At 37.9% G+C, this 72,089-nt stretch overlaps 3 protein-coding genes across 4 annotated transcripts; 2 read left to right on the forward strand and 1 right to left on the reverse strand.

The window, feature by feature from the left end:
• Positions 1-25,727: 25,727 nt before the first annotated feature.
• LOC104217559 (uncharacterized) lies at positions 25,728-29,153 on the forward strand. The gene is made up of 3 exons (XM_009767840.2): positions 25,728-25,931; positions 26,010-26,158; positions 28,867-29,153. The coding sequence occupies exons 1-3, from the start codon at positions 25,820-25,822 to the stop codon at positions 28,942-28,944; spliced, it is 339 nt and encodes a 112-aa protein (XP_009766142.1). The 5' UTR covers positions 25,728-25,819; the 3' UTR covers positions 28,945-29,153.
• A 1,413-nt stretch (positions 29,154-30,566) lies between these two features.
• Positions 30,567-34,958, reverse strand: LOC104217560 (uncharacterized). Of its 2 annotated transcripts, none has more exons than XM_009767844.2 (4): positions 34,750-34,958; positions 33,192-33,780; positions 31,476-31,533; positions 30,567-30,846 (listed from the first exon to the last, which is right to left on the reverse strand). In XM_009767844.2, the coding sequence occupies exons 2-3, from the start codon at positions 33,733-33,735 to the stop codon at positions 31,511-31,513; spliced, it is 567 nt and encodes a 188-aa protein (XP_009766146.1). In that variant the 5' UTR covers positions 33,736-33,780; positions 34,750-34,958; the 3' UTR covers positions 30,567-30,846; positions 31,476-31,510. The 2 variants fall into 2 exon arrangements, with proteins under 2 accessions (XP_009766146.1, XP_009766144.1); XM_009767842.2 differs by having other exon boundaries at positions 33,139-33,780.
• A 7,653-nt stretch (positions 34,959-42,611) lies between these two features.
• Positions 42,612-48,292, forward strand: LOC138874569 (spindle pole body protein pcp1-like). Its single transcript, XM_070153261.1, has 3 exons — positions 42,612-43,025; positions 43,500-44,225; positions 47,972-48,292. Exons 1-3 carry the CDS (start codon positions 42,612-42,614, stop codon positions 48,290-48,292), a joined length of 1,461 nt encoding a protein of 486 aa, XP_070009362.1.
• The last annotated feature ends 23,797 nt before the right edge of the window (positions 48,293-72,089 follow it).

Here is a 72,089-nt window from a genome sequence, read left to right on the forward strand (position 1 = left end):
TATTGACGGGAAATGCATCAACATGGCCATCAATTCCGATGCAGTTAAGAGATATTATGTATGATTTCTTTTGATTGTAATTGTTATTTGTTTGTGGTTGGCATTTATCGGAGAATGAAATGACGGAGGCAATTCTTTCTTATATCCAAACACTTTATCCTTTGCTTCCCTTTTTGAGCCTTATTCATTCTTTCATATCCCTCTTTTGGAATCAGTAATTAAAATAAAAGAAAAAGAAAAAAGAGAAAAATGATGATAATAAAGACAAAAGGCAAGTCACAAGAAAAACAAAGGAAGTAGGAACTACGTTTGACCTGATTCCTCAAAGAAGGATACTTAGGCGCCTCACGGCTCGGTCATAGTGTAACAATAAAAATAAAAATCCCCCCAAGCAAGAAAACTGGGGCAGAAGTTATGTTTTAAAGTTTCAAAAGAGGTTTGATTCCAAGAGTTGTAATGTTTCACTCATCAAAGTTATTTTTGAGTTTTTGATAGCCTTTTCTTTTAGCCAGACACGAAAACCCATATTGATGTCCAAAAAAGACCTCCCGATCAGTATCTGAGAAGTGCCAAGTCATGCAAATGGAAGTCGGGAACAACACTCTGATCCCCAGCAAAGAAGAGGATCGTAAACCGGAAATGAATTGATAGCCAAAAGAATCCCCAACAGAGAGAGTCATATCAGCAGCACTCCAATCCCCAGCTGAAAAATAAAATAAAATGAGAGAGTCTTATCGGTGAAAACCTTCACAGGCACCATAAGGTGACGGGAGTTGAGAGAAACGAGAGAGTCTTATTAGTGAAAACCCCTCGAAGGGCACTATGAGGCGACAAGACAAGATTGGCGGAAAGGATCCGCATTTGGCAAAGAGTTGAATGTCTGTTTATCCCCAACAAAATGAGGCCATCCGAAAGATTGATTAATACAAATAGACTGGGTTGATCAATCCGGAATGCACGACATGATCATTGGGATCGATTATATCATTCAGATAAGTTCTTTTCTTTCTTTTCCCCCAGCATTTGTTCAGAAAGACTTCTTCTTTTTCTATTTTTTGAAATCATCATTTTTTCATTTCTTGGTTTAAAAACTTTACCTCCCCAACAATTTGTTTTTGAAAAGGATTTTTAGATCTTACTACCAGTTGCCAAAATGGTGCAAAGCAAAATACGAATAGGACATGCCAAAGATAAGGCGACAAAGAAAAAAGAAGTTGGTCGCAAGACCAAATGATCGGACAACACAGAGCGGGGAAGGAAGAGAAAAGAAAAAAACCATCCCCACCAGGAATATCATCCCCAACAAGTTTTGTAGCAAAGCAGGGAAAAAAAAGGGAAAAACCATCCCCAGCAGAAGTGGCACAACCACTGACAATGTTTTAAACTAACAAAATTTTTCTTTGATTTAAGGCAGGAAAAGGAAATATTATTGACCACAGGAAGACAGGGTCGCAAAGAGGATTATTAAACTGGGGTAGAAAATTTTCTCTCATTACGAAGATTTTCTTGAAATCAGATAGTCATTTGGGAAAGAGAGAAGATAACACAAGTTTTGAAGAAAGCAAAATCCTCAACAGTATACAAGAAGGGAGATACAAGTTTAAAAGAAAAGCAATCTTGGAAGAAACAAGATAACCCAAAGTTGTAAAAACAATGACCTTTGAATCAATATCATCCCCACCATTGTTAAAAGGAGGAAGATAATTCCCGAGCAGTGTTATTCCCGGCAGGTTTCAGGGAAGTGAAAGCACCAGCTTTAAAGGAAATAGTCTTTGAAGAAAGAAAATGACATATTGGTGAAATAAAATATCGGTGTTATCCACAACAGTTTTCAGAGGAATAAAACACCAGTTTTGAAGGAAGAAGTTGTTGAAGTCAGGAGCCCGCCTGGAGAATGGAGGCTGGATTATTTTGAGAAAGTTGTTGAAGTCAGGAGCCCGCCTGGAGAATGGAGGCTGAATTATTTTGAGAAAGTTATTGAAGTCAGGAGCCCGCCTGGAGAATGGAGGCTGATTTATTTTTCAAAGTTGGAGAAGTCAGGAGCCCGCCTGGAGAATGAAGGCTGATTTATTTTTCAAAGTTAGACAAGTCAGGAGCCTGCCTGGAGAATGGAGGCTGAATTATTTTGAGAAAGTTGTTGAAGTCAGGAGCCCACCTGGAGAATGGAGGTGTTACATTTAAGTTGTTGTTGAAGTCAGGATCCCGCCTGGAGAATGGAGGCTGAATCATTTTGAGAAAGTTGTTGAAGTTAGGATCCCGCCTGGAGAATGGAGGCTGAATTATTTTAAGTTGTTGTTGAATTCAGGAGCCCGCCTGGAGAATGGAGGCTGAATTTATTTTAAGTTGAAGAAGTCAGGAGCCCGCCTGTAGAACGGAGGTTGTTAAATTTTAAGTTGAAGAAGTCAGGAGCCCGCCTGTAGAACGGAGGTTGTTAAATTTTAAGTTGAAGAAGTCAGGAGCCTGCCTGTAGAACGAAGGTTGTTAAATTTTAAGTTGAAGAAGTCAGGAGCCCGCCTGTAGAACGGAGGTTGTTAAATTTTAAGTTGAAGAAGTCAGAAGCCCACCTGTAGAATGGATGTTGTTAAATTTTAAGTTGAAGAAGTCAGGAGCCCGCCTAGAGAATGGAGGCTGAATTATTTTAAGTTGTTGTTGAAGTCAGGAGCCCGCCTATAAAATGGAGATTGTTATATTTTAAGTTAAAGAAGTCAGGACCCCCCCTGGAGAATGGAGGTTGCGTCACCTTTCAAAAATCAAGTTGGTGTCAGGAGCGTCCCCGCCTGCAGAATAGAGGAATACATTTCAAGATCAAACAGAAGTCAGTAATAAGGAGGGTTACAACAAAAATACCTAGCATAGCAAGCTTTAATGTAGAAAGCAGTGTCCCCAGCAGACAGAGCGGAATAATAAAACTTGTGTTCAGAAAAACAAAAGGCCAGTGTCATCCCCAGCAGTTTTGAAAGAAAGACACCAAAGGAAACACAAGCCGACAAGAAAGCAAAGCAACCAGAGCGCGTGGAAGATAGATACGATTTTATAATTCCTAGTTCAGTCTAGCTTTTAGTTTTCTTTTGAGCACAATGTAATAAGGAGATCAGTAAGCAGTAGTAACAACATGCGACAGCAGTAACAGCAAACAGCAGTCCCATGGTAGTCTCAGCTACCAAAACTTCCCGAACTAAATTAACCTGATTCCCTTTTAGCCAGAGATATGTAGGAAACCTTTGAAGCAAAGGTTCGGTTAAATATTTCAAAAAAATGCTTCACACGGAGTAGTCCAACGGGCAAAAATCGCTCATATCCGCTCATTTTATCTTTGCACGAAAACCCTTCGCGTTTTTGGACAAAGAGGGGCAGCTGTGAGCACGTGATTTTTGCCCTATATGAGAATTACTCCAAAAAGAAATTAAAAAATAAAACAATTTTCCTTTGTATGCAATTTTTGAATTTTCGTGGCATTTTTTTTGGATAATTATTTGTATTTTTGTTAGTGCATGTTTATTTATTATATTAATAAAAAATATATAAAAATATGTCGCATTTGCATTTAATATTTAATTCTACAGTTAGGATTAATTAAGTTTGTTTTACAAAATGAAAAAATCATAAAAATATGTATTTTGCATTTTTAGCATTTAACGTCCAAATTGTGTGATTTTATTGTTAATTGCTATTTAAGTGTGTGTTAATTGTTATTAGGAGCTAATTAGTATTTTTAGATAATTTTGGGATTTATAATTTAATCTTAACATTTTACCTTTATTAATTAGGAAATTGAATAAATAGAAAAGAAAAAAAATAGAAGAAGACCGGATTGGGCCTTTTCTTCAATTTTAAACTACAGGCCCAAAGATACCCAACCTTTCCCTACGACCCGGTCCATTTCGACCCGGGTCGACCCAGTCCATAACCCCAAAGACCCAACACCCCTATTTCCCTATCTTTCATTTCAAAACAAAACCCTAAACCTAATTGTTGAAAAACTACACGCCCCCCTTCTTTTCTTCTTCTTCCTCGACTCACCCCAACGACCTCCGAACTCCCCTCCAATGGTTGCCCTCCCATGTCTGCCCGTCAACCACCCTCCAGTCCACCAGCCTCCTCCTCACGACCAGCTGCTGCCGCTGCTTCATCTTCTTCTCCGTCCAAACGAACCCATCAACGACCCCTGCCATGGCTGCCCTTTCTCCTGCAACGAACAACCATGAACACCTCAACAACCACCATCGCTACGTCTGCTCCCTCACGTCCAAACGACCCTCAGCCATGCCGGAAAAACCAGTGTTGCTTCCCATTTCCACCAGCTACTATAACAGCAGTGACGAACACACACACACACACACACACACAGTCGCCATGGCTGTTGTTTGTTACACCCCAAGTTTTTATACGTGAGAGTACGTCGTAAGTCATTGATGTAAGCTTGGAAATGAGATTATATTTGGAAGCAAAAAAAGTAAGTTAATCATGTTACCTTGGAGGTTACAAATATTTAAGATCATGAATAACGAGTACCAAGAGGGTTGGAAATCTTAGAAGCTAAACCAATTGAAGAAAATAAGTTTCGTCGAAAGTCGACAAGTTTCGAATGTTATAACATGTACTTTGGGGTGAGACTAGGGTTATTAACATGATAAGGAGGTTATTCTATGAGTTATTTTAGTCGTATGATATTCATTTTCTACATTTTGAAGGCAAGCAAGTTGTGGAACAAGAGTTGGCAAAGGTCATCACAAGTTACATTCATAAATTTGCTGAAATTTAGGTCAAATGTATCTGAGAATTTCTCCAAATATACTTGGAATCATGGGGTGTTCTACCTACCAAATTGAAGGTCTACGAGTCTAGTCTCTAACTCATTAAACCGTTCGTCAATACGACATCGGAGTAGAGAGATATTCGCATTTTTGTGAGACCGTGCAAGCAGCTCCCAATGGGACCCACTTAGGCGGTGGTTGACCTACTTCAATTTATAAACGATTTGGACGCCTATTTTTGCTCATTTTTCAACTACAATTCGTCTCCAAACTTCTCCTAACCCTCCTAAACATATACCACAAGGGTTTGAAGTGATTCCAAAGTGATTACACCATATTTCAACATCAAAACTTAGTTCTAGTGAAGAACAACACCTCTTTGAGGTTGTGTTGTCATTGAGGATTGTTGTGGGCTGTATTTGGATGAAATTCCAAGTTGTTGCTGCTGTCTAAGGTGAGTATAACAACCTACTAATTGTGCTTAAGCTTGCTTGTATGTTGGTTAAGTTGTTAGGATGATAAACTACAAGATAATACTTGGATTAGCTTAAGTCACTTCTATGGTGTTGTATTGCTATTAAGGGTTGTTGTAAACTGAATATAACTTGGATTTTGACTTGAAGTTACTGTATAAGGTATGTATATTGTGATCTTGCTTGTGCCTAAGGTTATCTTGATGTTGATTAAGTTAAATGGATGGGCTAGACATGAACTAGTGAATAAAGTTGCTAATTGAGGATAGTTGAAGTTGTGGATTATTTTCGTTGTTATAAATATATGGTTTAAGGATGGAATCATTGATTAATGACTTCATTATCATGTTAATGATACTTTTATGTTGAAGTAAGAAGTCTATAAGGATTGATAAGGGGTATACGGATTCCAATCGGAGCTTGTCGCTCGTCGTAATGTAGTTGTGACTTGTTGTTGTTATATGGTGTCTTGATATTGATAATTATGTATTGATGGATTGCTCTGGTAATTGTTGTTGGTATATGGTATTGGAGGAGGCCCTTGTTACAAGGGAGATGCTGCCCAAATTTACGTAAACGAGCTACTAGCTTAAGTTATAGACTTAGCCTTTGCTCAGCACTGATTTTGAATCTCCTTATACTATGATAGATTGTGTTGACTTGTTTGAAGAGTTGCTTGGAAGTGATTAAGGACTCAACGGGTTTAAGGTATGTTAAGGCACTTTCTTCTTTCTTTTGGCATGATCTAAAGTGAAATGAATACGCTACTTCATAACGGATCTACTCCTAGCAACTAAGGTTGTCCATGTTGTTCTTTCCTTATAAAATTATTCTAAGCAAGTGTGTATGATCCTTGAATCCTACTAAGGTTCATATTGAGGGTATGGATGTCCATAATGTTCTTAAGTCACTCCAAAAGGTTTAGAATGTGATTCTATGAGTCTAGCATGCATTATATATATGTATCTATTTTACTCTACCGAGCAGCGCTATAGTCGGCCGGGTATGGCACATATTGTGCAACCACTGATCAGTTGGGTTTACCGAGCTCCACGTGGCCGGGTACGATTCTACCAAACCTTATGATGGTCGGGTACGCTTTTACCGAGTCCTCTTTGAGGCCGGGTACGATATGATGATGATGATGCCCACATAGGCGAATGTTTTAAAAAGTTTATGTATATATATGTATTATGCATTTCATATCAGTAACTCCCAGAGGCACTCTGATGTTACAGGTTGTATCTCCTCTATCTCTCTCTTTATATTACTGTTCTTGTTTATGCTTTCCTGCCTAACATACTCGGTACTTTATTCGTACTGACGTCCCTTTTGCCTGGGGACGCTGCATTTCATGCCCGCAGGTCCCGATTGATAGGTTGACAGTCCTCCTAGTAGGCTATCAGCTCAGCGAAGGTGTTGGTGCACTCCACTTGCTCCGGAGTTGCCTATTTGGTCAGTATGCTTTGGATATGTATTGATTGATATGGCGGGGCCCTGTCCCGACCTTTATGATTTTATGTACTCTTAGAGGCTTGTAGACATATGTCAGGTGTATGGATAATTGTATGGCCTTGTCGGCCTATGTTTCGAGTTTACTAATGGTCATGTCGGCCTTATAGGCCCGTATGTCACATATATTAGTTTGTATATCATGTTGGGTCTTCATATGTTGACTATTCCCTTATGTTTTATTCTTGTTATCTCAGGACGAGTTTTCTAGCTCATTTACTCATGATAACATGATAAGAAAGATATGTTACGTTGGTACTCGGTTGAGTAAGGCACCGGGTGCCCGTCGCGGCCCTTCGGTTTGGGTCGTGACAGAAGTGGTATCAGAGCAGTTCTATCCTAGGGAGTCTACAAGCCGTGTCTAGTAGAGTCTTGTTTATGGGTGTGTTGTTCACCACACTTATAAGCAGGAGGCTACAGGGCATTTAGGTCTGTCACTCTTTCTTCTTACTCTAGATCGTGCAGTAGAGCTCAGTTGTAAGAATTCAAACTCCTAAATTCGACTTTAGTCGTAATACAACGATACCTACATCCACAAAGACAGTTGGTAAGAGATTGCATGTGGATGTGGAAGAGTTGAGTCAGAGGAACTCGATTTCACATCATGCTTATGATGAGTAAATATGAGGTCTTCAACAGATCATGTGTGTACTAAGATGTGTATGCTTCTTAATAAGGAGCCTTAAGGCACGGATATCTATTCACGAATATGGTGAAAATCTATGAGGAATTCAGAAGCTAGATACAAGTTTTAACAAGTAAAAGAAGTAAGGTGAAGAGGGGTACGAGGCACCCAGATAATGAAGATTATCAATATTTTCAAATCAGGCAGAGAAATATAAGCATTTTGGTACCTTCATCAATGACAGAGGTAAGTACAATTGGCCACACCCATCTCAGTTATGTTCTATGGGAGCTAACAGATATTATTTAAGAGAAAGATGGGATATCAGGATCCAGTTGGAGTTAGAGTAACCCAAAAATTATGGATAGGTTGTTATCATAACTAACGTTTCCGAAAGATGGTGCAAATGTGGTAATAGATCTCCTTCTAAGATACTCAGATGGTGAACTCTAGAGTAGTACAATCAGATACGAATACTGGAATATTCAAAAATTTCAGAAGATAGGCAGTGAGATCCTATAAGGGACAAATATTTACCTTAGTATGACTCTAGCCCCGAGTAAAAAAAAAGAATGTTAGGCATTCCCAAGAGCCAGTGAGATGAAGCTAGGGAGCTTATAGGGAAAGAACATTTGTTGAAGTTTTCAGAATAAAGTGATAGACAAAAGAAATATTATCTGGAGAATAAGAAGAAAATAAATGAAGCATCATGAGTAAGATGTGATATATGGGTAATAACAATAAATCAAAATATGACACGATGATAGAGTCTATAGTCAAGTGAAGGAAAATATAAGAGGTGACAAGCCTTAAGGCAATAAAAGAGTATAAGCCATAAAGTCATATTCTTATTTCAAGAAATGAGTTGGTGACTTCAACGTGATTACCAGGAGGAAAGGTAGGACCCCAGAGTAATAAAAATCAGTATGGGCTGGTGAATAAGATAAAACCGAACATGAATTAGGGACCGGAAGATTTGATAATGGTCGACATCGTGAGAATTTCAAAGATCGTGCTCCAATAATAATAGAATAGAGAATAGACGAATAACCTTTAAAGGACATTTAGGAAGTCGCTTACCTAAAGCAAGCACTCTGAGCAGAGTTAATCTTAAGGGACTAAGTGTGCCAGTTACCGTAGGTGTCACCTTTGTGCGTAAGAAATTTAGTTATCCCTGGTACAGAAGGTTACCATAAGGTGATTAAGGTTCATTGATAATGTGAAAAGACACCGAATATGAAAAGGTAAAACAACAATAGGTAGATTGTCGTAGTACTAAATCATAGTACTCCCCTAAAGAGGGGAATATGGTGTGATATAATATTAAGTCGGAGTTAAGCGGTTCAGTTAACTATAGAATGGTAAACAAAGAATGTGGTAAAAAGGAGAAAGGGATGATGTTGCATTTATTCAGTTCCTGCAGATATGTTGCGACTCCAGAACCTTATACAAGCACGACACTGGAGAGAGGCAGTAAAAGTTTTCGGCTAGGATGTTATTGATAAATAAGTGTGAATGGACTTGATACATCAGGAGCTAGTGCGAGAGATAAGTTAAGACAAAGGATATATCCCAAGAGGGATTATGCAGAATATATATATATATATATATATATATATATATATATATATATATATATATATATATATATATGAGAATGGGCCAACGAGTAATTAGTAGTTGATTCAGGAAGAGCCCAGTTATGGCTAGACAAGAGGTCACGGATAAATCAATAGATCATGCAAGATAAATGTAGTGAACCACGACATAGTGAATTCAGTCTCGAAGATACGAGATCGTAATCATTTGAAAAAATTTCAGATAGGAGTTGAGGCAATTAAAGGTACCATTTTTAAAGTTTATAAAAATAAGAGAGAGTGCCACTAAGGAGACAATAAAAATTTGAGCTTAGAAGTAACCCTACGATCACAAAGGCATAAATTTATGTAACTAAGGATTATTATAGGCGAATAAGAATAACGAAAATTACCTTCGGGTGTACGATATATCAAACTCGCAAATTTACAAGAGCCAGAAGGTTTCCCTAAGTACTACAATGAAAGACTAGCTGAGGAAATAAGGAAGAAGGTTTCCACCTAAGCATAGTGAGCTAAAGCGTAAATGATCCTATAACAATAGTCTCACTACAATATTGTATACACTCCATAAGAAAGTGGCACCTATCATGGCTAATGAATGGTAAAAAAAGCCATCAAAGGTGATGTTTGAGATCATATGAGGTACAGGAAATTATAGTATTCGTGGGCAAAATGACAAGCCAAGTATTCATGCAACAAGTGATAGAACGACCAGCAAAAGTAATTGCTTACATTTAAGGACAACTGAGAAGGCACGAAAGGAAATTTATGGTGCTAGCAAGTTAAAGGAAGGTTGCGAGTAGTATAAATAGATCGGTGTAGGTCCTAAGGTAAAGTATTGTAGAGCAACAAGGTTTTAGGTTGATAGGAGTAAGGATAGGAAAAGGTGAGTGAGAAGTTGACGAGAATATGTATGTCCTCGTGATTAAACCCATCAAAACAAGGGAGTTGATGATTTCCATATGAATAAAAAACTCTGTACAACCTGAATGAACCCAGAGGAGTCTAAGACTAGGTGCATTTAGAAGAGATGGAATGTTGCCCTGGCGGTAGAATAAGGGTGTAATTGTGATAGATAAGAGGATGATTCTTAGGCCTTTGATTGAGTAATGATTTAACGAGAAAGGGATTTCATTAATTGCACGGGATTAGAATACCCCCATAAGATGAATCGCGTTGGGATGCAATGAAATATGGTTATTGAAGTATAGTATTATCCCTAGGTGGATCAGGAAAATCACTTCAGATGTTCCCCAATAAGATGTGAGCCCTAGTGACAGTGTATTACGTAAGAGGTTGCAAGTTATCAGTGATAGATTATAGATCAACATTAAGGTGAATAAACAATAGATGGGTACAAGTTCCAAAGTATGAGATGAGATTTGTTTGTTATTCTTAAGATGAATAAAACTGAGGAAGCACTAAAGGACTTAGATTTATACATATAGGATAAGCAGCGAGAGAGTAACCTGGAGTTGGGTAGCAAGCCTCGGTAATTATAAAACGAAGTAAGTTTTATGGTATAGTATAACCTGCCTAGATGTAGTAAATCCATAAGGATAGATATGCAAGGCTATGAAACAAGAGATAGCAATAGTCTTAAGTTCGATAAAGTACCAAGCGAAAGACATCAATACACCTATAGATGCCTAGAGGGACAGCTTTTCATAATTCTGTATATGTTCATACGGTGAGGCTTATAGATTGGCTAAAAGATGGAGGAAAAAGGGAAGACGAGTCGCTAGGCACTCATATAAGGACACAGTCGTACATACTGCATGATATAAGGTAGCAAATGTTACGATGTTGGAAAAATTCCGACCACATGTCATGGCGTGACAAAGAGGCCTAAAAGGGGGGAATGCCCAAGCGTTTGGATTTATTCACAAAACTGTTGCTTAGATGGCAAGATGAACATTAAAGTATTCGTAAGAGCCATAGTTTATGAAATTGATAAGTGCATCAGTCAACATTCGAGGACGAATGTTCCAAAGGGGGGAATGATGTTACACCCCAAGTTTTCATACGTGAGAGTACGTCGTAAGTCATTGATGTAAGCTCGGAAATGAGATTATATTTGGAAGCAAATAAAGTAAGTTAATCATGTTACCTTGGAGGTTACAAATATTTAAGATCATGAATAACGAGTACCAAGAGGGTTGGAAATCTTAGAAGCTAAACCAATTGAAGAAAATAAGTTTCGTCGAAAGTCGACAAGTTTCGAATGTTATAACATGTACTTTGGGGTGAGACTAGGGTTATTAACATGATAAGGAGGTTATTCTATGAGTTATTTTAGTCGTATGATATTCATTTTCTACATTTTGAAGGCAAGCAAGTTGTGGAACAAGAGTTGGCAAAGGTCATCACAAGTTACATTCATAAATTTGCTGAAATTTAGGTCAAATGTATCTGAGAATTTCTCCAAATCTACTTGGAATCATGGGGTGTTCTACCAACCAAATTGAAGGTCTACGAGTCTATTCTCTAACGCATTAAACCGTTTGTCAATACGACATCGGAGTAGAGAGATATTCGCATTTTTGTGAGACCGTGCAAGCAGCTCCCAATGGGACCCACTTAGGCGGTGGTTGACCTACTTCAATTTATAAACGATTTGGACGCCTATTTTTGCTCATTTTTCAACTACAATTCGTCTCCAAACTTCCCCTAACCCTCCTAAACATATACCACAAGGTTTTGAAGTGATTCCAAAGTGATTACACCATATTTCAACATCAAAACTTAGTTCTAGTGAAGAACAACACCTCTTTGAGGTTGTGTTGTCATTGAGGATTGTTGTGGGCTGTATTTGGATAAAATTCCAAGTTTTTGCTGCTGTCTAAGGTGAGTATAACAGCCTACTAATTGTGCTTAATCTTGCTTGTATGTTGGTTAAGTTGTTAGGATGATAAACTACAAGATAATACTTGGATTAGCTTAAGTCACTTCTATGGTGTTGTATTGCTATTAAGGGTTGTTGTAAACTGAATATAACTTGGATTTTGACTTGAAGTTACTGTATAAGGTATGTATATTGTGATCTTGCTTGTGCCTAAGGTTATCTTGATGTTGATTAAGTTAAATGGATGGGCTAGACATGAACTAGTGAATAAAGTTGCTAATTGAGGATAGTTGAAGTTGTGGATTATTTTCGTTGTTATAAATATATGGTTTAAGGCTGGAATCATTGATTAATGACTTCATTATCATGTTAATGATACTTTTATGTTGAAGTAAGAAGTCTATAAGGATTGATAAGGGGTATACGGATTCCAATCGGAGCTTGCCGCTCGTCGTAATGTAGTTGTGACTTGTTGTTGTTATATGGTGTCTTGATATTGATAATTATGTATTGATGGATTGCTCTGGTAATTGTTGTTGGTATATGGTATTGGAGGAGGCCCTTGTTACAAGGGAGATGCTGCCCAAATTTACGTAAACGAGCTACTAGCTTAAGTTATAGACTTAGCCTTTGCTCAGCACTGATTTTGAATCTCCTTATACTATGATAGATTGTGTTGACTTGTTTGAAGAGTTGCTTGGAAGTGATTAAGGACTCAACGGGTTTAAGGTATGTTAAGGCACTTTCTTCTTTCTTTTGGCATGATCTAAAGTGAAATGAATACGCTACTTCACAACGGATCTACTCCTAGCAACTAAGGTTGTTCATGTTGTTCTTTCCTTGTAAAATTATTCTAAGCAAGTGTGTATGATCCTTGAATCCTACTAAGGTTCATATTGAGGGTATGGATGTCCATAATGTTCTTAAGTCACTCCAAAAGGTTTAGAATGTGATTCTATGAGTCTAGCATGCATTATATATATGTATCTATTTTACTCTACCGAGCCGCGCTATAGTCCGCCGGGTATGGCACCTATTGTGCAACCACTGATCAGTTGGGTTTACCGAGCTCCACGTGGCCGGGTACGATTCTACCAAACCTTATGATGGTCGGGTACGCTTTTACCGAGTCCTCTTTGAGGCCGGGTACGATATGATGATGATGATGATGCCCACATAGGCGAATGTTTTAAAAAGTTTATGTATATATATGTATTATGCATTTCATATCAGTAACCCCCAGAGGCACTCTGATGTTACAGGTTGTATCTCCTCTATCTCTCTCTCTTTACATTACTGTTCTTGTTTATGCTTTCCTGCCTAACATACTCGGTACTTTATTCGTACTGACGTCCCTTTTGCCTGGGGACGCTGCATTTCATGCCCGCAGGTCCCGATTGATAGGTTGACAGTCCTCCTAGTAGGCTATCAGCTCAGCGAAGGTGTTGGTGCACTCCACTTGCTCCGGAGTTGCCTATTTGGTCAGTATGCTTTGGATATGTATTGATTGATATGGCGGGGCCCTGTCCCGACCTTTATGATTTTATGTACTCTTAGAGGCTTGTAGACATATGTCAGGTGTATGGATAATTGTATGGCCTTGTCGGCCTATGTTTCGAGTTTACTAATGGTCATGTCGGCCTTATAGGCCCGTATGTCACATATATTAGTTTGTATATCATGTTGGGTCTTCATATGTTGACTATTCCCTTATGTTTTATTCTTGTTATCTCATGATGGGTTTCTGGCTCATTTACTCATGATAACATGATAAGAAAGATATGTTTCATTGGTACTCGGTTGAGTAAGGCACCGGGTGCCCGTCGCGGCCCTTCGGTTTGGGTCGTGACATTGTTGCTGCTGCTTCGTTCAGCTTCGACCATGGCTGCCCTCCGCCATTTCCATCACCCCATCGTCTAACAACTCCACCAGCTGACCACCAAAACCAGCTCCACCATGAACGACCAACATCCATGGCTGCCTCCTTCGTCTGCGTCTAAACGACCACCCCGTCCGCCATTAACGAGCAGCATGGCTGCTGCGTTGCTGCTTCTTCTGCTTCACCTCCCAGCTGCCTCGACGAGCATCTGCTTCACGTCCAAACCAGCTGCACCTGCTGCTTCCTTCTTCAGTCGACCACCCAAAGAAACCCCAACTCGCCGGAAATAAAAAAACGAAGAGAAAAATCATCAACTCCCCCCCCCGTTCCGCGACCAGCAGCATGACTGTTGTTGTTGTTGCTTCTTCGTCTTCTTTTTTCGCCATGACTGCCTCGTCAAGGTCCAGTTTGAGTTCGTCAAGGTTAAAGGGAAGGTGGGGTTTTCGTTGTTCATCGAGATCCGGTACGTCGAGGTTGTTTGTTCGAGTTGTCCGTTTCCGTTCGAGCTCGTTGTTGTTCATTTCTGGTTAGTTGGTTTAAGTTTCATTTCTGTTCGTATTTTGTTTGATATTCTCGGATTTGAAATCAGTATATCTTTGATTCTTTTCTTATTCGTTGTTATCATTTCTTGATTATTTCTTCAGTTTGTTTTATGTTCCTGTTTAGTTTTAATATAGAAGAGTGTTAGTTTAATCGCTTGAATCCGTCATCTTTGTTGTTTAATATAGATTTAATTTGTGTTCATTTTTTGTTTGAAGTTCGTTTTTAATCCAGTGGTTTAATGTGAACTTATGTTTTGGTTTTAAATTTTTTGATTTAGTTTGAATCATTCATCTTTGTTGTAATGTTGTTGGATTTAATTTGAAGATCAATTGATTATTGAGTCTAGTGATTTGAATCCGTTTAATTGTTCTGTTTAAGTTTAATTTGAATTTGAGCTCAATGATTTGAATATACTTGTTTGTTATTGTTGTTGAATCTGAAAGTAGATTTGTTGTTTAAAAATATTGTTCAGTCAAAATAATTCCAGTTGTTTTTTTGTTGTTCATCATTTAGTTTGAATTTGTTGATTGAATTTGATTAAGAATTGGTTATAGCTGCTGTATTTTGGTTAGAATTGATTAGTTGAATTGGTTATACCTGATGGGGTAGAATGGTAAATTGCAATATTTTCAGGGGTAGAATGGTAATTTCAGTAATTTTCGAGGGATATTTTTGGAATTGAAAATTTTAACAATTATTTATTTTGAGTGCTCTGTCCACCAAGCTAATAATATTAAAATAATATATTAAATAACATGTAGTGGGGGACAAGACATAATGGTGGAGAATAATGCATTTGTTTAATCAATAATGGGGGATAAGACATAATGGTGGGGAATAATGCATTTGTTTAATCAATCATGGGGAACAAGACATAGTAGGATTATGGGGCTCAAGAAAAGTTGATTAAATAAATAATAATTGTATTTTTTATGTAGTAGTGGGTTTGGTAAGAGAAAGTGGATGATTTTATTATTTGATTAATTGATTAAGGGGTCTGATATGAGACATAAATAGAGCAGACTTGGACAGAATGAAAAGTAGGAGAATGAGCTGAAAATAGAGAGAAAAAATTCGAAAAATATTAAAAGATTTTTAGGGATTCGAATTTGAAGAGAGTTTAAAAGAAAGAATTTTCTGAACATTAAGAGAGAATTAAGGGTTAAACATTAACTGGTCTTTCAATAAAAAAAAAAGAAGTTCACTTTGTTATTGCCCGTTGATTATTATTGGTGTTTCTGGATTTTTATGTGGTTTGTTTCTCGAGTTTAATTGGTTATTTTCTACTACTTCACTGGTTATTGCTGGATTTTATTCGGTTTTCAAATCTGTCACTGGGTGTTCCGTTTGTTGGATATTGCTGGTTATTTGTTGTTGTTGCTGTGTTACATACTACTTTGCTGACTTTCTTCTTCTTGTATTGGCAATACCAGGTACACAACTGTAATTTTGGCATTTTGTAAGCTTGAAATGTGAAAGTATGAATACATATGAAGAATGGAATTTTAAAGTTTTAATTTAGCTTTTTCTTTGTTTCTTTTACTAATTGTATTTAGGCTATTTCATGTATTATTATTCTGTAAATTTCTGTCGCTCTGCATAACTAGGCATCTGGTATTGATGTATTAAATAATACTTTGCTTTAACTTGATTATTAGGTAGTATATATGTCGCGACCCAAATCCCGGTCGTGATGGCGTCCAACACACTACTAGGCAAGCCCGACCATTATTCAACACTTAACCCAATTTATCAAAAATAGCGGAAAGAAATATCAATTAAGCAAGATTAAAGTACTGAAGATTTTAACAAAATACACAATATAATCTCACTAGGACCCGGTGTCACGAATCTGAGCCTCTAGAATACAGAATATCATCCTAATACACGGTATATCCAAAGTCCGATAATGCGGAAATAAAGAGATAGGATAGGAGGGAGAAGATCAATGGCTGCGAACGCCGTGCAGCTACCTCGATACTCCCAGAGGCTGGATCTGCTGATCAACTGGATCTACTGAGCCTGAGACTGCCCTGGATCTGCACACAAGGTGCAGGGAGTAAAGTGAGTACTCCGACCCAGTGAGTAATAAAAGTAACTACAGTCCGAAGATAAGAAAATCCAGTAAATACACAAAGTAAGCTACAATCCGAATATACAGCAACATATGGAACTGAGCAGCTAAACACCAGTATAAATACAAATACATGAATGCAATGCAATGCATATGATGGTACATTCCAGTACCCACTGCGGCGTGCAGCCCGAGCCATCCATATTTATTTATCGTCGACGGCGCTCACTGGGGGTGTGTACAGACTCCGGAGGGGCTCCTACAGCCCAAGCGCAATATCTTGGTCAGTCATTGTTACCTGACCGGTCAGCCATTGTTACCTGACCAATTTATATCATACAGTGCCATTGTTACCACTGTTCAAGTATATCATCCAGTGTCATTGTTACCACTATTTCAAGTATATCACACAGTGTCATTGTTACCACTGTTTCAAGTATATCACACAGTGTCATTGTTACCACTGTTTCAAGTATATCACATAGTGTCATTGTTACCACTGTTTCAAGTATATCACACAGTGTCATTGTTACCACTGTTTCAAGTCACTTTATAATCAGTCCAGAAAATAATATAATAAGCCCCTTGGGCATTTACAAAACAGAAGTTCCCAGCCCGGAATACATTTAAAAATATCATTTAAGTTTTCAACACTTAGAATTATGGCTGAGTTTGCAAAACAACATTTAAAACCTTGGACTGAAATTAAATGATATGCAAATCATGCTAAGCAGTAATATCAATCCTCGAAGGATTTTACAAATTGGCACAAGGCCCTAAACATGGCATCAAGCCCAGTAATATCAATGAAGTATGTGTATCAATCACCAGTATAGTATAAACATCACACGGGATGGACCAAGTCACAATCTCCAATAGTATCTGACCCCGCACTCGTCATGGAGTGCGTGTCACGCCTCAATATAGCGTTACGATGTGAAAGTCCGGGGTTTCAAACCCTCAGAACAGCATTTACATCTATTACTCACCTCAAGATGGCCAAAAGTCTACTCCGTGATGCCCTTTCCTTTCGAATCGACCTCCCCGCGCGTCGAATCTTGCCAAAACCAAAAGGAATATATTACAATACGCTAAGGGAATATAACCCAATCGAAAAGACTCGAAAAATATCGAAAATCACGAAATTTGCAAAACCCGAGTCCCGGGCCCACTTCTCGAAAAATTATGAAAGTCACATCACCGGATTCCTCGTCTCGCCACGAGTCCGTACATATAAAATTTACCAAAATCGGAGTTCATTTGACCCCTCAAATCACCAAATCTTATTTTCAAATCCCTAGACCTAAATCCTCAATTTTTCTACAATTTTCATGCTTCCATACATAATTGATGTACTTAACTCAAAATAGGTGGGGATAACTTACCTTCACATTGATGATGAAAATCCCCTCTTGAAGCTCCCCAAAAATCGTCCATACTTTGAAGAAATGAAGAAAAGTGAGCTAAATCTGTGTATAAAAGAATCTGCTTGTGCTTCGTCGAATTGTACCTTGCACTTGTGCTATACAAGTTGTACATCATATTAAAATTGTTCCTTGTCGGACACCTTCTGTTTAAACACCCATAACGTCTTGTATAAATATCCAAATGACAAACGGATTGAAGATTTAGAAACTAGACTCAAAGATCTTTAATTTGATAGGTTGTACACCATATCACTCTTTATATATCCCGAGATATGAGCTTCTAAAGTGCATCGTAAATTCTGCCGAAATTGCTCCCGCAGCCCTTTTCGATCCATCGTAACTTTCCGAGATGATATCCAAATCGTGAATGGTTTAACTTTCCGAAAACAAGAATGTATGGGCTACAACTTTTGTGTTTTGCACTTTTTCTGATTTCTTATAGATTACAAGATATGAGCTTCCAAACTGGACTACTCGTACCTAAAATTTTCTGGGCACAGCAGAATTTTCTGCAATTTTCTGCAATTTTTCCTAAGTCCGAAATCACTCCGAGACACCTCCGAAACACTCCCGAGCCCTCGGGGCTCCAAACCAAATATGAACACTGACTCTAAAACATCACACGAACTTGCTCGAGCGATCAAATCGCCAAAATAACATCAAAATCAATGATTTGAGCCTTAAATCCAAGAATTCTTTCAAATTTCATAAACTTTCAAATTTTCCAATTTAAGGCCGAAACCCGTCAAACAACGTCCGTTTGTAACCAAACTTTACAGGAAACGCTTAACCAACATATATGACCTGTACCGGGCGTCGGAACCAAAATACGAGCCCGATACCATTACTTTCTGATCAAATTTCATTTTCATTTTCCGTAAACATTTTCAGAAAACAATTTCACGAAAAAATTCATTTCTCGGGCCTGGGACCTCGGAATTCGATTCCGGAAACATGTTCAACTCCCATATTTTTCTATGGACCTTTTGAGACCGAAAATTCACGGGTCCGGATCCGTTTACCAAAAATGTTGACCAAAGTCAACTTTAACAATATTAAATATCAAAAAATTTCAAACTTTTCCCATAATTCATATATTTCAACACAAAGATATTTCGGACACACTCCTAAGTCCCAAATAACCTAACAAAGCTATCCAAACCATAAAATTCACATTTCGAATCCGATATCAAAATTTCCACTTCTCGCCAAATTTTCTCAAAAACCTTCAATTTTCCATCTTTAGCCGAACAGCTCCAAAATGACCTACGGACCTCTGAATTCACTTTCGATCGCGCTCTCAAATCCAGAATCACCATACGGAGCTAATCCCAGTCTCAGAATCCCAAACGGACATCAATAACACTGAAATGCATTTTAAACCAAACTGATGCAATTTCTTCTAAAATGCTATCTTCCACAATAGGCGCCAAAACGCTCCCGGGTTATCCAAAACCCGATCCGGGCATACGCCCAAGTCCGAAATCATCATACGAACCTGCTGGAACCTTCAGATCCCAATTCTGAGGTCGTTTACTCAAAATTCCAATCCTAGTTCATTTCTTCAATTTTAAGCTTTCAAAATGAGAATTTCCATTTAGATTTGACTCCAAACTTCCTGAATTTTAATTCTGACCATACACACAAGTCAATATACCTGAGATGAAGCCGCTCATGGCCTCAAACTGCTGAATGACGTGCCGGAGCTCTTAACTTGATTATTAGGTAGTATATATTTAAGCATGCTCATTACTGTCAAACTGTTTAATAATTGGAATAAGAGGAAAATAACATAAGTCGGTCTTTACTAAATCGGCTTGGCAAAACTGATTAAGTTCACTAGTTATGAAGGTTTTAATATTGTCAACATTAAGTTAATCGAAAACATGTAGCTAAATTTAGTTAAAGCATGAATTTAAATTAATTTCGCGAATTAGGCATTATGGCATGATTTGAGTTCAAACAAGGCGAGTTAATGTTAAATTTAATAAATTTTAGAAATATGCATTAGTAATTAAGATTGATTCTAATTTTCAGTAGTTGTAAATAATTAATTTCAACAGTTCAAGTCATCTAACAATGCGAGTTTAATCTGGTTATGGGATAATTAGTTTCTTTTAAATATATATTATTTGACAATTCCATATTGTATTTATAATTACAATGTAATATTCCTTTCCGTTAACATTTGTCTTAACCTAGCATTTAATATGTTATTTTTAAGTATGTAATTAATTAGGATTTTTTCTCTTTTATTTTTTAGAGACAAATTTAATAGGAAAAAATGTAGGCACTTTAGGATTATCCTTTTAAAATAAATGAGATGAGCCTCGCCCAATAAAACGCACAAATTGCGGGGCCCTCGATAAATGTTTAATTGAATACTTAGACTTCGAGATGGGTCGTTTAGCAAATTTCACGGCCTTCCCCAAAGTAATAAAGCATTAGACTCTTTAGGCACGATTTTAATAATATTACATCCCTAAACTCGGATGCGCATTTATGCGACCCAAATCCAAATCTCAACAGAGTCAAAAATGTGTCAACAACCACGGGTGCATTAATTGCGACGTGGTTCGAAACGCATTTTCACGACGTTACAATTCTATTATAATAAAAGCGGTTTAAAGTTGATAAAAGTACATAAATTATAATATGTATTAAAATCAGATATCTAGCCATTACAACAGTTTAAGCGACCGTGCTAGAACCACGGGATTCGGGGGTGCCTAACACCTTCCCTCGGGTCAACATAATTCCTTACTTAGAATTTCTGTTTCGCAAACTTCATTTGGAAAGTCGAATATTTTCCTCGATTCAGGATTCAATCGGTGACTTGGGACACCACCATTTCGATTGTCCTTTAATTGGAAAAAACTCCCTTCTGCGCCCCTTTGCGGGTGGCGCGGGTGAAAAAGGAGGTGTGACAGTCATCACAAAGGATGGGGTCAGAATTGACAGTGCAAAAATAGAGGCCATGGTGAATTGGCCTAAGCCCAATTGCATCAAAGGGCTGCGAGGTTTTTTGGGATTAACGGGTTATTACCGCAAGTTCATTCAGAACTATGCAGTAATCAGTAAACCATTAACCATGTTACTAAAGAAAGGGGGTTTTGTGTGGAATGTGGGAGCAACACATGCGTTTGAGGCTTTGAAGTTAGCTATGACCCAAGCACCAATATTAGCATTACCCGACTTTAAGTTACCATTTGTGGTCGAAGTAGATGCTACTGATCTGGGAGTAAGAGTTGTTCTGTCTCAAAACAACAAACCAATTGCTTTCATGAGTCAGGCTTTGTGTCAAAAACACCTGGGATTTTCAACATATGAGAAGGAATTAATTGCCCTTCTTTTAACAATTGAAAAATGGAAACATTACCTTCAACCCAGTCACTTTATCATCCGGACTGACCATTTTAGTTTAAAATTCCTCAAAGATCAACGCATCACTACGTCATTACAACACAAAGGAGTGAAAAAATTGATGGGCCTAAGCTATGAAATATACTACAGGCAAGGGAAAGAGAATTTAGTAGCAGATGCGTTGTCTCGAAGGGAAGAGGAAACCAAATGGGTTAACCAAGAAGCAGAAGCTTTGTGTTTGGGCCTAAGTGTGATTCAACCCAATGGGTACAAGAAGTGATAGAAAGCTATGAAGGTGATCAAGAGGCTCAAGAACTAATCACAAAGCTCAGCTTAGACTCCAAGGCAGTACAAGATGTGTCACTACAGTTATGACGGCTAAGGTTCCAAAGAAATTATGGGTGGGAAAACAGTTAGGCCTCAGGGCAAAATTGATTCATGATATGCATTCAACCTCATGGGGAGGGCACTATGGAATTCATGCCACATATCAAAGACCTAAGGCACTTTTTTACTGGCCAAAGATGATTAAAGATGTGAAAATGATGGTACAGGAATGTGAAGTCTGCCAAAGGAACAAAGATGAGAGTGTAGCCTACCCTAGATTGCTACACTCTTTACCTATTCCGGAAAGAGCTTGGGAACATATTTCCATGGATTTCATTGAGGGATTACATAAATCACAAGGAAAGGAAGTCATTCTAGTGGTGATTGATAGGTTTATAAAATATGTGCATTTCATTGCATTAGCTCATCCGTATAATGCTACTCAAGTTGCTCAATTATTCCTTGACCATGTTTGCAAATTACATGGAGTTTCGTCCTCAATTGTTTCTGATAGAGACCCAATTTTTGTGAGCCTATTTTGGCAAGAACTTTTCAAAAACCTACAGGTTCAGTTGAAATTGAGCTCGGCATATCATCCCCAAACCGACGGTCAGACAGAAAGGTTGAATCGATGTTTGGAGTCTTACCTCCGATGCATGACTGGGCAAAGGCCTAAGGAATGGGGCAAATGGTTATCTCTTGCAGAATTTTGGTACAACACGAGTAATAGAGTCCGCAATCAATATGACTCCTTTCAAGGCTCTATACAGGTATGATCCACCCCAGCCAACCTTCGAGCTGATTGCACAATCCAAGGTTGAATCCGTGGATCAATTGTTGAAAGAAAGGCAGATAATAAGCAAACAACTGAAGGAAAATCTAATTAAGGCTCAGGAACGAATGAAGCAATACGCTGATAGCAAAAGAAGTGAGCGCACCTTTGAAGTAAGCGATTTAGTCTTCATCAAATTACAGCCTTATCGCCAATCTTCAGTGGCTGTGAGAAAGAACCTAAAGTTGTCCTCCAAGTTTTTTTGTCCCTATCCGATTATCAAAAAGATTAGTTCTGTGGCGTATGAGCTCCAATTACCTGTCGAGTCTCGAATCCACCCAGTTTTTCATGTTTTTCAACTGAAGAAGAAATTGGGTCCAAAAGATTTTTCCATAAAGGAACAACCTTTGAGCACACCTGAAGGCCAGTTAATGGCAGAACCAGTGGCTATACTTAACTGGAGAATGGTGAAGAGGAACAATCAAGTTGTTACACAAATCTTGGTGCAATGGGCCAATCTGGCTCCAGAGGATGCAACTTGGGAGGATTATTCATTTATCACTTCCCAATTCCCTGAATTTCAACCTTGAAGATCAAGGTTCTTGAAGGAAGGTGGGATGTTGTGGAACGGGATAGTTCAGAAAATGAAATTGGAAAACTTGGTTACTGATTGGAAAAGATGCTAATTGCAAAATATTCTAGTATATTAGCACTTAAGTCCCTTAAGTTTTATTTGTTTAGAGTTTTATCCTAATAGTGTAGCTTTCATCTTTAAAAGACATGTGTCCATTCTTATCCCTTTGTATCCGTTAGCATATTACCACCTCTATTCATTTCTCATTGGTTATCCAGGTGGTCACAGCTGTAGGACTCTTACCTTATTTATCCCAGCAGCATCCTTGTAAAGATCCATTGAAGAATGAAAAATCTTATTTAATCTTTTTACTTAAATTCTGCAAATTTTCCTTTTCTGTTCTTTCTTAGCTAAATCACTACAAGTTCATGCAGATTTAGATCTGGCTCGCCTAAGCCTCAAATTCTATTTGTCTTCCCTTTTTTGTTCAATACTTAATGCTGAATATGCTTACATTAATTGTTCAAGTTATTTATTAGAATTGAAGGAATTGAAACTCTATTTGATATTTAGGAATTTATGAGATTTGATTGCAATTCGTTTGAACTCATGTGGCTGTTTGTTGTTAGAGGATATGTCTCACAGATTTAAATTTCATTCAAGTCGTTTGAACCACTCAGTTTAGTCCCTGTGGTACTGTATAAGTTGCTGAATTTCTGGATTTTTATCTTATAATGACATGATAATGTAGACCTAATCATTTGCAATATGTATAGCTTGTATTCGTGATGTGAATTACTCGAGCAATTATATAGGTTCTTTGTTTCATGTTAAGAACAATTGAAAGAAGTAACCTCCGTCGATGGCTGATAGTGTACTGTTTTCTGCGAAATTGAGTTTGAGTTAGCGAACTAGCCATATAATCGTTTATTCGTATGTTGATATTTAGAACTTTATGTGACTGTTGCTGATTTTGTATTTGATGCTGAAGTGCAAAAAAATAAATTAAAGAGAGGTGTTAACAGAGTTATTGGGCTTCTGTCTTCAGAAATATTTAAGCCCCGCTTGCCTAGAAGGGATTTGTGTGGAGCTCAGTTTCTTTCATTAAGTTAGGTCGTTTTTTGCATTGTGAATCTGACTTTCAAATGAACTCCAATGCAGCAAAGGTCCAAAGAATTAGAATCAATTAATACTTGTACACTTATTCACAAGTGATTTCCGTAATTCGTAGCCCCCACAACAAAATCTCAAATTAGTTTAGGACTAAACAATTTTGAAACACCGTAGCTTGCTTTAGGCGCGATTAATAATAAAACATTGTGACTATGGGTACGGTTCCTGTGGCATAGTATGATACATGATCCCCAATTTGAGTGCATGTTTCACGCGTCCCGACCATAACTTCAAATAACAATAAACATGTTGTAAATCGCGTGTGCGTTTCACGTGGCGTGGTTTGCAATGTGTACCAAAATGACAAGTGTACGACATCGTAACTTGTTCAAGAAATAACTCCATCAATGCTAAAAAGCAGTTAAATATTTAATTAAAAGCGGTAAAAGATAAAAGGCACAATAGGTTTTAAACATGTATTAAGTCAGATAATTTAGCCAAGGATTAATTGTTAAGTGACCATGCTAAAACCACGGAACTCGGGAGTGCCTCACACCTTCTCCCAGGTTAACAGAATTCCTTACCAGGTCTTCTATGTTCGCGGACCATAAATAGAGTCAATTTCCTCGATTTGGGATTTTAAAATAAATCGGTGACTTGGGACACCATAATAATTATCTCTAGTAGCGACTCTAAATTAAATAAATAATCTCATTTCGATTAATGTCACTTAAATTGGAAAAACTCCTTAGTCTTCAGAAAAAGGAGGTGTGACACATGCATTAATTTTTTTAGAAAGAAAGTAAACAAGATTTAAAATTTACCCACAACTTGATTCTAAAGTAATATTCCAAATTTCGTATGCAGTGTATCAATAAGAAAGAGAGATTTTGGGTGAGTAGTAAGAAAGAGGAAATGAAAAGCTTTGGAAAAAGAAAAGAATCAATAGTTTTGGGGGGACAACAATGGGTATAAAAATTAAGAGAGCTTTGGGTGATTATCAAGAGAGAAAATATTTTCGAAATCCTTTGGAAAAGGAACAAAATCTTAAATAGCGGTTATTGGAAATGGGGTGGGTATCATGTAACTGATAGGCTAAATTTAAGGGATCTTGAATTTTCTTCTTTTTTATGGTTTTGTATATAACTTGTAAATATAAATATACAAAGTAACTAATAAGGAACCTAAATAAAGGAGGTAAATAGATTTCTATTATAGTATAGCTAGGTAAAAATCTCATCAGCTTGCCTTTGGTTCTTTTACTCTCTTTTAATCAGAAGCGGATTAACATTTTTCGTTTTGGTTCTTTAAGTTTGTAAAAAGTGAACATTTTCTTATTCATGTCATATATTTAACAAAACTTTGACTGTTAAATTAGCATGAACTTGAAAAAAAAGATTTAGCAGGGAATCACATTATGAGGTGCAATTTCTGCATTCTGTTACCCTTGTCCATTTCTGATGTTTGTGCAGTTTTTTGAGGTGCAATTTCTGCTATTTTTGATCTATTTTAGTATTTGGTGCCATTTTTTATGGCAATATGAGATTTGAAAAGAATTTTCTGCTGCTTTTGGTTAAAAAATTTTCCCCCACAATTCCCCTTGAATAAACTATCCAAAATTTGTTAAGTATTGAAGGATAACCAAAAGTGCTCAATTTTGATAACTTAAGGATCAAAACTGCTCAAATTACACCTAAAGGACTACTTTAAAATTACCCCCAAACATAAGAGACTATTTTTGTTATTTTCTCCCTCTTATACATTTGATAATTTTCATGGAAAAAAATAGGTTAAGACGGTGCCGTTTCAGGTTCTACTATCTTTGCACACTGGTGTGAGGGTTTTGAACATAAACCTCAAACACCAGCCGGGTGAGGAAAAAGTTTGCTGCATCTGAATGCACTTACAAATAAAAGCTTAATCCACAGGAAGTCACAAAAATGGCGTGGAGGCAAATTCTATTTTTCAACAGAAGATTAATCTCAGCACCTTCAAACTCGTCGGTGCCAACTGGGTTCGCTAGCTTTTCGTCCAAATCCAATCCTTACATAGGTATTTCAGTTTCATCCTTGAGAATTTAATATAGCTGTAATCTTTGTGAAAATTTAACACAAACTATCGTGGGTGCAGTAAAGGTAGGGATACCAGAGTTCTTGAATGGAGTGGGAAAGGGAGTAGAGACCCACGTTGAGAAGCTAGAGTCTGAGATTGGAGATTTCTCGAAGCTTCTTCTTACTCGCACCCTTAAGCTCAAGAAACTTGGCATCCCTTGTAAACATGTCAGTATTTATCCCCTTTCCTTTTAATTTGTTTCATTTGTCCAATGCTTTTTAGTAAATATGTTATTGTTTTTACAAATGTGAGATGGAAGATTGTGTTATTGGGTAGCTCGGATATTATGTTTCATTGCACTAAAAAAGGAAATTGTTTTCCAGCTTTAAAGTAATTCTTCAGAACTAAAGGGCTTTGATCTGTATAGTTGATTCCTCTGTCAGGCTGATAGAATGCATTCTTGCAAAAGATTTTAATTTTCTGTAGTTCATTAATTGTTGTTAGTTGTCTAGTTGCACTGTCCTGGAAAAATCGCACTAGATGCAATAAATAGTAGTGGAAAGAATCATGGATTAAGGCTATGAGAGAGTTAATAGTGGAGTATTTTGTTTTTCAGTTCGTTTTAGGTATTTGATATTTCAAGTTGTATGATTGTTAAAGTTATTCTAATAGTTAAGCTTGTGGTTGAGATGATATTCCTTTTTTTTTTTTTTTTAAATGAAGTTATTAATTTTATTATCGAGAAGGGAAAATCCCATAAATGAAAATGTATATAAAACGCGGAGAATCTTACTAGAAGGCATGATCCTATACAGTCGTCAATACTAATCGGAATATCAAAGGTGCTCCAGATATATATAAAAAAACAAAATGCTCCACCGACCAATAGGAGCAAGTTTTCTAGCCTTTCCAACGCTCGCATATTTCTGTCTTTCCTATTGTCCACTTGAACGCTAGAAGAGCTACTTCTCATGTGCCTCCATCTCTTCCTGCTGAATTACAGACTAACCTAGAAGCACCTTTCTCAGTTACTGGAATCATCGATACCACCTCCCGATATGCTCCACACAATATACCATAATCTGTATGAAATAGGACAGTGAAGTAATAAGTGATTGTTATGGTTCCCTCCTGCTTTCACGTGACGCACCAACAAACTTGGATTGTCCTCCTCCCGTAAAGTTTTCCGCTGTTAAGATGGCTTCACGTGCTCTTGTCCAGGTAAAAAAGGAAGCTTTAGTTGGCACTCTAGGGATCCATATTGAGGAGTAAATTCCTTGCACTCCCTTTTCAACAATCTGTGATGTTATCCTTCTGCCCTCTCCATATCCACCTGTCTATGTCCATTTGCTTTGATATGATATCCAATTCGATACCATCTTTGCTATGAGATTATGTAGAAGTGTCATAATATGTCTTGGCTTTGAAGTTTTACTTCAACAGTGTCAATAGCCCTACATGTTTTTGCAAGTCCGCTGAAATGGATATCCTGCAGTATTTTGCATCAACAATATAGGGTTGAGAGTCTTTGGAAGATGTAGGTTAATTAGATCAGTTACTTTTGTTTTTTGCGGTTATCTCCCTAAGCAGATTAAGTCTTTTGTTGTAATGGAGCTTATTCAATTCCTTCTTGTAACTTTGCATCTGGATGCCTGCAATGAAGAATCTTATTTCATTAAAAAAGGTTAATTAGATCAGTTGGTTGAAAGATCGTGATCAAGATGTAACTTTTGAGACTAGACATCTTTCCGACAAAGTTGTTCTTGACAAGTTTATAAGTATGACCACCGTTAGGAGCCAATTTAGTTCTCTGATATGCATTTAAGCAGTAAGAGATCCAAATTTGGTTCTTAAATTTTTGCATTCAAATGCTATTCAACATAATTTTTTATATATGCTTTAATGACGTCCATCTGATTTAGTGGTTAGTTGAGCTCTCCATTTGAATAATGTCTCGTAGCTGTATCTGTAAAACAACTTTTTTTTATGTAGTTGACTGTCCATCATAGCTGAGGATTGACCGTTACTGTCGAAGAGCATAATTTGCGATAGTGGTGTGTTTGAACATGTATTATAAAATGATGTAATATGTCTGAAATTGATGTCTTGTGCAAGTTATCCTATTGAGATGATTGATTAGTTTGTTACTTGTGTTAGTTCGGTATGTCTGGAAGTTTACCCTCCAAACTGCGAAGTTGTAAGAAATTTTGCTCTGTTACATTATGCGCAGTTTGCTTGCTTTCTGTACTTTAGAGGTTTGTAGGGTAGTCTTGGATTCAGGGTTCTGGCAAGGACAGCTGAAATGGGATGCCAAATATTAGAAGCTGCGTGAAATTAGGTGGAGTTGCACTGTAAAATAGGGTGGGGAAAGAGAAGTATGGGTTTGTCTGTTTTTTATTCATCTTTGGATATTCCAAAACACTTTTATCAAGAAAATTGTAAAAAGCATGGTTATCAAAAAGGAGAAGGGATTGCATGTGTTCACGTTTGGACTGCCCAACCACTGGAAGAATTAGTGAAGATTAACTTTTGGTTGTAATTGTCATGCATGAATATGAAGGTGGAGCGAATGATATCAATTTTGCCGATCATATCAAGTCTGCTATTTAGTGGTGGCCAAACTTAAGGCTTTCTAGTCTTAGTAGAGTAATCTTTTCTTATGAGGTTCGACAGTTAACAGTTCCTAAGTTCTTGCCAATTTGATAACCCTGAGAAACTGAGCGAACTAATGCTTAGAACTAGTTCCTGTAGGCACTTTCTAAGATTTGGAGATAAGCATACCATAGCGGTAGCTTTTATACAATAAGTAGCATGCCATATTGGTATGCTGCATTGATTAATCATGGCACTGTGTTTTAAACGACAGCCATCAATCCCTTCTGCTGTGTTTTCGCATCCACGAGCCCTTCTTGACATATTGCTTGTGATGTTGCAGAGGAAGCTGATATTGAAGTACACCCACAAATATAGGCTGGGACTTTGGAGGCCCAGAGCTGAGCCTGTGAAAGCCTAATAAATCATTTGGTTTTGGTCCTTTTAGTGAAGAAAAACATTCTGCTCTTATGTTCATGTTTTGAACTTCTTGGATGGAAATTGGTCACAAGGCAGCCAACTGCATCAGGGGGCCCATGTTAGGGACTGTTTTTGATCAGTGAAGTGAGAATTTGGGATTTGCATTATAAACATACACTAATAACAAATGCCCTCTTTATTTTACTTCTATCAAGACTTGTTAATTAACTATTGCATTCGTCCCCTATCATCATGTTTGCTTTTCACATAATTCAAGAAAACTGGAACATTTTATTCTTTAGCACTGTTCTTTTACAAGTAATCAGTATCAGACATTCATGTTTTATATGTAAGGTCGATATGTGAGGGGGTACCTTTAGAATAGAAGTAGTCATATTTAAAAAAGGGCAAAATACATAGTTTACCCATCGATCGTGCAACAAGTTAACGGAATTTCTTTTACGCACTGAACCTTTCAAAAGTGTGTCTATACATACCACTTTTATACTTGATCAATTTTTCAGATAACGTAAAAGTCACGCCCTAATAGGGGCATAACACGGGTCATTGACTTTAAAAAGGGTAAAGAAACATTAGAAATTACAATTAAACATCTTCATCTTCCCATTTTCTATCTTAAGCATCATTGTTGCTGCCACCATGGTTGTTTGTGAGAAAGTTTTCAACAACACAAAAATTCAAGTGTTCAACCACATTTTCTAAACAACAAGCCGAAAAAATGGTTGTTTGTGAGAAAGTTTTTGACAACACTAAAATTCAACCACACTATCTCTAAACAAGCCGAAAAAAATTGATCAACAAATTGAGTTCAACAACCCAATAATTAACAAGACCCAATTGAATTTTCAAGCTTTTTCAATACCCCAACAATGGTGAATTCTAGATTTTTTTTCACCAAACCTTCAATACTACCATTAAAGCTTTTAAATCTATCACAAATAAATGGTTCCACAATATTTGGATAATAAACCAACAAAAGTCTCTCAATTTCAAATGTTCTTTCAATAATTCTATGTGGGGAAAAAGATGAGGGGGAGGGTGGTCTGAGGAAGAAGACCAGGGGGAGGGGGAGGGGAGACAAAATATGAGATTTTCTTCAGGATTCACGCGCATTTTTTGATTGTAAACACGCGAGTGCTACTTGGACAAAGTAGTGCGTCTTAGACACACTTTTGAAAGGTTGAATGTGTAAAAAAATTTCCGTAAATGAGAGATATATAACGGGGATTTCGCTGCAAGATTAATGGGTAAATTATGTATTTTGCCTAAAAAAAAAAAGTGATTACAATGACATATAAATTGGAAGATCGACAATTACTGTGGATTGCGGACAGAGGGAGTAGATGTTGATGGTCATATATAGCTTTTGTTTTTCGTAAGAATTGCAAAAACTGAAAACTTCTTCCAATGGAGTTTGGTTGAAAAATTTTCCGGAAATTATTTAACTTATTTGGTAACAGACGCCACAATCTCTTCTTTTGGAAGTCCTGTTATATAATGTTAAAAGTGTGATGCTTGACCACTAAACGTCAATTGTATCTCATAGACAAGGAGTATACTTCCCGTAAGAGTTAATAACCAAAACATTCATGCGTGGATATCTCAAGTCAAGATTAGTAATTCTATTCCGCAAGTCAAGCTCTGCAATGGCCCCTTCTACATTCTTAACGTTCAAATGTACAACATCAAAATCATGCCTGGATCAAGGGGCATGTAGTTGAAATCCCTTTTTCTAGCACACCTACAAATATCAGGAGCTCTTTACCAAAATCCAAAATCGTTGTTACATTTCTGTACAAGAGCAGCCACAATTTACCCATTTTGAAATAATTTTAATTGTTTGAGGCAGTTCCGCTGAGATTCCACATCCACAACCCCTGATCTGCATTGTTGCAACAAGTAAACAGTTACTAATGATGGAATATCCAGAAAACTGAATCCTGCTTCCATAATGCACATCACAATGTTTTTCTCTTGACTCATCTAGCCTTGTCGATTCAGACTAAATATACAGGCAAGACATTTGAATAGACATTTTTCAGTGAAACCGAACAATGCAGAAAATATACAGTAAAATGATATAGTGGGCTTCTTGTCGAAAGTGATAAGTAACTGCAGTAGCCCTCTTGACTTGCAGTGAAGCAGTTGGTTTTGCATGGTAAATTACCAATATCTATCAGGAGGCGAGCAATTCTCATCCAGCAAGATAGATCATGTCATGATCTGGTAGTTGTTTGAGTGCTTAATAAACCATATTTCTTTTCAGACATTTGTGACAGCGATCAACACTTTTGTACAAAAAATAGAAGGGGAAGAGTTAAAATTTGATTTTGAAAAGTTACGAGATGGAAGTCCCCACTTGCTCCTCTCTAAAGCTGACCTGACTGATTGTTGAGCGGATGGGAGTATCTAAGGTGAATGGTGACTTGGTAAGCGAGAACATATTCTGATACCAAATCATAAACCAGTGAAACAGATATAAGTCAAAAAGAAAATGGATGCAAAACCTACCACTCTGAACTTGAAAGGCGGCATACTAAGTGCTGTCACACAAGAGAGCCCAGAACACCTGTAAATTAAGAAAACATTATCATGATTTACTTCATTGAGAACAATCAAAAAGTGGAACAATAACATAAAGACAAGATTGTATGATTTGAAGCCATGAGTGCAAGAGTATTTTGATTCTCCCCCTATCAATGCTAAGCTAAGTTCATCGTAACTCCTCTAATACACTGAGTTTTCTCCCTATATTTATAGAAATTAGCTTATGTGCTTAGGATTTTGTTCTTCCGTGTTATGGTATTTTCTTCCGTTGTTATATAAAACACAGCTGTATTTCCACCAAAGAGCAAATAGTAGTTTTCCTAAACCAGATGAAGTTTACTCAGTTTTTTAACATATAATGATCAATGTTTTAGCTCCAAATGAGGCAATAATTTTACTTCACACTCATTTGTGCATATACAGTCAAATAGTATTTCCAGAAAGCTATAATTACTACAAACTGTGACATTCACATACCTAAGAAAGTTCAGCTACGTATTAGGAAAATCTTTGAACAGACATTATAAAATGGCATTTCAAAAATTTGACTGAGTGCTACGCCATGCTTCATTAAGCACAATTCAGTCACCTTGTTAATGCCTAACTGGATAACCAGAAACAACCTACTTAATTCCATCAAATGTATGCAGCTTCAGTTGAAACACTAGAAGCGTGCCAACGTCGACCAGCTTAAGATTTTCATGCAATAATTATAAGGAAAATGAAGAAAACAAGTTTCAGTAAGCTTCTGATATTGTATGATTCAACCAGAGGAAAAGGAAATCTTTAACTTGCAAAGCACGAGGATTTGGCTCATAATAATTAACGACAGACATAAATTGGACTTTGGTGCATTTAGCTAATGAAATTTCCAGAGCATTTTGAATAACAATATAGTTTTGTATATAGGCAACTGCTGCAAGCAAGAACCTTGATCTCTCTCTTTCTTGCTTATTTATTCAATTTCTTCAGCAAGTTATCATGCTTTTTTCTGGGTGCGCACTATCATTTCATATAGACAGTTCTCATAAGTAACATGGAACAAGAAGAGTTAAACACAGAAGAAATAATAAGAATTGACAACCAATAAGCTCGTACAGCCATAGCACTGACTCTAAAATATGTTAACCTTCATACAAGATAAACCACCTGATTATTTCTTCAAGTAATATGCAAATCCTCCATCCTAACATGTCATTTCTTTTCCCCATCCTTCTGCGACAGTTTAGTCATCAAAACTTAATTGGATTATTCCAAATTAAATGGACCATGCCTTGAACCACCCAGTGTCTTTAAGTTCAATGTTCCTATAAGAATTGTATGCTAAAGTATTGCAGTAAAGAGCTGTGATCTTCATTTTCTTTCAGGCAGTTTAACAGCAAAAGAAAAACTAATCTTCAGATATATCTAATGGAGGCAAAAGCAAGAGAAATTTGAACGTACAACAAAATGTAGTACCTTCAAAAGTAAAAATACCTAACAACTTTATATGCAAGTCATTATCTCACTCAAATAAACACTAGGTCAGCAATAAAAAGACATATACTTGGTTTAGACGCCCTAGGATATTGAAAGAAGAACATTCAAAAGATATCCAAGATAACAAAATTTATGAAGAAGTTCATACTCTCAATAATGCCGATGCATCAAAATTTCGCATGCCCCAGGATACGAGAGTACCTTGAAATATAATAATCAAGAAGAACAGAACAGTGATCACAGTTGCTAATATATTCATCTTCGAAGGTGATGCGCTCTCCTTTTTAATTTTCTTCAATGCCTTAATTCTTTCAGTCCTTCTACGCTTCCATATAGCAATCTCAGATATTTCCTTGACGAACTTAATGTCAGCAGCATTTAGTGATGGACCCTTTGGGGGTCTAGGTGGTTTAGGAGGCTTTGGCTTCCTTGTCCTCTCAATATCCATTTTATTGTCCCTCGTATTTTCCATCTCCTCTGAGACTTTGTTCGACCAAATTTCTGTACACCTAATGGAAAGCTCATCAGCACTTAACACCTTCTTATAAGTATTTGAACCGTCTTGCTTCCTGGCAAATCCATGTGACGATTGAACTCCACAAAACCCACTCACCGCTTTATACAACTCTTTATTAGAAGCTTCCTCAGTCAGATAACGGTTATTGCTGCCATCTTCCTCACTAGTTGTTCCCCCACTCTCTAGATCTATCTCTAAATCACTTTCCCTTGACTGTATATGATCCATAGCTAACCGAAGATTTCTTTGTCTACCTATCTCCTAGTCCTTTAGCTGAAAGCAAAAGCATAAGTTAGGCACAAACTCACTGGAAAGCTAAGCCATTGTACTGAATTTGTTCTTGCTTCCAAATCTTGGAAATATGGACATCACAAAAAAAAAAAAAAAAAAAAAATACATGCAACCATCCAACTAAAGAAAAGGAAACACTAATCTGGGTTTTTAATAAAATAAAAGACATGTACACAAAACACCAAAACATTCAAATGAACACTTCCCTTTTTGCCATTTTAAAAATATTTACTTGAGCCAAAAAAGCTATCCAAATTTTAGGCCAATAAACAACATTATCCAATAACCTGAAAAAGATACCGACTTTTTCTCATGTTCCAAAAACTTCAAATGGATTTGAAATGCCAACTCAATCTTGTGCTTCTTTAAGAATACAATATACAAATAATTATACACACAGTCACACACAGGAAAAAGTACATACATATACAAGGCTCAATCACATGGAAGATTCGTTTCAGCAACACAGAAAACAGACATGGAAAATGACAAGAGAAAGGAGCTTTAGCAAAACCCCAAAGAGGATGAAAATCAACAGTGGTCCCTTTGCAGCTGGAATATGAATATAAAATTTATATTTAAAGCATTTACACAAGCTAGAGTTTAAATACACTCATTTCTTTGTTATCAAACAAAAAGGAATGAAAATTGGACATCAATTCCCATTTTGAAATTTTTCTAATCCGAATAATCCAAAAAAATTATCCATTCTCCCCCAAAAAATAAATTTTGCAGTACACTAAAAACCCCAAACAGAAATAGAAAAGGAATCCGCAAAGGGGGAAAACATTAAGAGGAAAAAAGTATGAGAAAAACCGTATAGAATTATATGATTAGCAGATCAAAGCCTAAACATTATAAACGCAAAAAAAGATGCACTCTTGAAAAAAAAATGATGCTTTAAATAGTAGTATTAATTATGAAATAAATAAAAGAGGATTTTATACATACATTGAAGGCGACAACATGGGGAGGATTTGGCCTTAGAAATGGATTTCATCAATGGCTTCTCTGAACTGCGGCAGGGCGTGGAGGAGGAGGCAAGGAGGTGAAGAAGAAAACGAGGTCGTTTAAGGAGACAAACGTGTCCTTAGGAGATGTTGTAATGGTCAAAGGATGATTGGAAGTTTGGAACATTCCCAACACAAACACTTGAAGATAATGTTCAAAAGCAATTGCGCATTATCTACGTGCGGTTTGTGGGGTCCGTGTGCCGGTCTTATATTTGTCTTTTAGTCGAATTTTAAAATTTGCGTACAATTTTCCAATTTTTATATCACATTTTGAAACGAAAAGAGATAAACTCCGTAGGCTCACTTTTATTTGTCCATTATAAATTTTGTACGCTCTTAAAAAATAATAAATAAGTACATAATTTACCATGTCATTCATATTAATTGATACATATATTTAATAGATTTAAAAAAAATTAAAATAAGTAATCAATATTGTGATATAACAGGAAAAAAGAAATAGTCTCTCTTGATATGCTAAAACAACAACAACAATGTATGAGTCAAAATCTGATCAAAGAAATTCTACTTAAGGAAGAACGACCAAGAAGCAACTAAGCCGAAGTCACGTATAGGAAGCAATATATCGGCGAGTGATTTAGCTACGATCGAGGTCGAACACTCAATTCGGCCTGAACAGCTAGTTCAACACTTAGACATTTTAGAGGAATATTCTACGAGATATTCCAAGAATATAGGTACTCCGGCTAAGGACTGCTGGGTAAAGAAAGTGTTTTGTATAAATATCATGGGAGAGAGTAACAGAAAGGGGGCTGAGAGGAACATATAGAGGGAAAAACATGATCTCTATGAAGGAGAAGATATTCCCTGATTTCTGGCTCCTCGCCGGAAAAGGAGAAGAGTTTAAAATCTCGATATTCATCTGTAATTCAACTTTATCAAACATACGGAGGTCGGTCTTGTTCAAGGATGGTGAATCTTTTCATTTATGTATTCTTTATCTTCATTTGATATTATTAGAACACTAATCTTTTTCTCCCATGAAACTCAATCACCACTGTAATCAAATTTTATGTTCAGTTATACTTGTTTATTCCTATTTTCTATCTCAAATTTAGAGTAAATTATCTCTGGCTAGGATTTGCCCCAAATCTTCTTATTTAATTGGTTTAAAAAAAGGCCTAATACGTTTTAGTCAAACAATTTGACATCGTCTGTGGGGATTTTCTAGCCAAAGTTTTAGTTTCCTCTAGATCTAAACTCGGTTCTAGTTCTACTTCCCGATCGCTGTAACTTCATCCTCTTGCCTGTGTGCTCATGGTGCAGACTATGTTTCCATGCCTTCACGCACTCGGGACTGGATCAGATAGGGACTTGAATTGGAAGATCACAACGAGTGAAGTAAATCATCAACCCACAAGGTGCTCAGATTCAACTGACGCTGAAGCTAAGAACGAGGCTGAGATCAGATCTAAAGCTAGCACTCTCAGTTCGTTGCCAATCAGATCGAAGAGACTTTCCAGACCCAAGTAGTAGAGACAGCAAAAACACAAAGCCAAGGACCCATAAGATGCCATCCAAGTTCGGTGGATACTAGCCCAACCAATGATAGCAACTACGAAGCATAGCCAAAGAAGGGAACATGGTCGCTCCCTTCCACCGTCAACTAATCAGTCGAGGTAACATGCAATTTTGTTTGGCTTTAACCTTCTATTTCTTGTCAGGGTAAGACAGGAATAGGGGCTCCCCCACCGACACACGAACAGGGAACAAACGCCATCAAAATAGCACACCAAGAAAACACTCCGCGTCCTATCATCCCGCAAGCAACGGTCAAGCGAAACCCTCCGACAAGTTGGTACTCAACGCCATAAAGGAAAAGCCGGTATAGAGTGGGACCGAGTCATCAGGCCGGAAAATATACGAATCTCTCCAACATGCAGACAGAACACAAGTGCATGAAACTCACCCACACACTCACCAAAGTCACAATGCGATGACACAACTAGCCAAAATTCAATTTTTTACATATATTGAGACACCCGAAGTTTGAGCGAGACATTCATCGCCTGGCCTACCAACAACCTCTCCAGGACAATCGATGAACTAGATAAACTAGGACTCCTAGAATGTATGTACGAACCGAACAAAAATATGTAATACTCTCCAATGAATAAATGAAGCGGTCTATGACATTCTTACACAACTCCACCAAAATTACACATCATGCCAATGCAAAGGAAAGGTACATTCGATCTCGCTCGAATTAACTTACATTCGACCTCGCTCGAATCATTCTACATTCGACCTCGTCCGAATCAATCTAAATTCGACCTCACTCGAATTAACTTATATTCGACCTCACTCGAATCATTATACATTCGACCTCGTTCAAATCATTCTACATTCGACCTCGCTCGAATCATTCTACATTCGACCTCATTCGAATCATTCTACACTCGACCTCGCTCGAATTAACTTACATTAGACCTCGCTCGATTCATTCTACATTCGACCTCGCTCGAATTAACTTACATTTGACCTCGTTCGAATCATTCTATATTCAACCTCGCTCGAATTAACTTACATTCGACTTTGCTCGAATCATTCTACATTAGACCTCGTTCGAATCAATCTAAAGTCGACCTTGCTCGAATTAACAAGTCAAAATTTGACCTCGCTCGAATTAACAAGTCTAAATTCGACCTCGCTCGAATTAACAAAGCCTGAATTCGACATCGCTCGAATTAACAAAGCCTAAATTCGACCATGCTCGAATTAGCGAGACATATTCGACCCCGCTCGAATTAGTAAGTGTAACACCCCGTAAGTTTAACAACCTTGATACTGCAATATACATTTGATATGATATTTTGAGTGGAATATTTTTGTAAAAAGTTTGAAAAAAATATGATTTTATATAGTTATCACTATTACTACTTTCGAATATGTTTTAAATTATACACATATATAATATGAGGAAGTTTATGAGATTTTCTTTATTGTAAAGAGTTTCTCACAAGAAAATAAGGTTATCTTTTACCATTTTATAAATTAAGCGTACAAATTTTTTTACTCTTTATATGAGAGTAGGAAAATTAGAAGTTGAGAAAATATATGTATCTTTACATGAATATTTTAATGAAATAATAATGTATGTATTTTTTTTATATGATACCACATGAACATGATAGTAATGTATATATAAAGTGTACTAAAAGTGAATAATATATCAAGTAATTTGAAATAATTCTTAATTATGCGGGTAATTAGTTAATTATCGGGTAACGAGTTATTACCTAGTTAATTAATAATTAAGGGATAAGATTAAATACCTCACCCCCACGTGGAAGCCCCCTTTTAATTCAAAAGTGACTCATTAGTCATTTATTACATGTGTCACACTAAGAATTGGTTTTACAATTTAATACCCTTAATTAATGTTATGAACTATCTCCTTCTTACTCTTGCATAAGAACAGTGGAAAAAGCCTACAATGGAGATACCATATTACAGTTTAAAAATTGCAGTCTCATCATTTCTAGTTATCTTTGTATTAAAACAGGCATGAAAAATCTTTAATTGAGTTTGGTTCAAACCAAAAGAATTAGAGAAATGCCTTAGACAACAAGGTTTCAAAGAAAACTCTTATAGATTCTTGTTTGGAGATGTATATGTAAAGAAACTTTGTCTAAGCCTATTGATTTCTCCCATGAATTTGGCCTAGAGTCATGCCCTTCTTCCACAAAACCATCACCCCATATGGTAAGAATTGTTTGGCGTGGTATGGGCCAAGACCAACAATTGTTATCGTAGACCCTAAACTTATAAGAGAGGTGCTAACGAAAAATTACATTTTTTAAAAGCCACCTGGCACTCCATTTATTAATTATGAAGCAGATAAATGGACGAAACATAGAAGACCTATTAATCCTGCTGTTCACCTTGACAAATTGAAGCATATGCTACCTGCATTCCAATTGACTGCGTGAAATGTTGAGCAAAATGGGAGAAATTTTTCTCGACAGAAGGAACAAAGATAGATGTGCGTCCATATCTACAAACTTTGACAAGTGATGTCATTTCAAGAACTGCTTTTGGCAGTAGTTATCAAGAAGGAAGAAAGATTTTTGAACTTCAAAAGGAGCAAGTGGAATTACTTTTACAAATAGCACGCTCATTATACATCCCCGAATGGAGTAATTAAAACATTTCCTCCATTTTTAAGGAGATTGTCCATGGATACAAGTAGAAATTTGGCGACAAAGGTATGTTAAGGCTAATCCTTCCTTCTTTTGGCATGATCTAGGCAACGATACGTAAACGTAATGTTATTTCATAAGTGTTTCTACTCTTAGCAGTTAAGGATGTCTATGTTATTTATTCCTGTAAAATGATATTAATTAGAGGTATATTGACATTTTGACATTCCGAGAAGTTTTATTAATGTACTTCTCATGCATTGCACTCATTTGCATGTGCATTTACCCATGACTCAGATGACATTATATACGCGTATATATATATATATATATATATAGAATATGGGAAAATGTTACGGTATTATATACATACCACCACCTGATCAACTAGTATACATTGATGATTTTGCCCACAGTGGCACCAGATGGCGTTATATACGCGTATATATGTAAATATATGTATATGGGATATGGAAAAAAGGTTACGAAGTTATATACGCACTACCACCTGATCAGCTGGTATATGATGATGATGTTGCCCACAATGGCTGAAATGATATGATGGGACGCCCTCAGAGGCTTGATGATGTTATGTACATACAAACCTATGCATTACATGACATTTATATGCATATGCATGACATTATAAATACTTCATAATTTACAGAGCTATCCATACTTACAGGTTGAGCCCTTTACTCTATGTTTTTAATTAATGTTGACTTACTGTTATGTTTCAGTTCTGCCTTACATACTCAGTACATTATTCGTACTGACATCCTTTTGTTGGGGATGTTGCATTCATACCTACAGGTATAGGTAATCAGTTTGACGAGCCCTCATAGTAGACGAGATTGGCTTCAATGAAGAATCGGTAAGACTCCACCTCATCCGGAGTGTAGCCGAGTCTATGTGTCACTATGTCAGAAGTTTTCTATAGACTTATAGATAGGCCAATACCCTGTCCTATTTTATGTCAAATACTCTTAGAGGCTTTGTAAACAAAGGTTCATTTTGTACAGTATGTCAAAGGCCTTACCGACCCATATGTATTCATGTTTTAAGAACGATAGTTTATTGATACAGTGTTGCCCACTTATAGTTATGGATTACGAGTTGTGGCCATGTTGGCCCACGATAGTTACAAAAGGAATAAGTCCAACTAACTTGGCCTATGTATGTTCTAATTTTGGTCAAATGATCATGAGTTACAAAGTGGCTCGGGCCAGCACGGCACCGGATGCCAGCCACGCCTCCCTAGGTTCGGGGCGTGACAAGGTGGTATCAGAGCGGGTCGTGTCATAGGGAATCTATAAAGCCGTGCCTAGTAGAGTCTCACTTATGGGTGTGTTGTGCGCCACATTTATAATTGAGAGGCTATAGGGCATTTAGGAAATGTTACCCTTCTTTTGTTTCCAGATCGTGCCATAGAGCTAAGTCGTGAGAAGTATAAAGCTTCCACCGAATGTTGTATGCACCAAAAGTACTATCACAATAGAGCTTTAAGGCGTAGATGGTAATTTCTGCCTATATGAAAGGAAAGTTATGAAAGAAACAAAATATACGATGCGAGATTGTAAAGTAAGTAAGGTAAATCTGAAGAAGATACGAGATACTCAAGTACAAAAGGTTGTGAATAGTCGCGACTTCAAGAATCATTTTGGGTTTAGTTTAAGTTACAGAGGAGAGCCTAGTGAAAATTTTGTAAATCTCTAAGAGTTTACATTCGAGGACGAATGTTCTAAATAAGGGAAGGATGTAACACCCCGTAAGTTTAACAACTTTGATACCGTAATATACATTTGATATGATATTTTGTGTGGAATATTTTTGTAAAAAGTTTGAAAAAAATATGATTTTATATAGTTATCAATATTACTACTTTCGAATATGCTTTAAATTATACACATATATAATATGAGGAAGTTTATGAGATTTTCTTTATTGTAAAGAGTTTCTCACAAGAAAATAAGGTTATCTTTTACCATTTTAAAAATTAAGTGACAAATTTTTTTACTCTTTATATGAGAGTAAGAAAATTAGAAATTGAGAAAATATATGTATCTTTACAAGAATATTTTAATGAAATAATAGTGTATGTATTTTTTATATGATACCACACGAACATGATAGTAAGGTATATATAAAGTGTATTAAAAGTGAATAATATACCAAGTAATTTGAAATAATTCTTAATTATGCAGGTAATTGATTAATTATCGGGTAACAGGTCATTACCTAGTTAATTAATAATTAAGGGATAAGATTAAACACCCCACCCCCACGTGGCAACCCCCTTTTAATTTAAAAATGACTCATTAGTCATTTATTACATGTGCCACATTAAGAATTGGTTTTACAATTTAATGGGTTTTCAATGTCTTAGCCTTATGCTTTTTATGTTTTGATGATCTAAAAAACTTGTCTTGAAGAACAAGATAGAGAACCTGGCCCACAGGGTATACATTTCATGTGACCTGGTCGAAGTCTGAAAAATCAGCAAATGGATGAACAACCACATGGAGGAACACAACAAGGACCTGGTGATCTGGTTCCTTAGGGTTCTCCGATGCAAGCACAAGTCAGTGACTGTACGTAATCAACATAAAGAGAAACACAACAGGGACCTGCTCCCTTAGGGTTCTCTGACAGAAGTACAAGTCAAATGCACAGCTAGAACGTAGCAGAAGAAAGTGACCATCTAGCAACTGTCCCAGAAGAGGAACACAACTAGGACCTAGTCCATTGGTGTGTCCTGACAGAAGTACAGAGTCCACTATCCAGCTGGAACGCAACTGCCCAGAAGTGGCTGTGCAGACAGTACAACAGTCACTTCTCATTGGGAAGAAGCGTACACCAAGAGTTGACATCACTATCCATTGTGCTATCTTTTGTGATAAAACAACCTGGTGCAAGACACACCATTCATTGTGCATTCAGTGATATTCTCTCAAGAAACAAAAGTATTCATCCGGCATTGAAGTCACTGGTGTGTCAAGAATAAGAAGATAACTCCATTAAGGAACATTTTCTTAATGAGTTTATGTACATCTAAAGTTGAGTTGTAATCTTGTTATTTATTCGTCATTGTAATTCCTAGTTTGCTTTCATAAAAGCGGTGTCTTAGGAACAAACCAAAATTCATAAACTTCTGAGTTTATGTTATGACTAGGGATAGTCATAAGTTTAAAGCCTTTGTAACTAGGATAATTATCGAGTGGCTTGTGGTGATTGCATCACAAGTTAGTTTGAAGTCTTTGCAATAGGGTTTTTGCAAAGTGGCTTGTAATAGGGAGATTGCAAGTTAGTAGAGTTAAAAGCCTACAAGAGTAGGTCGTGATTTTTTGATCCCCTTGTGTGGGGTTTTTCCACATAGAAAATCTCTTGCTTTCTTTACTTTCAGTCTTTACTGCATTCTAAGCATCATCTCATAGAAGACCAGGTACTCTATAGTTTGGTAGACTCATATAAACTAACAATTGGTATCAGAGCAGGTTTCTCCTATCAGGCTAACACCTAGGAAAGATCCTCAATCGCTGTTCCACCAAACTTTGAAGAAGGACAATCAACCTATAGACCTCCCAGATTCAATGGTCAATACTATGGCTGGTGGAAGACACGTATGCATGATTTTATGATGGCAGAAGATTCAGAGCTATGGGACATCATTTGTGATGGTCCACATGTTCCCATGAAGAAGCTTGAAGAAACAGGACCAATGGTGCCCAAAGGGAGAAAAGAGTACAACGACATTGACAGAAAAGCTATAGAAAAGAACTATCATGCCAAGAAAATCTTGATGTGTGGCATAGGACCTGATGAGTACAACAGAGTATCAACTTGTGATACTGCCAAAGAAATATGGGAAGCTTTACAAACCTTACACGAAGGAACTACTCAGGTCAAACAATCCAAGATCGACATGCTCACCACTGAATATGAGCTCTTCAGGATGAAGGATGATGAGTCCATACAAGATATGCATACCAAATTCACCTCCATCATAAATGAGCTTCACTCACTTGGAGATGTCATTCCCCGAAACAAGCTTGTAAGGAAAATCCTCAATGTTCTACCTGGGTCTTAGGAAAGTAAGGTAAATGCCATCACTGAAGCTAAAGATCTACAGACTATGACCATGTATGAGTTGATTGGTAATCTGAAGACATACGAGATGAAAAGAAAGAAAGACAGTGAAAGAAGAGAGCCCAAGAAGGAAAAGAACCTGGTGCTTAAGGCTGAAAGCAGTGATTCAAGTGATGAAGATAGTGACATTGCCTATCTTACTAAGAGATTTCAAAAGATGGTTCGAAGAAATGGTGGTATACCAAAGTGGGGCAGTTCAAGTAAAACAAGGAACAACGATCTCTGTCACAGATGTGGAAAGTCAGGGCATTTTATCAAAGACTACCCACTCTCAAAACAGGAGCAATACAAGCAAAATCCTGACAAAGCAGGAAAAAGGAACCTGGTTCCAGATAAAAGATTCAATCGAAGAAGTGTTGTAGACAATATTGTTAAGTAGGCTCTTGCTTCTTGGGGAGACTCCTCGAGTGAATCCGAAAGGGAATCAGATGCAAAAAAAAGTTCCATGCTGGCAGTGGAAACTGAAGCAACGAAGTACGATTCACTGTTCGCGTTGATGGCTCAGTCAGATGATGATGATGATGAAGAAGATGAAGAAGATGCGGTAAACTTCAAGGATGTTCAGAGAAATCTGAAATCCTATTCTTCTAAGAAGCTAAGGTCTTTATCTAATGTCCTAATTGATGCCTATTATAGCCTTATAAATGATAAGGAGATCCTGACCATAGAACTAGGACAGACAGAGCAATCTAGAGATGATATAGTGGTCTGTGTAGTGGACTTAAATGAGACAATAGCTAATCTTGAAAAGGAAAAGGAAGCCTTGAATGAAAGAATAACTAGTGTAGAAAATGATAGAGACGATCTGATGGTAGTAGTTGTTGATCTAAAAGAAACAATAGAAGGACTTAACAATGAAAAACACACATTAGAAGAAAAAATTGCATCTACTGAAGAAGAAATGGATGACCTGTTAGTAATATGCACTGATCTAGAGGAAACAATTGAGGGACTCAATAGAGAACATAAGAATGTAAGTCTTGGGAAAGGAAAGGAAGTAACGAGCGAGACACACATCATGCTTAAAAAGGAGTTAATTATTGTGAAAACCAGTCTCTGTAGTGAACTCGAGAGGAATCAACAACTTCAAGCTGAATTGGAGAAAGTAAGAAATGATCTTGAGAAATCTCTGAAGTTGTCACGACCCAAACTCAGGCCTGGTCATGATGGTGCCTCTCGTGAAAATAAGGCCAGCCGACACAATACCCATTTTAACCCTTTAATCATTAAGAGTCATTTTTAAGCCTTAATTAAACAAATGTTCCATAATATAAGTCTGAATGAACAGTGCGGAAATAACATACAAGCCCGACATCGGGGTGTCACTAGTCATGAGCATCTACTACAACTGTCTAACTATATCAAGACCAACATGGTCGGGAAAAGTCACAATTATACATAAGGAAGAACAAAGAGGGAGAAAGCAGAGCTGTGATCGCCAGGCAACTACCTTGCTAACTCCGAAGAAACTGCCACCAAGCTCAGAAATACCTGAATCTGCACACAAGGTGCAAGGAGTAATGTGAGTAATCCAACCTAGTAAGTAATAAGAGTAAATAAAGACTAAGCAGTAGGAAACGATGAATCCACATTTATGATAAACTCAATAAGCATAACAGGCTTCCAAATCAGAATATTAGTCAATCGTCTCATTTAAAATCCAGTTTTTTTGGGTAATAATCATTTGAGAAATGCTTTACGACAGTTTCAGTAGGGGTTCAATACCATTTATAATAAAAGAGATGAAAGACATAATCGGCCCCTCGGGCGAAACATAGTTCGTATACAGCCCCTCGGCATAACAGAAAATTCACAATCCTTTTCATAACTTAAAAACTTCAGTTTAAATGAAATTATTTAAAACATTTGTTAAACATTTTAAATAGAGTATCGGTCTAAAGATGAGTGAAAGCAGTAATTAAATCAACATGTTTAATGGAAACTCACTTTAAAGAGGAGTGAAAACAGTAAGTTCATAAACTAGCTCCTCAGGCAAAGCATCACTCATGTACATGTATATATATATATATAGCCCCTCGGGCAAGCCTCTCAGTCACTCGTGACTCAACTCTTACCAATCAGCTCTCACACTCAGTACTCACGCTCAATAGGTACCATATAGTAACCGTTGCGGCATGCAACCCGATCCATATATCGCTGCGGCGTGCAGCCCGATCCATATACATATCTATAAATATATTGCTACGGCGTGCAGCCCGATCCATAGATATATAATCCTCATAACCAGGCCCTCGACCTCTCTTAGTCATTAACCTCACAATCAGACTCTCAGTCTATCTTAGTCATCAACCTCACAATCAGACCCTCGATCTATCTCTGTCATCAACCTCACGATCACTCGGTCCATCAGTAAAACAAGGAACTCAACCCAAATAGTTTTCACATTTTTAAGAAATAAAGTGATAAAGCCAGATTTAAACAATAAACAGGTAAAATATGACTGAGGATATGCTTTTAAAACAAATAGAGTGAGGAAAATTAGTGAAAATGCCCCTAAGGGTCTCAGCAGGTCAGCACAAGGCCCCAAACATGGCATACAACCCAAAATATAATATAAATCTCTAGAACATGGAATATCATAAGATTTCAAATCAAATACGCGACTTAACAATCGTACGGGACGTACCAAGTCACAATCCCCAACGGTGCACAACTCCACGCTCGTCATCTAGCGTGTTCGTCACCTCAAAGTAACACAACGATGTGTAATCCGGGGTTTCAAACCCTCAGGACAGTATTTACAATCATTACTTACCTCGATCCGGTCCAAACTCTAGCCCGCGATGCCTTTGCCCTCACGAATCAACTTCCGGATGCTCCAAATCTCTATGAAAACACTTGAAATCATAGCTTGGAGCTCCAAAATCGCACAAAAATGGTGAACAAAAATGATTGAAAATCGCGAAGGGGCATTTTTATATATTCTGTCCAGCACTTCCGCACTTGCGATCCCATAAACGCACCTGCGCTTCCGCTTCTGCGGATTCCACTTACTCCTTCAGATTTCGCATTTGCGACCCAGGTATCGCACCTGCGGCCTCGTAGATGCGGTCAAAGTCTCTGCTTCTGTGGCCAGCACCGCTTTTGCAGTTCCCATTACGCACCAGCGGCATAGCACCTGTGGTCACCAAATCCGTAGGTGCGGAAACAACAGAGGTAGCAAATTTTCTGCTGCAAAACTCCAAGTCTGGGTTCCCAATAACCATCCGATACCATCCCGAGGTCTCCGGGACCTCAACAAAAAGCACAACCATATCCCATAACCTTATTCGAACTTATACCAATCTTCAAAACACTTCCAACAACATCAGATCAACCAAAACACATCGGATTCAAGCCTAAGTTTCCAAATTCTTCCGAATCACGCTTTTGATCAAAAACCCAACCAAACCACGTTTGAATGATCTAAAATTTTGCACAGGCGTCACAAATGACACATTGGAGCTACTGCACCTTTCAAATTTCCATTCCAACCCCTATATCAAAATCTCACATGTCAACCGGAAAACACAAAAATCTCAATTTTGCCAATTCAAGCCTAAACCTTCCAGGACCTCCAAAATGGATTCCGATCGCGCTCCTAAGTCCCAATCACCTAACGGAGCTAACCAAATCATAAAAATTCCAATCCGAGATCATATACAAACAAGTCAAAACTTGGTCAAACCTTTTAAATTTCAAGCTACAAATTGAGAACTGTTCTTAGCCCGAGAACTGGCGAGCAAAGTGCAAAAGCTCAAAATGACTGGTCGGGTCGTTATAGAAGTGGACCTGGTCCTCGAATGCTGTCACTGCTATGTATCTCAACAACAGTGGGAACAAGCAAGGCATCAGGTTCCAAAGAGAGTAGACTCCCTACAACCCGCACAACAAGTATGTCACTGTACTTGAGAACTAACTATGTACCCACTGTGGAACAATGCATTTTAAAGAAAATTGCCAGTCCAAGGTTCAGTCTGCTCAGAAAAACAAAGTGTTTACTGATGAAGTGACTACTAACAAAAGACCAGGTACCACTCGCAAAAAGCGGATGTTGCCTACATGGACTAGGAAAGCTCTCATTCATCCTTTCTATCATAATAAGGGACCCAAACTAGTTTGAGTTCCTAAATCTAACCCTTGATTTGCATGAGTAGGGAACAGTGAGAGTAAGCAGACTGCGATGGACTATGGACCGTGGATGCTTAAAATCTCACAGTTGAAAACATCATGAATCTCGTTTCACTGAAAGCCATGTAGGAAGGAAATGTATCCTTAAGAAGGAAGTAAATGGTACATTCTTTGTGAATGAAAAAGTGGAAAGGTTCTTTTGGCACTCAAGTGGGAATGTGTACTATGTGAATGGCTTGAAAAGTATAGTCACCAATCTGATAACTGGCCAAGTGGTCTCAGTAGACAAAGGAAACAAGAACATCCACTCCGAATTGATTATGAATCTCCACAAGCTGGTGATATGAGATGAGTGAAGTTGGAACCTTGGAATGAAGGATTGTTATATGCAAGCTTCTCACCTTCGAATAAATTAACTCAACAGAATCTGGTCTGTAATCTGCCAAACTCAAGCGTCACCTGAACACGAGTTCACAAAACAAAGGAGGAGACTCTAGAGAGTTAGTGGTTCTTGCCAAAAGGATTTAAGCAAAAACAAAAAGGAGCGGTAAGAAGGGATCACACACAATTTCTCAACACTCAAGGACTCCGCAGCATAATGGTATTGCTGAAAGAAAGAACGGAATTGGAAAATACTGCATGGACAGTGCTCATCGACTGTGGAATTACCAAGAAATTCTGGGTAAAAGTAGTAAATACTGCTTTTTACTTGGAGAACAGGTGTCGGATCAGGTCCCTCCTGAATCAAAACCCATTAGGAGCTATCACATGAAGGAAAATGCCATGTTCTCGACAACAGGATCAGCTTGGGAAGCTCAATGCAAAAAAAATATGAGCGAAGGAATCCTTCTGGGGTACAATCCACAAAATAAGGCCTCAAAGTCTCCAACAAAGGGCAAACAAAATGGTAGGAGGTACTCATGGGGTACTCAACAAGACACCTTCTCTTGCCAAGAAAAAAACGGTGATGATAAATATGATGAACCAACTCTGGTCTTTGGGAAATATCTGAGGCATCAAATAGGGAGGATGATGAAATGAGTAAGATAAAGGAGATTGGCAAAAGATAACACAACATCATCCTCCACGTCTCACAAAGAACCTAGTACGTCACCTACCACCACTGAAGCTGAGGAGGAGTAGAGATGCAGCTCATGGCACTTCACAAGCAACATAACACAAAGTGTGGGGAAATCAAATTAACCTCCAAATCTCCCTCTTCAATCAAACTTCTGTCTCAAATTAGAAAACTAAAGGCTCCCATCTGCGTGACAAGTCAATCACTCTCTTTTATTCTAGAGTTAGGTAAGCGTATAATTATTTTTTTGCCCTTTCTGTATCTCCACTCCAGAATGAATTCAAAGTGTAAGTCCGTAGGAATCCTACTTAAAGGCTGCCCACAAAAAGTTTGAGATACCTTAAAGGAACTCAGAACTTGGTCCCGTGTTACCCCTCAGGAAACTATGCTTTTAATCCTGTTGGGTATGATGATGTTAACTATACATGTTTTTCTATAGAAAAGAAAAGCACTTTTTGGAATGGTTCACTTGTCATGATTCATGCCTCATCCTCTGGGAGACAAGGAAGCAAAACAAAATGGCCTCATTAACAACTGAAGAGGAATTTCAAAAACAAGAGGATCAAGCACATTGAAGGGTGAGATCATCTTTTGAGGGTCAATATAAAGAAGGGATTGATCGGTGAAAAGTATTGCAGAACAGAACACCAAACTCTAGATATCTGCATCAAAGCCTCGAAGTAGAGAAAATTCTGGATCAATCAAGGTGAAGATAGGGTCACAAGAGTCTAATGAAGAACCTGATCCTCCATCTGTTGGCTATGTAAGACACCGTCAGGTAAAAGTAGATAAAGTATTTTTTGACCAAACCTAACTCACATCAATATCGTTGTAGGTAAACATGCACGACGATCATAGAAACTAAAGGTACAGTTATAAACTGTGAAAGAGGAGCTACTAAAACCTTTTTCAAAAATTGTTCTGGCATCAGGTTCATGTACCTCAGGTTAGTAGTAATGAGCTTATTCTACATGCCCTCTCAAAACAAAAATAATAATAATTTGTGTTTAATAAAATTAACTCAACTGCCACATCATCCGACTTTTCAACATCTGCGTGTCGTGTTTTGTCTTTCAAATCCTTTCATCCCCTCTGCACGGTAACACTTTCCCACAAACCTACCACCGTTTTCAAGACTATTCAGAACCTGTTTCTTTCTCCTCTCATCATTAGCCTTTCTTCCAATAAAACTTTCTCTCTCTCTCTCTCACGGCAAGTCATGAACCTTCATCTCCTTTGTATAGCCAAGATCTGCTCCTCATCTCTCTCTCTCCTCGTCTATCAAGTACTCATCTAATGGCGATCGAACAATCGTCTCATTCTCCCACCATTAACACCGCTCCCACTTCGTTATTATCCTTGAAATTATCCCCAGAGCATCACTATTTCACGCCTTCTACCACCTTACCCACTCCTGGCTCCTCCTCTATTCCTACAGTTTTCCCATTTCTGATAAATCCTGTCTACCATCATTTTGAGAACCCTATGTCTAGTCACTCCTATGATCTCATCAAAGAACACTCAGGAGGTTTTACTCCTCAAGTGTCAGAAGCCCCTGAGGATGATCCTGACCAGTATCTAAACTCCTCTATGTTGGACTTAGTGACCCTCAAAAAGTCACTAGAAAAGGAAGCATCACATAACATTATGGATATAGTTGCTGAGAGTCTGATGAATGAAGGAGCATATCTCTCGTCTGAGTACCAGGGGAAAGATATTCCATTCCTAGGATATGTAAGAACCACAACACTCCTCGAGTCCTTGGCTCATGAGATATCCTCAGAAAAGCCTTCTGATGAACCTGATTCTCTTCCATGCAAACTCACTCCTGCACCCCATGTTCACTCCAAGCTCTTAGAGTCTTCCTCCAAATCACCCATTATCAGGTCACAACAGCAAGAGAGTTTTGAATCCTCATTGCAGAAAAGTAAGAGGAGTGTCAAGACAAGGAAAAAGAGGAAAATGAATCCAAGGGATTTCGTCACTAATAAGAGTGTGTCAGTAAACCAGATAGACAAAGATGCTTCTAGGGAACCTGGTTCCTTGGTACAACAATCTATGAAAGTTCAAAAGTCTATGGAAAAGGCCTCCGATGAAACTATTGAGGAATAAAAAGGGTCATCCGTGAAGTACAACAACAAGTCTAAATTGAGTCAAATTGAGCTAGCCATGTCTGAGGATAATACTGTAGGGATAACAAGCTGGAAAGGAAAGTCTGCCAAAGGGTCTAGCAAACGAAAAAGGGGAACTATTAAAGAACCTGGTTCAATAAGGTCCATGACCTGTGATGGTGGTCTTTGGCAGCAGAGATTAAGAACTCAAAAAGTGTTGTGGGGTCGTACTTTTGATCCAGCAATTTCGGAGATGGCAGGTATGAGACAAATTCTGGAGTTTGTGGAATTTCAATAATGGGAACACTTGTTTGAAGGGAGCATGCCTCTGGTGTACGAAGATGCAGTACAAACTTTCTACGCATCTCTTTTAACTGTTGAGGGGGATCACATCTGTGTGCTCGTAAATGGAGTAGACATTGTACTCGACGCTTCAACATTGAGAAAGGTTCTCAGAATTCCGTGTAAAGGTATGTCCTCAGTTAAGGGTGTCTATGGAGTAAACTTTCGGAGAGCTATTATGAAAGAGCAAGCTATTCAATAGGGGGAACATGTGCATAAGAAGGTATTGCTTCCTGAGTACTAGCTTCTCTTTGAACTGGTCAATAAAGTACTCTTACCCCGCTCTGAGAGGTGATCTATTGCTACAAAATCGGATATGGTCCTAATGGAATGCTTGATGAGTTTGTCCCAATCAATTTGCTAGCAATCATGATAGATCATATGCAGAAGGTGGCAAACTTTAAGGGTGGAAATCATGGGTTACCTTATGGATTTCTCCTCACTCAGGTGTTCAGATTCTATAAGGTCCCCTTGGGGAATCCCAGAGTGGGCACACGCAAGCAGACCTTCTCTAAGACTACTCTAGAAGAATGTGAATGTATAGAAGAGTTGGTGGAAGCATCTCGACCATTTCTCAGCTGATCAACACTCAAAATATAGCTTCTGAGGAAATAAGAAGGCTGAGGGCTCAAAATGCCATACTGGAAACATAGCTCTGTCAAGCAGCTAAAGGACCTGATTTTGTCGATGAGGAAGTTGCACGACTGACAAAGGAAAATGATAGACTTTGGACTCAATTACTGAAGAACATCTGTCTGCAAATGCCCGACTAGACCTGGTTCTTAAAACCATTGTTGTCTCTTCCTCCAAGCCTCCTTCCCTTAGTGTCCCCTAGGATCCTCTTAGTGTCCCGCTATTTTTGCTCCAAAATCCTGTGGTTGTTGTTTTACTTTTGTTTGCTTGTTTTTGTGATGGCATGCTGAACTTAACCATTACTGCTCCTGACCTGCTCAGTCCAATGTAAATATTAATAAAACAGCTCCCCTTTCTTTGCCTGTACAATACTATGTTCCTCTGGCTTCTCTTTTCTGTCATGATTGTGTGCACATATGTGGCATGATCTAGCTGTGTTAGACTTCTTTATGCTTATTACCTTCTCGTGCTCTTCTCTATGCTAATTACCTATTCTTTTTAATGATGCCAAAAGGGGAAAAGAAGTATGTAGTGAGATGTAAGGGGTAATATTAAATGTGTAGTGAGAGGTGAGGGCTAATATGCTTTGTGTATGTAGGTGAGGAAAAATCACAAAGGAGGGAGATCTGAGATTAAGGGGGACTTCACGTAGTTCTTTTCTTATCTGGTTATTTCTGCTCTAAACAAATACTGTCCATGCCTAAGTTTGTCATCACTAAAAAGGGGGAAATTAATGGGTTTTCAATGTCTTAGCCTTATTCTTCTTATGTTTTGATGATCTAACAAACTTGTCGTGAAGAACCAGATAGAGAACCTGGCCCATAGGGTATACATTTCATGTGACCTGGTCGAAGTCTGAAAAGATTAGCAAATGGATGAACGACCACAGAGACGAACAAAACAGGGACCTGGTGATTTGGTTCCTTAGGGTTCTTCAACACAAGCACAAGTCAGTGACTGTACGCAATCAACATAAAGAGAAACACAATAGGGACCTGCTCCCTGAGGGTTCTCTGACATAAGTACAAGTCAAATACACAGCTGGAACGTAGCAGAAGAAAGTGACCATCTAGCAACTATCACAGAAGAGGAACACAACTAGGACCTGGTCCAGTGGTGTGTCCTGATAGAAGTACAGAGTCCACTATCTAGCTGGAACACAACTACCCAGAAGTGGCTGTGCAGATAGTACAACAGTCACTTCTCATTGGGAAGAAGCATACACTTAGAGTTGACATCACTATCCATTGTGCTATCTTTTTTGATAAAATAACCTAGTGCAAGATAGACCATTTTTTGTGCATTCAGTGATATTCTCTCAAGAAATAAAAGTATTCATCCGGTATTGAAGTCACTCATGTGTCAAGAACAAGAAGACAACTCCACTAAGGAACAATTTCTTAATGAGTTTATGTACATCCGTAGTTGAGTTGTATCTTGTTATTTGTTCGTCATTGTAATTCCTAGTTTGTTTTCTTAGAAGCGTTGTCTTAGGAACAGACTAAAATTCGTAAATTTCTGAGTTTATGTTGTGACTAGGGATAGTCATAAGTTTAAAGCCTTTGTAACTAGGACAGTTATAGAGTGGCTTGTGGTGGTTGCATCACAAATTAGTTTGAAGTCTTTGCAATAGGGTTTTTACAAAGTGGCTTGTAATAGGGAGATTGCAAGTTAGTAGAGTTAAAAGCCTACAAGAGTAGGTCATGGTTTTTTGATCCCCTTGTGTGGGATTTTTCCACGTAGAAAATCTCTTGCTTTCTTTACTTTCAGTCTTTACTACATTCTAAGCATCATCTCATAGAGGACTAGGTACTCTATAGTTTGGTGGACTCATATAAACTAACACAATTTAATACCCTTAATTAATATTGTGAACTATCTCCTTCTTACTCTTGCATAAGAACGGTGGGAAAAACCTACAATGGAGATACCATATTACAGTTTAAAAATTGTAGTCTTATCATTTGTAGTTATATTTGTGTTAAAATGGGCATGAAAAATCTTTAATTAGGTTTGGTTCAAACCAAAAGAATTAGAGAAATGCCTCAGACAACCAAGTTTCAAAGGTAACTCTTATAGATTCTTGTTTGGAGATGTATGTGTAAAGAAGCTTTGTCTAAGCCTATTGGTTTCTCCCATGATATTTGGCCTAGAGTCATGCCCTTCTTCTACAAAACATCACCCTATATGGTAACAATTGTTTGGCGTGGTATGGGCCAAGACCAACAATTGCTATCGTAGACCCTGAACTTATAAGAGAGGTGCTAACGAAAAATTATATTTTTCAAAAGCCACATGGCAATCCATTTACTAATTATGAAGCAGATAAATGGACTAAACATAGAAGACTTATCAATCCTTCTTTTCATCTTGAAAAATTGAAGCATATGCTACCTGCATTCCAATTGACTGCTAGTGAGATGTTGAGCAAAATGGGAGAAATTTTTCTCGACAGAAGGAGCAGAGATAGATGTGTGGCCATATCTACAAACTTTGACAAGTGATGCCATTTCAAGAACTGCTTTTGGCAGTAATTATCAAAAAGGAAGAAAGATTTTTGAACTTCAAAAAGAGCAAATAGAATTGCTTTTACAAATAGCACGCTCATTATACATCCCCGAATGGAGTAATTACAACATCATCTTTCCTCCATTTTAAGGAGATTGTTCATGGATACAAGTAGAAATTTGGCGACAAAGGTATGTTAAGGCTAATTATTCCTTTTTTTGACATGATCCAGGCAACTATGCGTAAACGTAATGTTATTTCATAAGTGTTTCTACTCTTAGTAGTTAAGGATGTCTATGTTATTTATTCCTATAAAATGATATTAATCAGAGGTATATTGGCCATTTAACGTTCTTTGAAGTTTTATTAACGTACTTCTCATTAATTGTACTCATTTGCATGTGCATTTACCCATGACTCAGACGATGTTATATACGCGTATATATATATATATATATGGAATATGGGAAAATGTTATGGTGTTATATACACACCACCACCTGATCAATTAGTATACGTTGATGATTTTGCTCACAGTGGCACCAGATGGCGTTATATATGCATATATGTGTAAGTATATGTATATGGGTTATGGGAAAAAGGTTACGGCGTTATATACATACCACCACCTAATCAGCTGGTATATGATCATGATGTTGCCCACAGTGGCTGAAATGATATGATGGGACGCCCTCAGAGGCTTGATGATGTTATGTACGTACAGACCTATGCATTACATGACATTTATATGCATATGCATGACATTATAAATACTTCATGATTTACAGAGCTATCCATACTTACAGGTTGAGCCCTTTACTTTATGTTTTTAATTAATGTTGACTTACTGTTATGTTTCAGTTCTGCCTTACATACTCAGTACATTATTCGTACTGACATCCTTTTGTTGGGGATGCTGCATTCATGCCTTCATGTATAGGTAATCAGTTTGACGAGCCCTCATAGTAGACGAGATTGGCTTTAGTGAAGAATCGGTAAGACTCCACCTCATCCGAAGTGTAGCCGAGTCTATGAGTCACCGTGTCAGAAGTTTTCTATAGACTTATGGATAGGACAATACCCTGTCCTATTTTATGTCAAATACTCTTAGAGGCTTTGTAAACAAAGGTTCATTTTGTATAGTATGTCAGAGGCCTTGCCAAAACATATGTATTCATGTTTAAAGAACGATAGTTTATTGATACAGTGTTGCCCACTTATAGTTATGGATTACGAGTTGTGGCCATGTTGTCCCACAATAGTTACAAAAGGAATAAGTCCAGCTAACTCGACCTATGTATGTTCTAGTTTTGGTCGAATGATCACGAGTTACAGAGTGGTTCGCTCGGGCCAGCATGACACCAAGTGCCAACCACGCCTCCCCAGGTTCGGGTTGTGACAGTAAGTCAAATTCGACCTAGTTCGAATTAGCAGGTCAAAATTCGACCTCGGTGGAATTAACTACCGAAAGTCAGGGACTCCTTGCGAAAGATCCAAGATATTCGAACGAAAAAGAAGGAAAGGCTAAAAATATACACTTAAGGACAAATCAACTGTTTCATTCAAAAGAGAAATAATGCCTTACAAAGTGCCAAAAGGGGACCCCCACCCACTAACTAAGTACAGAAAAAACTAAATACAGAAGGAAAAATTGAGTATAAAATCCTCACACAACATTATCTTCATCTCCACTGTCACCCTCTCCATAGGAATGTTCATCGTCGAAGGTAGCCCCATCCTCGGCCTCATCAACTCCACCGGCCTCCGGCATCGTGTGGTCATAACCATAGGCAAGCCGGGCCTCACGTGATTTAACACGAGCTTCCTCGAAAGTGGCTTCAGAAATATTCCCCGTTGGCAACAAACCCTTATACATATATTGCTAGGCCTCAACGTGGACCCACATCTCATACAAAGGGTGAGAAACGTCAATAGAGGCGGGCGCAGGAGGAGTCAGAGCCAACAATTGTGCCCTCTCAGCCTTGAGAGCAGTAATTTCATCATCCAGGCTTGAGACGTCTCTTTCAAGATTGCCAATTCATTTGTCAAGGCGCGCCTCCTTCAGAGCAGTCGTTTCCATCTTAGTTGCGCGTTCAGACCTGAGAACACAGATAGAATCTTCCAGTGCCGCAGCCCTCACCAAGGCTGCAACTCGGGCCCCCTCAGCCCTCTCCAGCTCGGTCGCCTTCCCTTCCAATTCGGTCTCCTTCTCCGCCAATTCAACACTTAGACCGACGACCCTAATATCACTCTGATCAAGCTTCACTCGTAAGGCCACCACCTTCGCCTGAAAATCAACACACTCAGTGGCAACACCCTTGCCCACCTTGAGCTCTTCTTCTTTAGCCCTAAGCAGCCCATCGAGTTTACTGTATCTGCCCATAGACCGCATCAGGTCCTCGTCCTTCCGCTCCAACTCCTCCCTAAGGGATTGATGATTGTCGCCCGCCTTGAGTCGTGCATGCATCTCACAACACTTGTCATGATATTGGTGGTATTTTGAAACTATTTTCTGAAAAGCAGCAGCCCGTATCTCCTCGCGGCAGATACTCTCAGTCTCCAAAATGAAAGTCTGAAAAAAGTAAAGAGAACAAGAAGAGAAAATTAGAAAGAGTGAAAGACATAAAACGAAGAAAGCAATAGACTCACCCTCAAAGCCATTCAGGCTACACCCCGTGATAGGCCAGTATTGCTGGTCTCCTGAAGGGCCCTGCTTTCAGTAGCAGAACAAAGAAGGGAAAATTGGGGCACCAAGCTCACCATGTCCTCCAACAAATTACACTCCGGGGGATACGTTCTCCTCATCTAAATTGATATCACTAGTAGGCTCAAACACAACTAACACGGGATCGCCCCTCAAAGACCCTTCGGTCCCGGGTACCCTATCAGCCCTTATTCCCCGCCTTTTTAATGGAGCCTCTTCAATGTTGTCCTGAGACGATTCATCCACCAAATGAACCACCGGAAGCAGAGCCTCCACCTGATGAACAACCTTATGACGGCCATGCTCGGGAGGGGCCGTAGCCTGTAAAGTAGCAGCGATATGAACGCTCTAACTTACAGCTGCAATTGGTGCAGGTTCGATCGAGAGACTCGATTGACGGAAAGCAAGTATGGGAGCCCTCGCCCTCCTTGTGACCCGTCGACCTACCAACGAGAGAAGCTTAAACCAAAAAGGAAAATGTAGAGCAAAGGGAAAAACTACTAAGGGTAAAGCGAGATAACTCACCGCAGAATGTCTACCCCTGAATCTCTTATGAAACGACGACCACTCACGAATCCCCATCGCATAGGGCAAAACCTAGCTCACCCACTCACGAATATCAGCGACTAGCGGAGGAGGTGCCTTCTCGGCTGTAAAATAGAGGGAAAAAGAAGAACAATTAGATCACCAGAAAGGGACAACAAGAATCCATTTTTGAAAATAAAATTATATATATATATATATATATACAAAAAGAAACTTATGGGCATAATTCCACTCCTCAGGAAATTCGTTAGGATTCGTCACCACATGCTCCGTCCTTGCAAAGAAGAAGCTCTCCCAAAAGCGGCGATTGATCTTGTCGTCCATCTTCACCACCAAGCCCTTGGTCTCGCAGTGACGAAGATGTAATCATAGTACCCCTATAAAAACTAGGTACGCAGAGGTGAAGCAATTGACTGAGAGAAATCCCCGGCATGCCAGTTCCCCGTACTTGGTAAGCATGAGTAAGAGCTTGTATATATACGGAGAGAGATGAGCCAGGCATACCCCATAATAGCGACAAAAGTCTTCCTCCAGGTAAGGAAAGGGAGGTATGTAACCGATGACAAACGGGTATGCATAAAACGCGCAGTACCTCTGGCGATGTATCTATACGATGTCGTTACCCGTAGGAATAAGTTCAACATGATCAGTAATTCTTCACTTAGCCTTAAGCATAGCAAGTGCCGCATCGTCCATTATGGAAATGACGGGCTCAGGTTCGGCGTCAGGTAAGTGCTTGAAATCAATCATGGCTTTCTCCGAGCGTGGAATTATCTCATCCACGGTAGGAAAATTCTCGCCTTCCACAATGGCCGTCCCTTTGTCATGGGAGGGCACATCTGTTTCCGATGCAACAGTACCGACGACTCTATCAAAAGTAGAAGGAAACAGCCAAGAAACAACTAAGTCGAAGTCATGTATAGGAAGCAATATACTGGTGAGTGATTTATCTACGATCGAGGTCGAGCAGTCAATTCGGCCCGAACGACTAGTTCAACACTTAGACGTTTTAGAGGAATATTTTTCGGGATATTCCAAGAATTTAGGTACTCTGGTTAAGGACCGCTGGGTAAAGAAAGTATTTTGTATAAATATCATGGGAGAGAGTAACAAAAAGGGGGCTTAGAGGAACACACACAGGGAAAATTATGTACATCTCTATGAAGGAGAAGATATTCCCTGATTTCTAGCTCCTCGCCGGAAAAGGAGAAGAGTTTTGAATCTTGATATTCACCTGTAATTCAACTTTATCAAATATACAGAGGTCGGTCTTATTCAAGGATGGTGACTCTTTTCATTTATGTATTCTTTATCATCATTTGATATTATTAGAACAATCATCTATTTCTCCCATTATGAAACTCAATCACCACTGTAATCAAATTTTATGTTCAGTTATGCTTGTTTATTCCCATTTTCTATCTCATATCTAGATTAAATTATCTTTGGCTAGGATTTGCCCCAAATCTTCTTATTTAATTAGTTTAACAAATATGCCTAATTCAAACAAACAAATCAGTGTAGTCCCACAAATGAGTCTGAGTTTTGATATGCTAAAAGTGATAATTAAAATACTAGACAAGTAAAATTGAACGGAATGCATATTAAGAGAGTGATGATATCTCACTGACCTGAAAAATATATCTCGTTTTGATCTAAAAACTTTGAATGGATATCACTTTTTTTTGGTAATGAAGATATTTATTCCGCATTGTTTAAAAGTTATTAAAAGTTGGGACTATTCTAGGACACAAGGTTCCTAGCTTGTCCAGTTCAAAAGTAGAAACAACAAAAAGGGGCGGGGAGAAGTACAACATAGGATTTCCAAAAAAGTTCGAGTTGCTTCCATGCTTTGCCAGAATATCAACCACTCCATTAGCTTCCCTGAAGACATGAGTGACCTGTGGCTCTCCTTCTCTAGTAAGCATACATGTGCAATCAGTAATCAAATTTTGATATAGACCATTATCGTTAGTAAGCATGTTGACTAGGACATTGCAGTCTGTTTCAACTACTAGTGGCTTGATGTCTTGTTGTATAGCTATTTTTAGACCCTGTATAAGGGCGAGACCTTCCATGTAGATATTAGTAGCATGAGGGATGAACATGTTGAAACCTAGAATCCAGTTACTATCATTGTTTCTGATGACCCCCCCAATGCCTCCCTTACCTGGGTTTCCTAAGCTTGAGCCATCTATGTTTAACTTGAAAGTTCCCGGATCAGGTGGTTTCCATTTTATGTAAATGGTAGTCCTTAAGCTAGGTCTCTTAGTAGACTCTGTTAATAATTTAAACTCCGTTGCACTTTTAACAATATTTTTTAACAAGAGAGGGGTTTTAGTATTGTTAAAGATGAGATTATTTCTGTGGATCCAGATATGCCAAAGTGTGAAAGGCAGGATATCTACCTTAATTATATATCTGTTAAAAGAGGATTTTGTTTGGCAAAGAGTTTTTAACCATTTATGCATAGTGAGGTCATTGTGTGGTTGGTTTGGGTATTTGTAGAAGCTTCCCAGTTGATCCCAAATAGGTCTTGAGTGACGGCACTTGAAGAACATGTGTTCCATGTCTTCTTCTTCATTTTGACAGATGTTGCAAATGCTGGAGGCAGTGATTTTCCTATTGAAGAGCATTTTGGATATAGGGAGCCTATTGTGGACAACCGTCCATAAGAAAGATTTAATTTTATTTAGAGTATCTAACTTCCATAACTAAGAAAAGTCTATCCAGTTTCCCTCTTCTTTTGACTGAGCCTTAACAATTTTGTAGGCAGCCTTGTAGAGAAAGACCCATTAGGTCCTTCCTCCCAAGTAAATTTGTCGACTGCCGGCTCACTTTGTTTTACATACGTGCTAAAAAAAATTTTGCGAATGTTTTCTAGAAGCTCGAAGGAGAGGTTATTGATGTTAAAAGATCCCTCTTCTAGGATGGAACTTAGGAGGAGATTTTTCTCATTGAGTGGTAGGTTCCCCTGTATGAGGGATCGTAGGGGGCCTGAGTCCATGATCCAGGCATCATGCCATAGGTTTATGGATTCCCCATTACCTACTTCCCAATGGATGTCTTTTTCACAGATTTCTCCTCCAATACAGATATTTTTCCAGGTGTGGGTTCCTCTTTTCCCCCCCAGGTAATTCCATCTGGAGGAGGCCTTATTGATGTTATATCTAATCTGTACGACTTTTACCCATAAAGATTGTTTTTCCCTTTCAAATCTCCATACCAAGGTTGCACTGAAAGATTGGTTTTTCCATTTGGCTTTGTATAGCCCCATGCCTCTTTCCTTCTTATCCTTAGTTATTGTGTTCTAATTAATAAGATGACATTTTCTTTTTTCAGAAGTGCTCCCCCATAAGAAATTTCTTTGGATGGTCTCGATATTTTTAAGGGTAGCTTTGGGAGGCTGTAAATTTGCATGACGTGATTAGGGATTGCTGCTAGGGTGGATTTTATTAGGGTAGTTCTGCCTGCTATAGTTAGAAGGTTTATTTTCCAACCTTGTAGCCTACTGTTGAGACAATCAATGATATATTGGAAATCTTTTTTGGATGGATTTGAGTTCAGGATTGGAAATCTCAGGTATTTCCCTACTTCATTTGAGGATCTCATGGATAAACATTGGCTGATACAATCCTTGTTTCTGGAGGAGGTATTTTTGGAGAAGATAACTCTTGACTTTTGGAAATTAATGGATTGACCTGAATAGTTGCAGAATTTATTAAGGGTGTCTATTATTGAGTTGCAACTTTTTTGGTTGGCTTCTGCCATTAAGATTAGATCATCTGCAAATAACAGGTGAGACAGCTGTGGTACCTTGTTAGACATTTTTATGGGGATCCAATTACAACAGTCAATTTCGTGATGGATAAGCCTAGATAGCATTTCCATGCAGATTATGAACAGGTAAGGGGATAGAGGCCCCCTTGCCTAATCCCCCTTGTGGGTCTAAAAAAATATGTGCTAGACCCGTTTATCAGAATGGAGGTTGAAGTGGTAGAAATACAAGTCATTATTAGGTCTATTAAGTCTTTAGGAAAATTTAAGGAGGTTAGTGATAACCTTACGAAGGACCATTCTATTTTATCGAAGGCTTTTTTCAGATCTATTTTTATTAACATTTTTCCTTTCTTTCCCTTAGTTCTCTTAAAATAGGTCATTACTTCGTTTACAATGATGGCATTATCAGAGGTCCTTCTCCCTTTTAGGAAGCTTGTTTGGGTGGGGTGTATGACCTTTGGGAGGAGTGGTTTGATTCTATTAACTATAATTTTTGTAATGGTTTGGTAGGCAATGTTACAGAGGGTTATAAGTCTAAATTATTTTATAGTTTTTCTGACATTTTGGAATTAAACAAATGTAAGTTTTGTTCATTTCCTCCACCATCTTTTTATTTCTAAAAGTATCTTTACAGAGATTGATTAAGGAGTTTTTCATTTCATTCCAGAACTTTTGGTAGAAGAAAGGATGGAGACCATCCGGTCCTGGAGCTTTATAAGGCTTAAAAGAGAAAACTGCTTGTTTAATTTCCTGGATAGTATGTTCCAAGCTTAGGGCAGGGTGGTCCATGCTATCAAGAGTAACATAGTAGGATATTGGCATTTGATTTAGACGGGAGAGAACCTGGATAGTAATTAAAAATTAGTGGTAGAGGGATTTTTAAAAAAATTAGTAATTAAAAGGATGATCTCTTTTTGGTCATAAAGCCAGCTACCTCCCTCATCTCTTAAGCTAAGGATTCTATTTTTTCTTCTACGTTGCATTGTGGTAATATGAAAGAATTTTATATTTGCATCATCCTTATTTAGCCATTGTATTCTTGATTTGAGCTTCCAGAAGTCCTCTTCTAGTTTTAGAAGTCCATTAAGGTCTTCTGTTAGAGTAGATTCCAGGTCTCTTAGGAATTGACTCATAGTATATTTAGGAGATTTTTGAATCCCGTTGAGCCTAGCTATGATGACATTTTTTTTATGGAAAATGTTCCCAAAGGTATTAATGTTCCAGTTTTTAACATCTTTTGTGAAATTTTCAATAGCCATTAGAAGAGAGTCATGGCTATTCCAATTGACTTCTACTAGATGTTTAAAAGAAGGGTGGGATAGCCACATTGATTCTATTCTAAAGACTTTATTTTTGCGGGGCATAATTTTTTTTTAAGTCTAGTTTAATTGGACAGTGGTCTGAGTAAACCCTGGTTAGGTGGGTTACTTGGGCTTCTGGGTAGAGATTAATCCAGTTTGGGTTGGACATGTATTTATTCAACCTTTCCATTATTATTAATTTAGATTTTTTCCTTTTATTTGACCAAGTGTACTTAGTACCCTTAAACCCTAGGTCTAAGAGCCCACAATAGTCAATACAGTTGATAAAATTGGAAACCCTACTGTTGTTAACGGGTAATCCACCAAATTTTTTATTTGCCCCTGTCACTTCATTAAAGTCTCCAGTGACTAGCCAGGGGCCCTTAAAGGAGTTTGCTACTATTTTTAGGTTATTCCACAAGATATTTTTTTCATTTAACAAGCAGCTAGCATAAATAACTGATAAAAGCCATTGGTGTGGAGAATCTTTTACCTTTACCATGGCGTGGATTTCCTGGTCAGTGCTAGCAACTTGATCAACTATTACCTCTGCTTCATTCCACATCATAACCATTCCCCCCGAGTTGCCTTGAGCTGCGACTTGGGTCATTTTTGTGAAACCCAAGTCCTCGACAATAGCTTGGTGGTCCATTAACTTTGTTTCCAATAAGGCTACCAGAAAAAGGTCTGTTGTAATCTAACATTGATTTAAAGATCCTTCTGAATTCATCATTACCCGTTCCCCTGCAATTCCAGATTATGATACTCATTGATCTATTTAGGGTTTAGGGTGTCTCCACCTGTACCTGCCTTAGGTTTGCTTGGGGTGAGCTCCCCCATGCCCTATTGTCTTGGTTCATCCAGTAATGCTCGTACAGAGTTGGGATTATCACTGCCCCGTACTTGTAGATTGTTAGTGGGCTTTGAAAAACTCGTATATTGATCGAGAATTTCCTCAAGTCTTGGGGGCAACGTAAGATGTACCTTTTTCTTTTTTTTCCTTGAACATCAGCGTCTTTGGGTCCCTTATCATGCCGTACTCCACTCGTCTTGCTGTCGATGATCCTTCCTCTTCTTCCCCCTCTTTCGTCTGTGTTTGGGCAAGTGTAGGGGTACTGTTTAATGTTGTTGCTGTAGCTAGGGTTTGGGTTTCCCTTGCTTGAGTTTGGTTTGTGTTCAGTGTTGGATTGTTGGGATTGTTGACATGGTGTGCTGCCTGGTGTTGATGAATATGTGTTTGGATTGGGGGGATGGTTTCTTGAAATAAGGGGAGTTGCATGCTCAGACCTATTGGGGCAAAAGAGGTTGGCCTTGGTTGTCTGCTCCATGGTGATGGATGGATCCCCAAGGTGGGTGGTTGAGGTAGGCATCTGGTTGTTGAACATGGCCAACCAAGGGTGGTTTGCTATATTGTCTAACCCTATCCTCAAACCCTCCGTCACTATATGAGCAAGGTAGCTCGGATTCTCTAGTTGGATTGTGATGTCTTGACCCTCCAGCTGTAGATTCATGTTTAAGGAGAAGCCTGCCAGCTCGTACTCCAGCCATGACTCTGGAACATGGTTCATTAGTAGTGGTGATGTTGTATAGATTATTGGCTCGGGTGGGTTCATGGGTGGGTATGGTGCATGGAGGGTTGTTCTTTGTTGTTGCCTCATCCAATCATTCCTTCTATTTCTGTGGTGTCTTCGTTGGTAGTTAGTGGAGTGAAACTTGGCCATGTTGTTGTTTGTTGTTCTTAGGCAGATTGGAGTTTGTAGCTTTGGGTGATGGGGGCTCGTTGGAGTTGTTAGAAATAGGGTTCAATTTGTGGTACATAGGAGTGATGTACATGGTTGATGGGACTTTGTTAGTTTCAGCTTTTTGGTTCGAGATGATTGCTTCAATAGTTTTTGTTGGGATGATTTTTGACAAGAAATCATGTGAGGTGATGTCTACTTTTATGGGGGTGTGAAGCTTTGGTTTAAGGGGGTTGTAATCACCAATTAATGCTGATGGGGCTTTGCCTAAGGTGATGGGATGGTCAATTACCATTGAGTTGTTCGTTTTTGTTGAGTTTAGGATTTGATCGGCATGTTTTGGTATTGTCTCTAGGTTTTGTAGTGGTTGTCCGCTGGGTTTTTTGATTGAGTCTTTGTCCTTGTTGGTTTCAGAAGATGTAGGTTCTTGGGTAGTGAGTTAGGCATTAATTGCGTTAGGGGGTGGTTTGACAATTGAGGGGAATGAGTGTTGTCCAATGTACTTTTGTACGAGGGGTTTGTTGGGTTGGTGTAGCAACTAGGGCTACCTAGGGTTTCAGACATTTGGTCGATGGAATAGCAGCTAGGATTTCCTAGGGTTTCAGTGTGTCGGTCAATGCTTCTTTTTTGATTAGGGGGCTGGGTAGTGACCGCTGTGTTAAGCATTGAGTTTCTTTTGAAGGCTTGTTTCTGGTTTTGTCCAGTGTGGTATCACTATGTTTTGCTTCATCGGTTGGGATCCTCGAACTGCCATTTGAGCCCAGCTTGTTCAGTACTAATGGGTCGTTCATGTTGGCATTAGCCATGGCCTGAGTTTTTTTTGTTTTTTTTGGTGTGTCACAATGGTCCAATTATCAATCTCTTTGGTTAGGGTATCAATTTCCATGGTCTTTCCATTGTTGTTGACAGTGTTTGGTTCAGTAGTAGGCGCTGCATTAGGGCAGTTGTTTGAATTAGGGCCCAATCGTCCACATGATTCGCACAGAAGGTTGAATTCTTCGCAGGCTATTTTTTGGTAGTGGTTTCCTATGATTATGTGTGTTTTTAAGGGCTTCTCAACGGGTGTTATAATGCATACCCTTGCATATTTACCTCTAGTGGTTGAGGATGTGCAGGCATCGATCCTAAGAAGTTTGCCTAGTTTGTTTCCTATCTTGTGGAGGATCTCATAGTCATAGAACTTCGTTGGGAGCTCTGGTAATCTAGCCTAGACAGCTGAGAAGGTTAGTGATGCTGCTGAGGCAATGAACCTGGGTTCCCATTTTCTTACTGTGATGAATTGGTTTTTATGTTTTCTTGCAGTTTGGTTAAGAAGGTAGCTTTTTGGTCTTGTTTGTTATCACTTTGTTCTGGGGGGTTTTGCTGATCACCCATTGCTTGGGTGCTTAAATGCTGGTGTGAACTCTCTAAAATCGTGTTGTTATCTTCAAGGTGTTCCATATCTATATCATTTGCGTTGGGTGCTTGTGTGATTGTTGCATTGTGTTGTGGTTCTAAGTTTGTTTTGTCAAGCATGGGTCTTTGGTATTACAGTAGATGGTATGTTACTGTAGGTAGGTTGAGGAGGGAACCTAGGGTTCTTCTTCAATGTTTACTAGAGAGAAGTCAAACATTTTCTACAGAGAAGTCAGACTCATGGATGGATATCACCTCTGTTTAAAGCTCTACATCCTCTTTTTACTTGGAAACTTATAAAAAAAACTTTTTTTTTTTGGAAAATTATAAAAGTACTATTTTCTTTTTGATATTTAAACATCATCTCATGCCAAGATGATGGGTGGATCATTCTAAACACTTTAATGAGCTGCTATTTAAGAATTAGTCAGTATATTTCAAATTGTGTCCCGTATAAAAGAACTCCAATTAGATTTTACTTTGTCTGGGATGGGAAGGTAGGCAAAGAGTAATTAAAAGATGAACTTCTATTTGTAATAATAAATATACTTCATATTAAATATTAAGTTATAAACAATTACACAATAACGATGTTAATTTAGTTACAACATCTATGCTATTATACATGTAATATTAAGGACGTGAATACTTTCTTTTTTTCGGTATCATACACGCGAAGAGATGTACTCCTTCTTTTCACTTTTACTTGACACACATTAACTTTTCACGCCCCTTAAGAAATAATAAAAGAAGTGCATAATCTTCCATGATACCCATATTAATTAATGCATAATTTATTGAATTTGAGAAAAAGATTTAAAATGAGTAATAAATATTGTAAGTATAACGGAAAAAAGAAATTTGTCTCTTGTAATGTGTAAAGTGACAAGTAAATATAAATCTATTTTTAATATACATACCAAGTAAAAGTGAACAAATGGAGTTATAGCATGAAAATTAAATGCTAATAAATGAAAAATATCTCTAACACAGGCCAAAGCTAAAATAGCTAAAAATCAGAGTCGTATCAGCAAGACAACAACCCACAATATCAAATTAAGCATAACATGAATGATTAATACACCATTTTTAAAAGTTTAGATGTATAATCAGATAAACATAAGCCCCTAAAGCTGGAAGTTGTGATACAAACTTCCTTCGGTTGTCACCGAATAACATAAAAAGAAAACTTAGATCATACTTGAAAACGATAAGGAAGAGAAAATCACATATTTAAAACTCTAAGTTTTTTACTCCAAGAAGATTCAATTTATCGTTCGAAAGTAAGGAGTGTGCGACCAATGATGTAGGAAGCATATGCATTAATGCAAGCATATTCAATGTGGCTTTCATTAAGAACCCTTGCCTCCCAATTGCCCATGGAAAGGGGCTTAGGTTTAGGCAAATGTATAGCACATATTACATAAGCAAGTTCGTTCAATCCTGGAAAAGCAGAAAACAACCAAATCCACCAAGTCTTGTTTTGGTGAAGTGCATCTATCTCCTCTTGCATAGCTGCAATCCATTCTGGTGAGCTAATTGCCTCATTTATAGTCTGTGGCTCCTTAGCTTCTACCAGACACATGTGTCTCACTGGCATGTATTTTGATTTCTGTCGTATGACCATGTGATGACTTTGTGCATTTGATGTGTGCTCTGTTGGTTTTGCACCATCTGTTGGTGTAGGTTGTATTGGTATAGCTTGTGTGTTAGGTTCAGTATTAAACCAATAAGACAAGTCGACTTCAAGTTGAATTCCTTGTGGATCATAAACTGAAAATACATTAGAGTCAGAAGGTGCACTGTTTTGAGCTCAGTTGTTTGGTTCTTCCCTCTCAGCAGTCATGAGATCATCTGTTCCTATAGGAACTGCTGCTAAAGGAGATTCAATAGACTTACCAATGTGATCAGCAGGCTCAGCAACATTGTGATCAGTTGTGGGTGCAGGCTCAGCAGCCTCATCAAGAGCATCAACTAGAGAGTCAGGGGTGAGCTGATCACTAGGTGATGGTGCATTCACATCAGTTGTAGGCTGATCACCTACACCAATTAATGATGAGCCATTCAACACTTCCCCTGAATTATAGGGGTGCACATCTAGGCTTGAGAAGTCCTGCAACCTAGAGAAAAACTCATAAAAGGTAGCAAGGTGAGTAGAATCACTGGAACTGTCTAGTGGTGCATCTGGTTGCACATAAGACAATGTGTGCTCATCAAAGACCACATGTCTTGAGACAAACACTCTTCTGGTAGGTGGGTGATATCACCTATAGCCTTTCTGAAGGCTACTATATCCAATAAACACACAAGGATAGGTCTTTGGAGAGAATTTTGTTTTTTCTTCCAAGTAGGGAAAACATCTGCATCCAAAAACCTTTAAGCTATTATAATCTAGATGTTCTACAAAGAGCTTAAAGAATGGAGTTACCATTTGTAACACTGATGAAGGCATTCTGTTAATTAAGAATACAACTGTCAAGAAGGTTTCTACCCAAAGAAACTATGGCAACTTTGCATGGAACAACAAGGTCAGACCAGTCTCTACTATATGTCTGTGTTTCCTCTCAGAGACTCCATTCTGCTCAGGTGTGAGAGGAAATGATATATGTCTAACAATATCATAGTTATCTAGATGTTCAACAAATGCAGTGCTATTAAATTCACAACCTCCATCACACTAAAAAATCTTAATAGTCTTTGTGAATTGTTTCTCAACCATCTTTTGAAACTTATACAAAATATCATAGAATTCAGATTTCCTTCTTAGTGGATAGAGCCAGGTATATCTGGTATAATCATCAACAAACACTACATAGTATCTCATGTGCTGAGATGATTCAACAGGAGCTGGACCCCAAAGATCATAATGAATTTTAAATAAAGGCTCTTTTTCAATCTTATTTCTCAATTCAAATGGAAGCTTACATCCTTTTCCTAACTGACAACTGACACAAACAGTAGGAACTTTATTCTTGTACTTGACATCAATACACTTGTTACTACTAAGAATCTTTAAAAACTTTAAGCTATGATGACCTAATCTAGCATGACAAATACTATTTGTATTCTTCCACTCCTTTGATGTAGATAAGGCATAAAAATTATTGTCTTCCAGTGCATATAGATCATTCTTCTTAGATCCCCTGGCCAGAAGTCTCCCTAAGCTCTTGTCTTTCACAACAAAATCAGATTCATCAAACTCAAGTGTACAAGAATTGTCCTTAGCAAGTTTACTAACTGATAGCAGTTTCTTCTTAATCTTAGGGACAACAAGGATTTTCTTTTACTTTAAGTAAAGATTTTATTGTATTTCCAATATGTGTGATGTCAAGTTTAGAGCCATCCCCAACTATTATCTTATCAGAACCATTATAAGGTTGAAGGTTTGATAGATTACATGTTGAATTGGTTATGTGGATTCTTGTACCAGAGTCAACATATATAGCTTCATCTTCAGCCTGTGTATTCTGCAGATTAACAACAGAAAAAGCCTGTGGCAGATCCTCAGTAGCCTAGTAGGAATAGTCCCACCTATAGAAGCATTTTAGGGTTGTGTGATTGTTTCTTCCACATATTTGGCAATTTTCCTTGCCGTGTTGTGGTCTTGAATTTACAGTGTTCTGATTAGTTTGATTATTCTGATTGCTGCCTTGTCCTGCAGGTCTGAAACCTCTTCCTCTTGAGGAGAATTTTGAGTTTCCTCTTCTGTTAGAGTAACCTCCATGACCTCTTCCTCTTTGAGCAGCAAAGGCCATATTGTAGCCTTGTTGAACCATTTCCTCTTCATCTTTTCTCATGTCAAAACCTCTAAGAGCATTGACAAACTGGTTTAGTATAGGATATGGGGCCTTTCCCAGCATGACAGTCCTAAAAGTTTTTTACTTTTGGCCAAGTCCTCTAGCAAAGTTGATTACTTTGTTGTCTTCATCAACAGGCTTGTGTATGGCTGAGAGGCCATCACATGTGCCTTTGAATTCCTTCAAGTATTCATCAAGCTTTTTGGTTCCTAGCTTGATGTTCTGCAGCTGTTGCTTAAGCTGAAATTCCTTATCCTTGGTTGCCTACAAGTATGCTTCCTCCAGACATTCCCACATTTCCTTGGCAGTTGAGCATCCCACTATAAGGTACATGCTTTCTTCAGTCATTGTAGCAGAGATCCAACTCCTCAGGAGCACATCATTTTCCTCCTAGTCGACAGTCTTGTCTGCACCACCAAAAGCAGATGAACTGCTTGTGTCTGGCTTGTCTTCCTCGATCAAGTTTGTCACCTTTATTACCTGAATCAACTGGAGTATTTGTGTCCTCCAGATCAAATAGTTTGATGGCTACAACTTAACCGGACAAGAGGCAATCAGATGGTGCAGGGAAGCAGGTGATAGACACCGAGAGGTTGAGAGTCTTTTTATGGCCATGTTTGATCGTGTGGGCAGCATAGCTTCAAGAAGCTCTGATACCATATAGAAAATGACATGATTGAGAGGAAAATTGTATTGAAGAATCGTGTATTTCAGATGTATTACAAAGCCATAAGTGACTGAATTTATAAAGTCACAAAACAACTACTACAATTGAACTTAGAGTTCTACTACTTGTATAACTATCACATTGGGTTAGAGTTCTAACTCTACCATACATTCTAACTATGCTTATCTAATTCAATCATGATCAACTTCTTCAACAGGACATAGATAAATAATGCGCGTTAACATATACATATGTTACCTAAACCTAATACCAATACCTCTAGGAACACAGTTGGAATCATATTAGTATGATTACTTTTGTAATAACATGTACATCCACTATCTAAACCTAATACTAATATCTCTAGGAATACGTTATACTTCTTAAAAATTCCTATATTTGACAACGTATTATATTGTCCAAATTTAATCCAATTACCCTTTTTTTAGAATATATTATATTGTATGAGATACAAATATAATGTTGATAGTCCAAAATAATCTTAAAATATTTAATGCTGAAACTTACGTGGAAGGACAAAACAAGAAATAGCACACCTTAGTATGAAGACTTGTAGTAACATAGGGATAACTCACGCTAATAATATTCATGGTATGAAAGCAATAATTCTATTTACTCAAAATTAATAAAGGCATTATCACCACCATACACATCCTTCAAAATAACTTCCAACATGTATGACATAGGCTATTATCCTACTCCCTCCGTTTCAATTTATGTGAACTCATTTGACTGGACACGAAGTTTAAGGAAAGAGAGAAGACTTTTGAACTTGTGGTGTAAAATGAAGCACATATATTTTGTGTGGCTATAAATCATTGCATAAAGGTAAATTGTTTCTAAATAGGGAAAGAGGTCATTCTTTTTGGCACGGACTAAAAAGAAAATAGGTTCACATAAATTAAACCGGAGGGAATATTTGTTTATGGACATCAACGATGATAGTAGACTAAATTAAATTTTGATTTTCCTTCCTTTTTTCAGTGAATCGTATTCCAATTTAATTTGATATGAACATATTGTATTAATTTCTTTAGAAAAGGAGCCAAACATTTTTATAAAAGAAGTCATTATTCCATGTTGTAAAATCACGAACATAAATATTAAAAAGGGACAGTCTCGTACACTAAGCATCTCGCGTTCACGCATGATCCAAGGAAGGGCCGCATCCCAAAGGAATGTGGTGTATGCAACCCACCCTAATGCAAGCATCAACAACTGATTCCACGTTCGAATCCGTGATCTATTGTGTTGACCAAAATATTCTTACATTAATTTTGATTAAAACTCATAAGGAAAGAACACAAGTAGAAATAGCACATTTTAGGATGAAGAGTTGTAATAGGATAGGTTTCTAATCCTGTTTCTTTTTGGACAATAACGACACTTTGACTAATTTTAGGGTTCCAAGTAAATAGTCAAAGCAATATGAATTTGAATTGGAGAAGAAATATAGCTCAAAATATCTAATGAAGATTACGGTGATTATTTCACCTCAAGGTGTAGGTCTTATGTAACAACAAATTCTCTCTCTCTCTCTCTCAACTGATATTAACATCTATGATAATGGTTTCTCCACTCCTAAGCTATGAGCTTTTGGTTGTTGGTTTCAAATTAAAATAAGGGTGTAATTAAGGGAGTATGCTACATAGGAACTAATTACTTATTTTTCTTAAGCAACTAAGCAATTTTGAAGTATTCGATAAACATGCTCTATTTTTTATTGCCTTGCGATATTCTTGAGTTTTTAAAAATTAACAATTTATAATCTAGAAAAACCATTATTTCAATTTCCAATTAAGTGAGAATTTGATTCTAATGATGAAGAATCTCTTTTTAGCCAAAACCAACGAGCGTCATCTGAAAAGTTGATTACTTTAAAAGAGATATATAGGACAAAGGAGTTCTGGTCATACTATTATGAATTTCTGCAAAGGGGAAGAGACATGGGGGGGGGGGGAGGGATTCTATGTAAGCAAGTAAGCAATTCAAATACACTCTTGTATGAATTTTGATATCCGTAGACTATCAGCAAGAAAAGAAAAGAACATAAGACTAAAAATGTAACTATTTATCTTTTTTTTTCCTGACAATTATATAAGAGAAAGAGCATAAGATTTCATGAATGATCACCCTTCCTAGAAGGTGGTAGTGCGTCTAGGTGCTCTTTAGGATGTATTAATCTGGTTGTTAAATGGTAATAATTCACAGTTATC

The sequence above is a fragment of the Nicotiana sylvestris genome, chromosome 1, assembly GCF_000393655.2.
Source record: "Nicotiana sylvestris chromosome 1, ASM39365v2, whole genome shotgun sequence".
Lineage (NCBI taxonomy): Eukaryota > Viridiplantae > Streptophyta > Magnoliopsida > Solanales > Solanaceae > Nicotiana > Nicotiana sylvestris.

Excerpts from the sequence above, each read along its gene's own strand:
- LOC104217559 (XM_009767840.2), top strand. The coding sequence starts at position 25,820 with ATGGCGTGGAGGCAAATTCTATTTTTCAACAGAAGATTAATCTCAGCA. Across the intron at positions 25,932-26,009 it reads CAAATCCAATCCTTACATAG|TAAAGGTAGGGATACCAGAG; the intron begins GTATTTCAGTTT and ends TCGTGGGTGCAG. Across the intron at positions 26,159-28,866 it reads TTGGCATCCCTTGTAAACAT|AGGAAGCTGATATTGAAGTA; the intron begins GTCAGTATTTAT and ends GTGATGTTGCAG.
- LOC104217560 (XM_009767842.2), bottom strand. The coding sequence starts at position 33,735 with ATGGATCATATACAGTCAAGGGAAAGTGATTTAGAGATAGATCTAGAG. Across the intron at positions 31,534-33,138 it reads ATGCATCGGCATTATTGAGA|GTGTTCTGGGCTCTCTTGTG; the intron begins GTATGAACTTCT and ends CTTAATTTACAG.
- LOC138874569 (XM_070153261.1), top strand. The coding sequence starts at position 42,612 with ATGGCAGAAGATTCAGAGCTATGGGACATCATTTGTGATGGTCCACAT. Across the intron at positions 43,026-43,499 it reads TCATTCCCCGAAACAAGCTT|GCTCTTGCTTCTTGGGGAGA; the intron begins GTAAGGAAAATC and ends ATTGTTAAGTAG. Across the intron at positions 44,226-47,971 it reads TTCAAGCTGAATTGGAGAAA|GTGTCGGATCAGGTCCCTCC; the intron begins GTAAGAAATGAT and ends CTTGGAGAACAG.